We start from the raw sequence: 72,089 nt of genomic DNA, 5'->3' as shown, positions 1-72,089 counted from the left end.
TTGCTGGAAACAGGAGAATGCAGCCTGCAGTGAGGGGGCGTGGCCTCGGAGTTGTCCTCTTCTGCTGGAGGATGAAATGTCAGCCGGCTGGAGAACCTTCTTCCTGCTGTCATCCAGCTGAACCTTCTCATGGAATATGTAGAGGCCTTTAGTCACTGAGAAAGGATTATCAGCCTCTAAATGTAGGATGTCTGCATTTTTATTTCATTTGTCCAGCTCCCCAAGCGCTTCAAAAAATTAATTTTATATATAAAAGAAAACATATACATTGTTGGTTTATGGTTTAGTATTGGAGTTTGTTTTGTTTTTCTGCTTCTGAGTGGGGGTGGGGGTTGTATTTAATCAATAAATATTCTACACATATACATACAATAAAGTCATTAAGTCTTTGAAGTTACAAGACAGTTTTTCATTCATTATGTGCATCTGAACCTGAATTTTGACACAAAGAAGCAGAAATAAGCTTAAGTCCCCTCAGATTTAATCAAGTGAGCAGCGAGCTTTGCTGCAGTGCATGGTGTTCATTTGAGTGGTCAAATTATGCTCAGCTGGGTTAAACCCACTTTCTCTCCCTCTTGCTACACCTGCGCCGGTGGGCGGGATGGAGGAGTGACGGTGTCACAGGGTGATTCTGTGGGGGGTGTGTCAGAGCTGGGCTGGGCTGGAGTGTATGTGGCTGTGCCCCGCCTCCCTCCTGGATTCAGTAAATTGGGCACAGGTGTGTGCGTGTGGGCGGCATGTGCATGACTCCAGTGGCAGGGAGAAGAGAGAAGACGGAGAGACCTGGGGCAGGAGCGAAGAAGACGGAGACCTGAGGGCACCAGAGGGACCCTGGGATGGAACCGGAGGGACGGTGGACCAAAGAGGAAGAGAGGAAGAGCGAGAGCTTCCCGGGCAGTGGCAGGAAGCGTCGTGGGAACACAGGAGGGGGGGAGAGTGCAAACCCCCTCCTTCGAGCTAAGTTTTCCCTTCATGGCTTTGGTTGGTGGTTGTAGGTCGGAGTACATCGATTGATGTTTTGTGTGGTGTGTTGCAGTGTGTACCGACAGTGGCTCCGGCCCAACCAACCCCGAGCCAAACGTAGTTGCTCGACGCTTGCCGCTGCCCCCCTTTATTAGTGACGGCCGCCCTACCCTGCCCCCTCATACAGGTCCCGTCTCTGCCTGCGTGTGAGAGAGAGACGCGTCGAAGGAGGAGGGTGTCCACCAGCCCCTGTCCACCCGGCTGATCCCCACAGCAGAAGAGGAGCAGAGCACCAAGGACATTGAGCTGGATCCCATGTTCACCGGATATATTTATTAGATTTTAGATTTTTAGGTTTTTATTTGGCGCCGTTTTAGGACTTCTCTTTTTTATCTATCTTTTGAAATCAATAAATCAAGTTTTAGAGACATTTACTCCTAGCGTTGCATGTTTTATTTATTCAGAGGAACTCCCCATTGTGACCTAAGTAAACTGGGGCTCTCCGCCCCGTGACAACTGCGCAACTCTGCACCAGTTCACGGTTCAAAATGAACACAAATAACAGTAGTGCAAACAGAAAAACAGAATAAAAGGAGGAAATACAAATACAAAAGGAGAAGATTTCTAAAATATAGCCTATAAACACAGCAACCAACACAAAGAAAATACAGTAAGTTGTTAATCGTTCAAACTGTTAATACCTGCGATTATTTTTTTTTTCTTTCAAGATAACGGCTCCTGGCTTCCTTATTAAGTGCAAGTTGATATATATCCGACCCTTTTCGGCATTTCAGCATTTTTTCTTGCTTTCTGCAGCTCTAATCGTACGTCTTCTCCTGCTGGTGTCTGGGTGTATGTTTGTTTACACTCGTGAGCTGCCAACATGTCCGCCACTCCCCACAATGCAAAGCGTGATCCCAAGCCCTATATAGCAAAGTGTTGTGGAAACCTACATGTATATATGTTTGAGTAAGACAGCTACAGGTCAGTGAACGGCTGCATCGGTATTGATTAGGAGCGTATACAGTGAATTATTTAACCATTCACAGCAGCCCCATACTTAGAAAAGTGGTTGTGTAATCCTGCTCACCAGAGTTGATTTGTGACCCGATTCATCCTTGATCATCAGGCTGTGTGAAACTGACAAGAAGATCAACGACACTGTCTGAAAACACACACAATGTATATTTGATCATTTTGGGAAGAATATGTAGAAGCATGTTGGGATGCTTGCTGCCAGCTCAGTTTTCCCCACTGAGCCCGAGGCGTCTTCTTGACATTTCCACCTCAAAAATTCATCAAATGCAAACTGACAGATGCACAACGACCAGGTCAAACTGAACATCTTGTTCCAAGCACCCTTGTCCTTGAAGCCCGGGCACAGCGAAAATAAAGATCGCAGTAAATGAACGGCACCTCCCAATAGAGGTCAAAAAGCCAGGATGTCTGACAGATTTTCAGTGTTACTGTGTTTTTGACGAGAAGCTGACAGACTGCAGAAGTGTGGAGAGTCATGCATCTATCTATCAAGAAGAAGTCAGAAATATTTAAATACCAAAACTGCAGTGGTAAAAGGGCTTATCAGTCTCGGTTCTTCTTTTCAAGATCAAATAATAGAAAGGCAAACAGTTGCGCAGATGCCTCAGTGTATTTTTCTCTTGGGATGCGACCAAACTTGAGCTCAGTTCAGCTCATTCATGTCGCACCAGTAGCAGCAGAAACTGTCTCAGGGAGTTTTACTGCGGCCGGAGCCCCCGGAGAGAGCGGACCACTTCAGACCTCCATTCACATGCTGCCGGATCGGCTGCTCCTCCCTCTCCTTCAATTCATTCCCAGCCTTTAAACACACAGCTCAGCTACAGGAGTGAACTGTAAACATGAGCGTCTACTGTACGCAGTTCCACCGAAGGCTCCTCTTGACCTTTGGGAAACTATGAGTCATTAAAAACAATAACGGATTCTTCTGGATGGGAGGCGTGCACGTGCACCTTTAAAGAGCGTCAGCTGGACAGCGTCAAAACGTGTGCCGCTGTTCCGGGGGGAGAGTCGAAAACCAGCCTGAAATCATGATCAGATTATTGTGTGACGCTGCGTGTGAGAAAAGGTTACAGCTCTTAGTCTCCTTCCAGCATCAGAGCAGGCAAACAGCAAACAAACATCACGTCACAGATCTACATGATTTCTCAACACTTGTATGTTTATGACGAATTCATTTATGCATCCTCAGAATTGAAAAGTCAAAAAGTAAATCTTTTTTAACATTGATGAATGTTAAAAAACCTTAGTTTGGACCATTAACTGCTCTGTTTACCATTGACAGTGACACAGACTAAGCTTTTATCAAAGTCTTTAATCAGAAACTAAACAGGCAATTTAGATAAAACACCAAATCTAATTATTTGTTGGAACCTGAAGGTTCAAACAACTGAAACCTCTCTGGATGTAGAGCAGAGAGATTTAAACAACTTTCAATATATCACTGAGTTTAATGAAAATATAATTTCTCTGGTCTGAGCTGTAAGAAATGTATTCTTTGAACTGAAAGTGCAGGTTTTTATATCCAGAAAACAAATTACGACAGACATTCCTGTCATGTCTGGGTTTTTTTATTCTTATTTTGCCTTGTTTGTCTGAGAATTGTGCTTTGAATAGATCTGCTAATTAATCTGGTTAAATTTTGCTGACAATGCAATTAGATACAAAAAGCAAGCAATATCGACCATAGAGTACTTTTTCCTCCAGTGGTTGTGAGAGTGTGAGGCAGCAGGGTATGAGGGAAAAAAATAACTATAAAAGCAATAAATGAAAGGTAAAATGTTTTTTTTTCATCAAACCACATTTTTAGATTAGAATTTTCGATACGTATTATGTAGAAAGACTTGAGATACATTTCAATTTCTAAGCTCCTAAGACAAGTGAGTTTGCTTTGGGATCCCAAAAACATGAAAAGCAATATGTTGTAAGGTGAAAAATACAAGAAAAGTTAACATTCCCACAAAATGTTTACTTGATATAAGGAACCTGTTCACTTTGAAAATCTCTCAACACCTTTAGAATTATATCTGTCTAGTTTCTGGACCTGTTCATTTGTGCTTTCAATCTTACATATTTAGTACAAACATCACAACTCAAATTAAAATAGTTGCATGAGAGGCTTCAGAATAAAACCATGATGTGGAGAAAATGTGTGGAAGAACCATAGTGGACTAAGTGCGAACTCCCCTAAAAAGATCTTCAGTCCAGGAATCAGACTCTGTGATTATAGACCGCTGTCCACTACACAAGTATCCATTTTGAGAAAGCAAATAAAAAGTCAAAATTATGCTTAAATGCACTGTTCCCCCCACATTTGTGCCACAAAACTGCCAGCTGGGACATTTTTTGCTCCTTCAGCAACTTTCCTGTCGGCGCTGCAAAGTGGTAACAAAAAGCTGCACATTTCAAAATGTGACAAAATCTCTGACGCAGACAGGCCCAGCCCGTGGCCCACTGTCCTTCCTGTTCACTTTTCTGTTCTTTAGCTGATTTATCCACTATATCAGCAACATCAGCTGTCATGATCGAGCATCAGTTACGCAATCGCTCTCCAGAGCTCTTCAAGAACACCTCCGTCAAACAAAGCTCCATAGATTAAAGGGTACCTCTTCAAAAATTTCAAAATGTACTGTGTGAGTTTCCTTCAAAGAAAAAAAAAATACACACTTTAATTGAGAATAAATCAAAATGAAGCATTCATTAGTTTAGGAAACATGTAACTTCCTCATTTTTTCACATTTCATCCAGACTAATGACTGTGACTTTATAATAACTGATATCTGATCAAATCAAAGTATTCATTCATTGATTTATTTTCCTCATATGCGGTCCTCAGTACTGAATGAACTGAAACTCTAAATTCTAAAGTGAGTCTGTTTATAGTTCATGGGTTTATTTTTTTAGCATGTCTTTTCATATTTCAGTGACTCAAATTATAATTTTGAAAAGTGAAACAAAATTTAGCGATTCTTCAATAAAGGGTAAAACAAAAGGGTAAAAACAGAAGTTTTTCAATGCTGTATTGTATGTCTATGCCTGAAAAAAAAGAAAGATAGCTGGAAAGAGAGAGAAAGAAAGTAGATTACAAAATAAGATTTATATTGTCTAAACACTTGAGTGTAATGATACACAAAAATCTCGGTTCGATACGTACCTCGGTTCTAAGGTCACGGTTCGGTTCGGTTTCGATACAGTAGGGAACAAAATGCAAAACTTAAATTTTCTTGTTGTTGTCCATGCTTCCCATGTTTGTGTGTCTGTGTCCACTTTGCGGCACATCACCGATGCCAACGCTCTTCTCTCCTGCTACATTTGGGCTCAGCTGTGTACGTTCCATGCAGGCGCACTGATCCACGAATCCTCGAGAAGCTTTTCCAGCTCTCTAGACTGTTTCTGAATCTCGGGGCGGCTCCCGAGCGATTAGATACTTTCACTCAGGGTGCGAACTATGAGGGAGCCAGGGGGCTCTCAGCCCCCCTTGATGAGACATGAGCCCCCCTGAAAACATGATTTGTGAAATTTTGGGGGGGCCCTAAATATTGGAAAAATGCTGTTTCCCCCATCTATTTCCTTTAATATATTATTATTGATTTTGTATGATCATAATCATGGATTATATGCAGAATTAGGCCAATTTTAATGGATGATTTGCGCATCACTATTTCACTTAAAAAAAGATGCCGACCTGCATGCAGTACTTGTCCTCACAATTGAAGCGTGGGGGCGCTATGCCTTAAGCGTCGCCCGTCCATGCTTCACATGTCCGCGTGGGTGCGCGTTGCGCGTTGGTCCGCGTGACGTAAAAATCGTCATGAATTCCTGTCCGCTAGTGTCCGCGCGGACCGGTCCGCGGATGTCCGCGCAGCAGCCAGAATTTGAGACCGCGTTGCGCATTGCGCGCAGGTCGCGGAAGTGTACGCATGCGCCAGAGCGCCATAGCAAACAAAACATGACGGTAAAAGTGAAAGTAGACGGAGCTCCAGCCTGATGGCTCCACTTAAAGGAATACTCCACCCAAAAAACGATTTGGCCTCATTTTCTACTCACCCTCATGCTGAGAAACACTCTGGAGCACTTTTTTGACGTTTCAAATGCAGTTGGAGATGTTTGGGGATTTTCGTTGTCAACAAACAGGGACCGACAGAGCCCGACAGAAAAAATGGTCCATAAAATCCACAAAACGTTCCCATTTTCCTTCATACTGCTCGTCCGCTGTAATCCAAGTGTCCTGAGCGCGTAACGTCCATAATTAATTCTTAACGAGGTCATTTAGTACATTTTAAGAGCCCAAACAGGGCGCTCTCACACAGCTCCATTGCATGTCTGCACGCGCACCCTGAACTACGGAAGCCGCGGCAGACCAAGCCAGACGCTTGCGCGCTTTCAGCGACTACTTTTCTAAATTGCAAGCGTAGAAGAAGAAGTTCCGCTGTATATATTCTGCTGTGAGTGACCGAGCTGTGGACAATCACAAAAGTGATTGGCTACTGTTTTAAAGCTTTGAATTCGGTGTCCTGCTGAAAGGGCACAAGCGAAAAAAACACATTAGGCTACTGCATTACACCTACAGTAGCAAGATTGTAATAACTCATGATCAGCTTGATCAGTTTGTATTTGAGGCCTACAGTGAGACAGTTATCATTCCAGTATCATCATCATGATGGACAGCAGCTCTCAGCCACTGCACCGGACGGTAGAGCAGCTCAGCAGCTCCTTCAGAGGAGACTGAGACCCTCAGAGCAGGAAGGAGCTACCACAGGCCTCTCATCCCCACCGCTGTCAGACTGTACAGTTCTACTGTGTAGAATATGAGCAATAATCCTGGACATTATAATATCCTGCACCCCCCCCCCCCCCTTAAGAAATTCAGCAACACTTTATCATCCATTCACTCTGCTAAAACATATTGTACTTATTATATATCATACTGTATAGTTATATACTGCATCGTATATTGCATATTGTATTGTATATATATTTCCTGTTATATTTTTAAGACTCAGGTTGTACATACAGTCAGATCTTCATTGTCTTTAGCTTCTATTATCAATCCTAGTATGATTTGCACTATAACTTGTTAATTATTGCACCATTCATTACTTTTGCACCCCGCTGTGGGTTCTATGAGCCTATACACCTGGAAATTTCTCCATTGTGAGATTAATAAAGTCTTCTATTCCTATTCTATTCTATATTTATTGCTAAATGTGCAAAATAACATCAAACAGCTGCTGTCTCTTCTGGATTTTAACATGTTCTTTTTTTTATTTTCAACTAAAAAAGTGCAAAATCAAAACTGAAAAACCTTCTGAACACAGAAACCAACAAGGTTCCGTTTCTAAACTGAAAACACTCCACAGTCTGCAGCAGCAGACACAAATCACTGAACTGAACATGATATACTATCTGATATGGAAACAGCACAAACTTACGTGTCTCTGGAATTTTTTGATTTACTTCCTCCCGTGCGCTCTGTGACTAAACTGACTACTGGCCAATGAGCTGCCGTAGCCTCCTAGGAACGGTCTTTTTTTGACCAATGAGATAAGAGCGATTCTGTGTTGTCGAGCCATCTCTGTCAGCTCATTGGTCACAGAACATCAGAGAGCCGCTGAACAATTTACCGCAAGTTTTCAAAAAAAAGCGCAAGTTCCATTGCTCACGTTTTGACTCTCAGAAATACAGAACAAAGTGCGTTCCTTTTCAGCTCAATACGGAACGCACACTTTTACATCCAAATACGGAACGATTCCGTTTTTCAAGGAACGGTTGGCAACTCTAGTCCTGTACCGAACCGAACGGCCCGTACCGAAACGGTTCAATACAAATACATGTATTGTTATACCGCTAATATATATATAAATTCAGATCCAGGCCATAAACACCTACGCCCTGCCAGTAATCAGATACCCTGCTGGCATAATATCCTTGCCACTGGAAGAAATGCAAGCCACTGTTATCAAGACAAGAAAGCTCCTTACAATGCATGGAGGGTTCCAGCCTAAGTCCAGCATACTGAGGCCATACACCAAGAGAAAGGAGGGAGGCCGAGGACTAGTGAGTGTCAGGCTGTGTTCACACCGAGTTGAGTCGAGCCAGGACCCCTTTTGGGAAGTGTGAATTTGTAAATCAGCCTCCTCATAAATAACTGAATCGTGTTCTCACCGTCAGACCGAAGGGGCATCAAACCAGACAGAAGCAAGTCGGGTGCCGAAAGAAAATGCGATACTTGTTCCAAAATAAGTGATTTCAAAATAAAAGCTGTGTCGTGTTTTTGCCTTAATATTCTATTTTTTACTTCTTCTGGTAGAAAACAGAACAAACAATGTGATGTAGTCATTATACGCATTAGAATAATTAACGGTTTTGTACCTCGTCACTACAGCAAAGTCAAACAACTCTAAAATTGCACAAAACAGCTCTCTGACAGGAGCGGGTCTGTGTTGCCAGATTGGGCAGGTTTCCGCCAAATCAAGCTTCTTTTTTGAACACGTCTGACGGGTTGATGAAATGATTGTGTTTATGAAGTGTTTTTTTTTAATTATACAAATACGGTTTTAACGTGCATTTTCAACAGAGATGGCGGTTTGTGCTGCTTTCTATTGAGTTAAACGGGTTTATGGTGCGAGATCGACATATCTAGCAACCTCCTCCAGCGGAGGAGGAACGCAGATGGAACGCAGCCAGAAGAACGGTTGTTCTGTTGTACATGATTTTTCTGCAGATCATACAAATCGCCGACTTTCAGAAGGAAGCACAGACTCCCCGCCATGCTTGACGTGCGCGCTCAGAATAACAGTCCGTGTCGTGCGTTACGGAAGCCTCACACGGACAAAAGTGTGGCAAACGAGGAAAGCTGGCTGGACCCGGGGAGCGACCATGTTCTCACCGCATGTAGATCGAGCCGGGGTCAACCTCGGACCTCCTCCTTGAGGCGGCCCCGGCTGGACCCACAAGTAGGTCGCTCCAACGTGAAAAACGTGTTCACACTGTCGCTACCGGCTCCACCACATCATTTATGTCCAGCCAAATGCTTTGGTGTGAACACAGCCTCAGAGCCACTATCCAGGAGGAAACCAAAAGCCTCCATGAGTATACCAAGAAGATGGCCCCCAGTGATGATCTGCTAAGTGAATGCCCCAGACATCAAAAGCCCAGTAAGGAGGAGCCAGAGGAGCTATCATGGACAGATAGCTCTGCATGGCACATACCACCGACAAATTGAAGAAGTGGCTGACATTGGGAAAACATACCAGTGGCTGGAAAAGGCTGGACTGAAGGACAGCACAGATAGAGAGAGGGAAGAGATAGAAAGAGTGTGGGGCATGAAGGCAACAGTGATACCAGTAGTGATCGGGACACTTGGAGCAGTAACCCCGAAGCTGGGAGGATGGCTCCAGCAGATACCAGGAACAACATCTGAGATCTCTGTTCAAAAGAGCGCAATCCTAGGAACAGCTAAGATCCTGTGCAGAACCCTCAAGCTCCCAGGCCTCTGGTAGAGGACCCGAGCTTGAAGGAGACAGACACAATACCGCCGGGGTGGTGAGAACACAGTATATATATATATATATATATATATATATATATATATATATATATATATATATATATATATATATATATATATATATAAAATAATTACTTTTTTTGCAACTTAGAAAGAAGGTTGATAAAGAGAAGTTAAGATGTTGAGTAAACTCAAAGATTCCCAAGATAAAACAGTATTAATAATAATTTAAAAATCACATAGTAGATTTTTTTAAAGAAAAAAGAGAAAAGCAATGGAGTTGAAGAAATGTGTTTTAAATTAAAAAATAAATTAGTGTATGTGTCAATTTTGCAGTCTCCAACAAATTTGATCACACACCAATAACGTTCAGTTGTTTCTTAAGAGTGACTGAAATCATTGTCAGATATTCTTTAACAATACTCAAGTATTGAAACTCTTCATATTTCATATTAAAATACTTATTGTGGTGATTGAGACAATATTAAAATGACCGATTGTTACATAAATCCTGTAAAAGCTGTAAGATGTCAGCTGTCTGACACTCACTGTACTGCAGGGTGTATTTTATAATTAGACTTGGTGGTTCCTCCTCTTCTATTATTAGTCCATCATGTGTCGTCCAGAAACACTTACTGTCATGTTGCTGGCTCCTGATCTTACACAAGTGGTGTGTGTGGATTTCATAATCACTTCAGCTCATCTCTGAGCTGATTATCTAACGGTGGAGGAGCTTCACGACGTGGCCGGGCTGCACGCAGGGCCTTGGCGAGTTTTCTCGCAGATCTTCTTGGAGGACACCTAATCACAAGTGACAAAGGAGCAGCCCTGCAAACTTGATGTTAATCCGCGCCGAAGTCAGAAACATTTCCCAGGCTCTCGGTGCTTCTTTCCAGATAAAAGGGCACAATTGAAACTGTGCCATGAAAGCCGGGACATGATACCTATTTCAGTCACTTATGCACACCTGAGGCTACGAAGGAAGAGGAGCTGGGTGCGCTGTAGCTTGGCGGGAGCGGGGCTCAGGGGCAGATCGGCTGTGTGCAGGTTCAGTCTGTCACTCTGGAGAGTGTGGCGCTGCCTGACACCGGATGCCAGCTCTTGTTGTCCTTGCAGGTTGCGTGTTTCACGATGTGCTGAGCCAGCAAGATGTTTTCCCACCTGAATCAGTGTACAGCGTTGGAAAGAATTAGGTTTGTAACGACACGTGGAATGATGTTAAACACACACGCACACATGCACAGTGAACTTTTTTTGGCTGTCAAAGCAGAGTTGAGGTTCCAAGGTTGACGTATGACAGAGAACCCCCGCAGCTCTGTCTACTGTTGGAGAACTGGCTGATGCAAGAACACAATGCATTGTGACAATGGAGGGAGAAGACAAAGGAAAAGCTTTAGAGAACGAAAGCATTCCTGAGAGGAGCTGCGCTGTGCATGTGGTGGTCCGCTCTCTTCTGCATGTTTTTCCTGTAGATTGATCCAGTATTCCTGCTTCCTTCCACAGTGGAAAAACAAACTGAGGTGAACAGATGGCTTTAAATTTATGAATGAGTCTCATCCTGCTGATCTGTGTATCCTGTAAAAAGTATAATGTGTTTAATGAGATTGTAGAAGTACTTTGTGATTTGTATCTGTGAAAAGTGCTTCACATATAAAATTTACTTATTTATTTACTTACTGCTGTCAAGCATAGTCAGCTGGGATCAGCTCATGGTCTCACAAAGACTGAGGCCCTGTTTACACCACAATGTTTTCCAGTGAAAACACTGAACTTTGATTGCGTTTTGGGGGTCAATTCACACAACGGTGCCCAGAGCCAGTGGAAACCCGACTTTTCTCGGTTTTCATGGAAACGGAAAAACACAACTTAACGCTTGGGCTCCGTATCGGTGTCAATGGTGGAAATACTGTACTACAACTGCACATTTTGTCTTACTCGACATTGTTAGTGTTTATACTGCGTTGTATAAAGTGGTTTTATCACATAAACAGCACCAATGATGTGTTTTTTTAATGCAAAAACAAGACGTTTTCTTAATTGCTGTATATAAATCAAATCGGTTCTTCTTCTACAAGAAGACATGATGCCTTCTAACAGTCGACGATTCCACTGACCTTAAGTTTGATGTTGCAGTTCCGAAGATGGATGGAGTGATGATTGGCTTCAGGTGCAAGGTTCGACTTGATTAAATTACATATCAGGCCTCTTTCTTGTGAGCCTTTGTTGAGGAAGTATGATGTTTTTTTTGTTTTGTTTTTTTTTTTTCATGTTCCAGGCTGGAAAATGTTTCCTTTGATCGTCGCTCTGTGAAATCAGCCTGGTGAGCCTGCTCATTAGTCACCTGTTAGTTCTGACTTCACACAGACCTGCAGATAATTCAACAACAAACACACACATACACTCTCTCTCTCTCTCTCTCTCTCACACACACACACACACACACACGTTGGCCAACCAGCAATCTCACGTGGGACTAACACACATCCCCACCTCTATTTGTTCATCCCCGAGTGTGTGTTTTGGGAACACACTCTCGGCCAAGACAGTGGAAGCCCGTTAAGAAAGAGGAACAAGACGTTTCAGTATAAATAAAAGATCACTTAACACGGAGACAAGAGGACGGGTGGAAAGTGAGAAAGAGAAGCGACAGTGGAGTTTAACGAGCCGTTTGAGTGAAGAGAGAAAGAGATTTAATTTAATGACATGTAAAGCTTTCAGGAGTTATGGGTCTCTGTAGAAATACTTTTAGGATGATATAAACATGTATTATATACATAATAAAACAGGCTTCAGTTCAAAAGTAAATTTTTAACTGTTACCAAGGTTGCACGCTATATGTAGAGACTTATCACACATTTAAAATTAAAAGCATGAAACTGGCCCATTTTAGTACTGAATCTGAAACTGCAAAGCTGTTTTTTTAAACTTCATGTTAATGGGGCTTTAGTTACAGATTGTGTATGAGGATTCATCACATATTTTAAAATTTGAAGCATTTAAATAACACAAAATGAGTCGTGCTTTTTATTGCATGTCTGGTGTGAGCGTGGAAAGACCTGAGGCAGGGAACGCAGTGTGGTTGCTGCTTGTGCATACTGCTGGGGTTTTTTTTTTTTTTCTTTTTTTTAAAGCAATCACATGCCAGTGACGTAAGGTTGCCATGTATACCATGAATTTAATGTTCATAATAGTAGAGACTCCATGGCGGTCATGTCAGGAGATTACAGTTCATCCAGTTTCACAGATTTACCATCATCTCAGAGTGAAAACAGTCGCTCTCAGTCTGTTCCCGCGCACTCGGCTCTGCTTCTTCTTGCTCTCAGCTGCTGGCGCCATCTGATCAGAAGAGCATCACAACAAGTGCCAACAGCTTGTTTGACCACAAAGCCGGGCTCGTGTCTGAAGCCATGCGAGCAGAATGATTACAGGGAGGACGGGGAGCTGGGTGGGGGTGGACTGTACCGCAGTCAGCGGCGGCGGAGCCGGAGGTCACAGTTATGTAACGCTAATGTCAGACCTTCACATAAGATGAGACCCTCCCTAGACTCCCTGTTGCTCTGTGCCATTTTCTCTTTCCATCACTGAGAATAATCACACTGGAGACGAACTGAAACGTGGACAGTGGCTGTTCCTCATCAGCGTGTCCACTTGATTCAGGTGTAAAACGGAAATAAAACACGGTCTGTATGTTCTGACGTTTTATGTCTTCATAAGACTGACATGAAATAACATATTTCAGCTCTGCTGAGTTTCCCGGTGATTGATTTTGACACGTAATCATCGGAGCATGTCGGATCAGGTTGTTAAACATTCCTCCTCCCATGATTGCTTTATTACAGGGATAACTCCAGAAAATCATTTGGAAATGGGAGCCGAAGATGAGAGGCGTCGATTCAGAGCTGTTTATTCATTGTACCTGCCACGATGACGAGCAGCCCGTCATTTCATCTGCTAACAGACAGAGAAAAGCTCCAGGTGCAAGGTGGAGGGAACAGAGAACACTGCCAATCTCTGTGAGATCTTGGTTTTTAAATGTCACAGAACAGGAAGTTAATTTATCCCCACTGAGGATGCAAATTTCAACCTATTTCCCTCCTATAACAAAAACAGCAACAAACAAAATTCCTCAGTTAACAGCTTGTATTTTGATGTGTACAAGCTTTTTTTTCCATCGGAAAATGAGCTCAGTAAAACAAAACTGAAGCTGGAAAAATTAAATAAAATCTTTTCGTCTGCAACCAAAGATCCATCAGGATCACTGCAACTACCTGAAGGGTAAAATCAGATTAGAGAGTTGATCTGATACCAAGAGCTGAACATCACCAGGAGCAACACAGGCCGAATGCCAGGCTTTGATTTTACTGTTGACAAGATTAACGACAGCTGGCGGTTCGTCAGCATCTGCTCGCCATCAAACCGCTGAAGCCTGCCGTGACGTCGGTGACGTTAACTTTGGTAAACAGTTTGATGTGCCGATGTCCTGAAACCCTGACGGGAGACAATAAAGCTCAGGCTTCTGTTCTGAATTGACATATTTTGAAGTGTTTCGTCACAGTCAGTCTATAAAAACACAACGAAGTGTTTGTGTTTTCAAGACTGGACGCCACTGACTGATGAGGAAGAACCGGCCAGGAAGGTAATTGCAGTCGTAATTGTCGACATGTCACCTGTTTGATACACAACATCTCTCTGCTTCCCTCGCCTCAGATCATTTCCATCACTTCGAAAGACGTTTCCTTTTCATGAGCTGGACGGCTGGAGACTCAAGCACACCATTAATAACATCCCTTCAGCTCGTCAGGGTGTACTTTTCAGTTTCATGTGACGGATGAACCGACTTTGTGCTTCTGGTTGCGATCTGAGGCGATCTGGACATTCAAAGGATGAAAATTTGGATCGATTTATCAAATGTTTTGAGTCCACAAAGCATTTCTCCTCCTGCCAGCACCTCTCAACCTTTATGTTGACTTAGAAAAACCTAAAAGTTCCCTGGCGTTAATGTCTTGATTTGACAGTGTGCTGATTATCCAGTGTCACCAGGGGTTTCCACTTTGACAGGATGAAGCGAAGATTACCTTTTCCAGCTGATTATGCACTGATGGAAGAGGCTTTTCGAGTCTGATGTACAGCAATCATCTTCGCCATAACTACAGTCTGAGCTGACGTAAAACTTCGTACAGGAAAAACCCGCCTGTCATCTCAGTTCTCGCTGACTTTCTGAGCGTTTTCTGCATTTTCTTCATAAGATTTAAAGCAAGAGGAAGAGTTTAGACAGGAAGTACAAATTTCGAGGCGACTGAAGCTTCTGCTTCATTACTTTAACTCGGCTTTGGCTAATTGGAGTGTTTTAAGCCAGAAGCATGCCTCTCTGTGCTTCAACTATGAGATTAAAAAAATGGAGAGAAAAAAAGCACAGGGTTTTAGAATGTGTACTTTCAAATTTTGCAACCTTTTGCAAACAATTACACGACAGTGAACGCACAAAATATCACACATTAGTAGCATGACCTTCTCAGTACTATCAAACCCTCACTGTAGTATTGAAGACCTGTCAGATCGTGACAGTTGAAGTTTTCTAAGAAAAAGTGGTGGAAGCACTCATTCAGTGCACATTTTGTTGCAATTCTCGAGACATAAAATCAATCTGGTGTCTGTAGATCGTATAAGCCTCAGGATCTGAGGAACTGTTTCCGTTCTGTGAATGAAATATGGTGAATATGTGAGCTGCAAACCCCAAATGGCACAATGATTGGAAAACAATTAGTTTTTGTACCACAAAAAGCCAGTTTTCCACTAAAATAAGCAAACTTCTGTCCTGTTGAGTGGTTGGTAGAAATCCAAAGATGCCGACGACAAGTTGTCCGTTTTTATAAATGATGAAAAGAAGACGAGCAGGAACATCTAAACACTGCGAGACGAAGCCGAGCCAGTGAAAGGTCTCGCTGCACGGCAGCAGCTGAAAGCGCTGCCCGGTCCAGCTCCACAGTTCACAGCTGGTGCGGTCACACAGCTCAGTAATAATTCAGTCTCTTCAATAAACAACGGAACATGTTAACAACAGTGCATGTGTTCTGACAATGTGCAACATTATGTAATGGCCTAAATAAATACTTTACTGCGGCTAAAAATATATACATCCTTTTAGGAGTTTGGAATAGTTTGATTCAAAAAGGGAAAATCAAGTATTTGTTTGATAGAGAATGGCTTCTGTAAGTTCAGTATTCAAAGACATGATCTCTTGAAGAACTGAGGCTATCGGTCAAATACAAACTATTGAGTCATCTGCAAAACCTTCATAATAAAACATGCTAAGAAAAATATAACTAATAAACCATTCACCATCTTTCTTCATATGCACATACTACCAGGAATAATAATCACAATAAAGGGAAACAAATACTTTATTGTTGAGTTACTGCTATATCTTGGTCTATATCCAAAATCTGAATGAGCAGGATGCTGGGATTGTTTCTGTTCTGTGTCTGTTTGTATGTTGTTGTATTCTAAAGATATCCGTCCAAATCTTGTCTGCTCACTGTGTCTGTGGGAAACTGAGTGACTTGCTTCAAGCTTGAAATAGCTCCCTCGCATGTACGGCCACTGTAAAAACACATCCTGTGTATGTACTGTGTTGAACGTGATGATGTGTGGATAAGCGAAACTGAAATAAACATGGGGTTAAAGCAGTGACCATCCTCTGCTGCAGGAAAGGAATTGGTAGAGGAAACAATCCTCCTTTGCTGGGCAGTGCTGATCTGCAGTTTGTGCATGTCCCTGTCCACTGCTTGCATTGCCTGGACACAGTGTGCCATGGCTCTGCAAAGCTCTAACTCACCGTTATATCTTATCTGCCAGAGTCTGGTGAAGCTCCCTGACCAATGGTACAGTTTTATTTACCAGTCCATCCTTGTATGCTCCCCTCTTACCTTCGTGGGCATATAACCAGCAATAATTGTCTGTACTGAAATGACTTCCTTTGATTGACTGTTCCTCAGGTTCACAGCTGGGCAAACAGGCTTTTCTGTTCTGTGCCCCTGCTGCCTGGAGTAACGTGCAGACTGCAGCTACCTGACCTGGTCCTGATAAGGGATTTTAAAAACCATTTTTTATCATTTCTTCAGTTCCTCCTTGCAAATGTGAGATGTTACAACGATGGCCTTCAAATGAAGCCCAGGGGATTATTGCACAAAACCAGGATAAGGGATTAAGCCGGCAAACTGTTGTTATCCTGTGGTGATCCTGCAGTGATCCTGGACGAAGTTAGCCTCAAGTCGGTTTGCACAAAATCTGGCCAAGTTTATCCCGGACAAGTCACCATGGTGATTTATTCTCTGCAGCTAGCCTGCTCCACAGCAGGCTAACTACCCAGGATAAGATTACACTGCTGTCAACAATGTGAGAAATGAGCGTGGTTTACAGCATTTCCTGGATTTTTCCACACATTACATCATTTAATCATCCTGCAGCCAAATCTTATTACTGTAGTCATTGCATTTGCAGGGTCTGGTTGACTTTAGTATTATTTTGTTGCACAGATTATATGAAGACCAACATAACTTTCAACACAGACATTTCCGAATCCTTTCTTTATTAATACAAGTCCTACAATAAAAGGTTCACAATTATTGTAAAGACAATGGGAAGAAAACCCTTAATGAAATTGGTACTAAACCACACTGATGTAAAAAATAAAGAATAAGAAATAAAATGAAACAACCCTGAAGCTACACAATGAGTAAAATGAGAAACAAAGGAAAAATAAATGTATCACACCACTGAAATGGACGACAGTATAACAGACAGCATATCCTTTTGTCTTAACTGTCTCCTGAAAATATAGGAAAATTGTCCTATTTAAGGACTCCACCTGTAGGAATGAAAGGGTCCCACATCATTCTGACTCCACTTTTTAACGGCTAAAATCGTACACAAATTAATTCTCAGAAGACAGCAAATTTATCACTTCATTTGATAATTGATCTTTGGGCTACACTTAAGTAACTGACCAGACTGCAGAATATTTTTATATTTGGTTTTCACCTGCTGCAGGTTCTGTTCTGGCCGGACAGGTTTGTTCTTCATGACAGATGAGGGATGAAACAGAACACAGCATGAGAACAATTGATTCATTAGAGAACACAGACACAGAGTTGAAATTTTCTTAAATAAATATCCTAAATATTGGCAAAATGCTGTTTCCCCCGTGTATTTCCTGTATTTTTTTTATTATTATTATTATTATTGTATGATCATAATCATGGATCATATGCAGAATTAGGCCATTTTTAGTGTATGATTTGCACATCACTATTTCACTTTAATGAAGCTGCCGGCCTGCATGCAGTACTTGTCCTCACCATTAAAGCGTGGGGGCGCTGTGCCTTAAACGTCACTTAAAGCAGACGTACAGGCTGTAATATATGGAGTGATATTAGGCCTGGGCGATTGTATGATTGTGATTGGTGATCACGATTAATTTCCCGTCGATCACGGTGATCAGCTGTGAGCACATTTACTCGATCAGACATGGCAGAAATGTGCGTGACCACAGCCAATCACAGGCGACTTTTTCCTGCTGAACATCCGCCCGTAAGTTGTCTGAGAAGTAAACAGAGATGGAGCTGAACGTGGAGCCAAGGGCAGTGAAGCAGATGAAGTCAGTAATGCCTCGGCGTTATCCTCTGAAGATGAGGCTGCTGTTGACAGGAAAGGCTGCTCCACGCCGCACCGCTGCTAGCACGCCGCTGCTAGCACACCGATCCGCAAGGAATCTGGTCTTTTGAGTCCAGGAACTACTGGTGACACAGTTTAACTAACGATCGTTCAGTTCTTCTCTTTTACTGAAAAAACGATGCCTCGCATCATTGAACATATCACCACGTCTTGCCGCTAACACTCTTCTTCTAACAACATGCAGAGAGAAGGCCTCAGTATACTCCCCCGTCGCCGCTACGTCATTCCTACGACGTAGACGTCGTAGCCCTACGACGGGCTACGTCGGGGCTTGACGTGCACCTCCTGAAAATTTTGACTTCGCGTCGTTTCGACGCGTGGTGACGTGAACGTCGAGGGCTGTGATTGGTCCGCTTTCGCGTTGTTTATAGAATAAAGTAGAACTCACCCGGAATGCTTTTCTGATCCGAACAGTGCTCCGGGAGAATTGAGATCCAAAATTGAGCGGCGCACATCCCTATACTGTTAGCAGTGTTAGCACTGTGAGCAGACGGGGCTATGTGTATAGCCGCTCCTCAAACGGCTTTAAATCGTCCAAAAGCTCATTAGTTTCACCAATATTTCATCACGGTCCGCTCAGCCTCTCCTCCACCACAGCCCGGTGTCACCAGATATGTCATATATGCAGATATATGTTCGGTAAATGCACGCGTGTCTAGATACGTACGTCTATAAATCTATGTCTATAAATCTATGTCTAGGTAAAGCCGGAGCTACGGAAGCCGCATTGTTGTTGTGACTGCTAGCGGCTTGGCAGAGGAGGGCGTTCCCTTGACGCAGGAGCAAGATATGTTCAGTAGCGGCGTAGGGTTGCCGGCGTAGGAACGCTGTGGCGGCGACGGGGGAGTATACTGAGGCCTAGAGCCTGCAGCGCTGCAGCGCCGTTCTTCTTCTGTGGTGTCTGTGTAAAATAAGGTTGAACATGCAAACAGCACACCTAGTGGCATGAAGTGCAAGTGCAGTCATGGCGTCGCCTGTTTTCGTGGTCTGAATAGGGATCTCCCTGGGGTTATTATGTTTCAGAAACCAGAATATTTATCTTAACACTAATATTGACTGCACGTAAACGTAGCCAGTGTCGTCTTTTCAGGCCACTTCACCATACGAGCAACATTCTGAGAGGAGAAAAACGATTAATTTGGTCTATTTTTTTTTTTATTTAGTGTAGTTTTGTACTGTTACATTTTAAGTCTAATCTGTCCAATCTAGATTACGAGGGGGGACCCAAAAGTTTCCGGACTGATTCTATTAATAAAAAAATACAATGAATTTCCGACTTTGGCCGCTAGATGTCGCTACAGGATAGCCTCATGCATAACTGTGCCAGGTTTGGTCTTCCCCCGTGATGCGGTCAGCTGACAGTCACTGTTTATGTTGACACCCCGCTCTTCGATTTTTCAAGATGGCGGATATCCACGGATATGCGCTCTGTCAAAACATTTTGTTTTTTATTGGGAAAAACAGCAGCAGAAACACTCACCATGTTGCAGACATTCTTTAAGAAGGATTCTTAGGGTGTCTGAGTGGTTTGGGCCCTTTAAGAGCGATCAGATTACATCACGAAGACCAGGCACGCAGAGGACAACAATCCACTTCCAGAACAGAGGAAAACGTCACAAAAACTGAAGAAGACGTCATGGTAGATCCACGCAGGACTTTTGATGACATTGCAGAACTGATGGGAGTATTGTAGAGATCCAGACAGATCATCCTCAGGTGGTTATTAGAAGCAGGGAGACGAAGGCACCCGGAAATGGCCGCATCATAACAGACAGCAGACCACAGGACGCCCCGTTACGCACAGAAATAGCAGGAGATGTTGTGCGTAAAGCATATTTTTGGACTAAAACCGTGACCAGCCAGCCTCCCCACCGCCATATTCACCTGATCTGGCCCCAGGCGACTGCTTTTTGCTGTCAAAGATGAAACTGGAGCGGCAGCAGAAAGGTAAGGCAGGCATACAGGCGGGGGAGGGAAAATCGAAGTTCTATCTTTCCGGCACAGTTACGCACGGTCATGGTGACTCTTCTGAACAGTGAAAATCTCGGGTGCAGCGTTGTATTCAAGTCAAAGGAGAGTATTTTGAAGGTGACAGTTTCAAATAATTGCGAAGATTAAAAAATAAAAAGTTATAACTACAGTCCGGGAACTTTTGGGTCCACCCTCGTATTTAAATTTTTTACATTTGATGCAAGCATTAATAATGGCAGCAGCATATTTAGCATCAGAACTTCAAAATAATGTTTACATTCTAAATCGCCTTCATTATCCCCAGGTGGTTTCTGTAGTTTTTTAATCTTTGATAGAAACAAAAATCCTCAGGGCTGTAAACTGTCGCACTTTAACTAACGATTGTTCAGTTCTTCTCTTTTACTGAAAAAAACGGTGCATCTCAAGATTTTATTATCTTGGTGCTAGATTTTTTTTTCCATTTACTGCACTGTTAAGTGAGATTGTTCTTATATTTTTCTATGTTTATATTATTTAATTTGCATTGCTATTTACTTGGTTTGTTAATAAAATGTTAAACTATTCTATAGTTCTAGTATTCAGTACAAATGCTTTAAAACTGGTTTAAAAACAATATAAGATATCGTGATTATAATCAAGATTGAATGATATGAAAAAAAAAATCGTGATCATTTTTTTTTGCCATATGGCCCAGCCCTATGTTTAAGTCCTCATGATTGTGGATGCATGCATGCGTGCTGAGCAGAGACGCTGCAGCGCCATTTTTCATTTTTTACTTCATCAATTCATTATGATGCAACTTAAAGAACTGTTCAATTTAAGCTTTGGTTTAAAAGACTTTATTTCGTGTACGGCCTGTCGTGCAGGCCAGGTTTTTGACCTGCCCGGGAGAACTTGGGAGCGTGGTGAAGCTGCAGATGATCTGTGCTGTGTGCAAAGCAGCACCACGAGGAAGCGGCGCTCGCACGTGGATGACATCCGGAATGGCGAGCTTGACCCAGGATTCAGCACCTACGAGGATTTGAACTGTTGTCTCCGTGCAACACCATCGCTTCATCAGTCCAACTCAGCTCGGTTGAGCTGAGCTTCTGCATCACTCCTGCATCACTCCTGCGGTAGGATCTGGAACTTTCTTTCACTCACTGAGTGAAGACTCAGACTGAAACAGCACTTGGACTCAGGAAAATCTGGGAACTGTGAATTTGATATTGATCATTTTGATATTTTTTTCCATCTGTATTGTGATTTCAATTGGTGAATTATTTTGTGTTCTGTTAATAAAGCAAAAAGAAAAAGGAAATTCGAAATTAACTAGGCCTGGGCGATTGTATGATCGTGATTGGTGATCATGATTAATGAAGCTGCCGGCCTGCATGCAGTACCTGTCCTCACCATTAAAGCATGGGGGCGCTGTGCCTTAAACGTCACTTAAAGCAGACGTACAGGCTGTAATATATGGAGTGATATTAGGCTTGGGCGATTGTATGATTGTGATTGGTGATCACGATTAATTTCCCGTCGATCACGGTGATCAGCTGTGAGCACATTTACTCGATCAGACATGGCAGAAATGTGCAGAAATGTGCGTGACCACAGCCAATCACAGGCGACTTTTTCCTGCTGAACATCCGCCCGTAAGTTGTCTGAGAAGTAAACAGAGATGGAGCTGAACGTGGAGCAGAGGGCAGTGAAGCAGATGAAGTCAGTAATGCCTCGGCGTTATCCTCTGATGATGAGGCTGCTGTTGACAGGAAAGGCTGCTCCACGCCGCACCGCTGCTAGCTCGCCGCTGCTAGCTCGCCGCTGCTAGTATACCGCTGCTAGCACACCGATCCGCAAGGAATCTGGTCTTTTGAGTCCAGGAACTACTGGTGATACAGTTTAACTAACGATCGTTCAGTTCTTCTCTTTTACTGAAAAAACGATGCCTCGCATCATTGAACATATCACCACGTCTTGCCGCTAACACTCTTCTTCGAACAACATGCAGAGAGAGCCTGCAGCGCCGTTCTTCTTCTGTGGTGTCTGTGTAAAATAAGGTTGAACATGCAAACAGCACACCTAGTGGCATGAAGTGCAAATGCAGTCATGGCGTCGCCTGTGCCCGTGGTCTGAATGAGGATCTCCCTGGGGTTATTATGTTTCAGAAACCAGAATATTTATCTTAACACGAATATTGACTGCACGTAAACGCAGCCAGTGTCGTCCAGTGTCTGTTATGAAAAAAAAATCGTGATCATTTTTTTTGCCATATCGCCCAGCCCTAAAATTAACCTTAAAAAGAGATGATTTATTTAAAATTATTCACTTGCAATACAAAGATCTAAAATAAGAGTTAACTCAAAGAAAGCTGAGTTAAGTAGGTGTTACTTATTTCATTTGAGACAAAATAGAACAATTTATTTTGACCGGTCTAAAAAGAAAAAATAGGAATTAACATCATTTCTATTAGAAACCAAATTAGAATTTAAGAATCATTTCAAATAATATTGAGTTAAAACTTCGCTCATTCTTAAAAGAAAAAAAGGGGTGTTTATTTCATTATTGTGTGATTGTTCAATTGTTTTTGTGAAAAGTTTAAGTAAAGTTGCCAGCATTTTGTTATCAGTGATTCCTGGTGTGTTATTTCCTTTTCCCCACTCAATTCAAACCTAGAACTGGTCCAGTGATCGTGGTTACTCGGGAATTAGTGACACGAGTGCTACACTAGAAATCCGTTCCAGCCCGCAGGCTGTGCTCCCGCTCTGTGTGTGTTCCTAATGCGTGCTTTATTGTGAAAGGCCAAGAACATCTGTACTTCCTCCTACTGCTGCCTGATGGGTCCCTCTGATTGGAGGATGTGGTTAATTAGCTCAACTCCTCCACCAGCTGACTCCACTTAACCCAGTTGTAGCAGCTGTCTGTGAACTCTGTAACAATAGCATTGGAAGTGTTTGCCTTGCGTTGACTCTTTGTGAATTTGATTTGTTCCCACAGCTGAGAGTAACAGCAGGCCGCTGCGAATTCCCCTAATTAGGTCATTTCTTTGTGACCTTTTACCTTTACCTACTCGTGTCCGTCTGCTGATTAACAGTGTAAGCGTAGTCCCTTTGTTTGCCATTTTGAATTGTTTGGTAAACTTAATAACCTTATTAATGGTAATCTTGTTTGGAACAGCCTCCTGGATTAGAAGTAGCCTCTATTTAATTACTCTGCTTTGTTTAGGTTGACAACAGATCCAGTCCTCTTTATTATTTGGTTCCTGGCTAGTTAGAAGTGATTCCTATTGAGTTTTCTTTAGGCTCCTCCACTAGCCACAGGCAGCTTGGTACCTGTTTGATGCCCCTTCAGTTCCATGCATTGTGTTTGACGTCTGAGCTGCAGTATAATTTCAACGTAAACCAACATCTTTCTATTCTTGCTGCGAAGCGACAGCGGTCACTGATAGACAGCAGTCACCTAAACCGTCCTGACAGGTGAGGTGACTGTACAGCTGCAGGACTGCAGAGCCAAGAGTGACTCAGACCACTCTGGGTCCCAGCTGATCAATGGGACACTTTCTCCTTGGAAGTGGAGTGGAAAAGTTCACGGTCTGCAGCGACAAAGGTGTGACGGTGAGGTTTATGTAATAAATATCGCAGCAAGGGTGAACACACCCCGAGTCACCCCATCCAAACTTTGGTTATGCAACTTGTCATTGAAGCCTTGGTGAAAAGTTAGTCCTGCTGAAAGCAGCGCCGACACAGTCGGCTTCAAATTGAGGAATTTGTTCCAGCGATGTGCGGCCGGTCACGTGGCAGGCTGTTCACTCACCTCACACTGCCGGAAACTGTAAGCTTCATTTAAACAGTCTGCTCTGTAATTTACATTGTCTAGTAAACAATGACTGTTGACCCTGCTGCAGCCACGTCTGATCTTCAGAATTCCTCTTTTTTAAATCTAGCAGCAGCAGGCAGCCTTTAAAGTCTCATGTTAATAGCTGCGACGTGTTTCTTGGTTGTTGTTTTTTTTTCCCCACTGAGAGTTAAAGCACAGGAAGGGCTCGTTATGCTTTGACTGTTACAAAAAGCTACTGAAAACATGAATTATTTAACGGCACTCTCAAGAGTCTCTTTAACAAACAAAAACTATTTACTTAGGAAATCACAGATGCACATGTTTAATCCTTTGCTGATAAGATATGCTGTGAATTTCCATTTTCTACACCACTTTACCCAACTTGGGTGCTTCCTACTCACAACTCCACACAGAAATGCCGTCAAGTCCAAACTCTAACAGGATCGTCTCACCATGACTCCACCGTGCCGCTGAATGCATCGCCTTCCTCAGAGAACAGGAGCTACCTTTGAATATATCTCCAGAAATATATTACCGCCATTCACCTTCTTCTATGTTCTCATGTTTTCTTCATCATTCTGAAGCACAGCTCCTGTCATATTGAATTTTGAAAGTCCACAGAGCATATTGTGCTCATATTTCTCTGTATTTTTTCTTTTAATCTGATAGTTCCCATGCTGTGATATAATGGTTTGATGAATTAAATAGTTTATATTAACTTATCATCCATACTGAAATATATATTTTTAGTTTTCACTTAAATACATCATACCACAGATTTCTTTCTCCTTTTTTTGTCCTGGGAGGAGAGTGGACTCTGGTGAGTGCAGTTTTTTTTTTTTTTTAATAAGCATTGAGTTAAACTTCATGTGAGACTCTTCACATAGTCAATGTTTTGTTTTTGAGCATAATAGAATAATTATTGTGGGAGCACAACAGAGCACACATACACTACTTCATCAGCTAAGACCAAAAAAATCAAACCATTGTTTTAACTTAAAATTATACTTTATTATTGGTAAAGAAACAAACAAACAAAAAAAATCTAAATGTATAGATACACACTCATCAGTTAATGAGAGATGCTGGACAATGTTAACAGGCATATTGCAGTTAATAAGAACATTCCAGTAGAAAATAAAATGAAACAGAAAAATGAGACACTGAAAAACAAAATTAAAGAAAATTAAATAAGACACGTATCATGAAAGAAGAAAACATTTGAAAACACTGCATAAGGACCTCAGTCGGCTGAGTCAAGTGTGGTCGGATGGGGCAGGAGCAAAGACCCCCTCTAAGTGCATGAGGTGCAAACTCTGAGGCCATTTATTCGTGAGGTGTTCTGCTATTATTCTCAATCAGAAACTAGTATCAAGATACACACCTCCCACTGCTAACACAAGAAAGAAGTAACACCACTGTGTCATTTACATAGCAAAAAAAAAAAAAAAAACCTAAAATAGCAGACTGGTGTCCAGTGTCAGAAAAACAGCAGTCCTGATAAGGTGCAGTAGTGAAGAGAATACGAGGTCCTACTATACACAGGTGAGCTCACATGCTCTAATTCAAACTCTCGGAATATAGTCGTGCTATATGATAAGCAACATGGACATGAAACAGTTGATGCACGCAAAGAAACCATGAAGGAAACTAATTGATAGTAATAGTTTGAAAGGAGAGGCAGGGAGGCCCAGTGGTTAAAGACGCCGTCGAGAAAGCGGCGTCAGACGTGTCCTGATTGTCCACAAGCAGCGAAACCAAACCTGCTCGCTCATTCTCAGTCAGAACGTCATTCATGTGCCTGTCATGTGATTTCACTCATGGAAGCAGAAACAGTAAAAGAAACTCGGTGTTGATCCTGAACTGTAGTCGCGCACACACACACACACACACACACATACACGCACACACACACACACACACCATAGAAGATGCTGCCGAGATCTTTTTTTTTTTTTTTTTTTTTTTTTTTGGTTTTGGAAAAAATTTGACTGAAAAAATATTTTTCGTTTTGAAGTGGTGAAGTTTCCAAATATATACACATTTCTATTTTTCTCAAGTGAGTGTTCAACTTCCAGGGAAAGTGTCATTGAAAAATATGGATTTACATTTTTGTTTTTTGTTGTTTTTTTTTTGATAAAATAATTTTAGTTGGCCATTATGTACAATTATTCCACCCCGATCCTTTCCTAAAACATGTCTCACAGTGTGTTTTGTTCATTTTCATACTAGAAGATGTATTCTTTCTCGTGAACAGAGAAAATATTCAGTATTCTGAGGTGCAGAAATGTATTCCCCGTCTTCAGACAGCTCCAGAGTCTGAGTGATGGAGCTCCTGAACAACCACTAGCGACGTTAGCGCCGCGCAGAGCCTGTGGAAGTTAAATACACGTCTGTTGCACCTCCAATCCCAGTTGGCAGGCACCGCTTGCGTGACTGGAATTGGCTTTTCACCATGTCCAGAGCCAAAAAAAAAAAAAAAAAATGCCACACTTCGAGGGGCTTCCCTCATAAAACCGTGAAGTCCTCCTGGCTTTTTTTTGTTTGTTTTTTTCAGATGGAGCTCCTCCGTTTATTGAGTCTCCTGTAGGTGTTGATGCTGTGCAGGCCGGTGGACACCGAGCTGATGCCCGAGTGGTGCTGCAGGCCGCACACGCAGCCGTTGGAGTGCAGAGGGTTGGAGAACGCCTCCCCCTGCTCCATGTAGGTGTCCGAGGTGGAGAGGTCGCGAGGGATGATCATGGGTATGGAGTACTGCAGCTTCTCCCGGCTTTTGTACCACAGGCAGGAGCACATGGACTGGAAGTGGAGCACCTCCGCGTAAACGTTGCGGAGACCCCGACTCGCCGCTCCCCCCCCGCCGCTCCCGCCGACCGCGCTGCCGCCCCCGCACCCGGACGGCGTGGAGGAGGCGGAGGCCGGGTCGGCGGCGCAGTGGACGTGGCCCCCGGCCTGACCGTTGTGCGCGAGCAGCGCCCTCTGCTCGGCGTCCCGCTTCTCGTCCTCGGCGTTCATGGTCATGAAGCGCAGCACCGCCAGGTTGAGGAAGGCCCCGATCACGGCCAGGCCCGTCAGGATGTAGATGAAGCTGAAGGCCACGTATTCCGGCTTCGTCTGCAGGGCGTGCTCGCTCTGCAGTGCCACGTAGTCCCCGAAGCCGATGGTGGTGAGGGTGATGAAGCAATAGTAGTAGGCGTGGAAGAAGGTCCACCCCTCGAACTGCGAGAAGGCCAGCGCCCCCACGCACAGCGTGCTCATGCAGGAGATGAATCCGATGGTCACCATGTTGACCATGGACACCTCGGTGCGCCTCATGCCAAGGCACTTCTTCAGGCGGTGGAGCAGGTACCTGACGAAGGTGTTGATCCGCTCGCCCACGCTCTGGAACATGACCAGGGTGAGGGGGATGCCCAGGAGGGCGTAGAGCATGCAGAACACCTTCCCTCCATCTGTGCTGGGGGCTGCGTGGCCGTATCCTGAGGGAAGGAGGCAGAAAGACGCAGGGTTACTGGGGCAGAACTAATTAAATCTACAGTGCAGAGGACAGGCGTCTGAAAAGAGGAAGCTGCAGGCTGGAGAGATAGTCCAACCTGGACGACTCGGATATAAATGATTTGTATTCTCTGAGCAGCTCGTCAGATAAATTCAAAGACTCTTCATTTCGCCGCGGCCGGATGAAACTGGAGATGAGAATACACAGCCGTGTGGCTGGAATGACCAAGTATCGGTGTCGTGTACAGGAGAGAGAGAGAGAGACTGAATAATTTAACAGCGATTGGTCTCCCCGGAGTGGCTTCATATAACGACAACATTTGCGCATTATTAAGCTTTTACAAAGGTCGTGAATCCTTATTTGTTCATATGATTAAAAAATTGTACCTCGCGGCGTTTTGGATGCAGCAATTAAAACGACGACCACCGTGTGAAAGGAATATTCAGCTGATTGTTTCTGAAGATGTACAAGACCTGAAGAAAATAAAACAATATCAGTATATGAGCAGATCAATACCGCAGTGAGCTATCAAAGACTGTTTTATGCACATCTACTGAGCTGAGAGCACCTGACGAACAGAAAAGAAGTCAAGTTTTCCTTTGAATCACTCAAACAAAAGCTGCCTGGTAACAAGTAAAGCGCCAGTGTCAAAACAGCAACCAGATATATACAACATAAAATTATTTATTCATTTGTTTGTCTTGGAGAGATTAATTTCGAACATGATCAAACCACATAGAGGGATTGCACCGAGCCGTGCAGCCCACCGTATGTTGTGTGTAAAGTTTATTTTCAGTCGAATTAACTCCAGTGTCACTTATTATCACTTTGTCAGTCGTGTGTTACGTACTCGGCACTCTGATTATTTCTATTATTATAATATAGGTGTGAGATTTATACCCCTATTGTGAAAAAAAAAAAAAAAACTGCCTGACTGCTGTTTCAGTTTTGTGCTGATTCAGCAGGATTCCCTCTGCACTCTCGCTGCAGACGTCACACGTGTCAGGATGGATTTTCGGGTTGAGAATCGACCTTTTTATGTTCCTAACGTCATCTTCTTTTTCCGCTGGTGTTCACGGATCGCTGACCTGTTGCACGCGAGAGCCGAGAGATGACGTCCCTCCATAACTGCGGGCTCAGCAAACGGAGTAGATTGACCAACGGTTCGAACGTAATTACCGCAGAGCTGATTCAATTCTTCGGGCTCTGGCTGTATTGTTGCGCTGGTCCGTGCCGTCGACCCATCTGTCAGTCTTGCTGCCAAATCTGCTTAAAGCTTTTCCCAGTTGTGCCGCCAAAATGAGCGCCGTTACAACTGATATATCTCCCCGTGGAAGGAAAGAACTGACCCGGCGGCCGAGCGCGGAGGAGAGGACACACAGGACACTATCTCTAATGGCATCTGCAACGAGTGTTTTACTCTCCTCCAGTGACAGAAGCATGAGTGATGGCTGCGGCCCTTTTTATCTGAGAGATGGATCACCATAATAAGGATGTAAAGAGCAATGTTTTCCACATTAAGTCCCACAGATCTGTTATAGTAACTTCAGTATCGTTTAGGAGTTTGGTTTATAATTTCACAATATTAAACACAGAGTTAGGCTGCAGACTCATGGTGGCACATCAGATAAATGTCCTCTGGTAGAAGGCAGGGTGCACCCCAGGGCAAAAATGTCAGTATATCTGAAAAACACAATGGTATATCTTATTTAAAAAGTTTTACGGCATGTGTCGACACCTGTGAGTATAAAAAAAAGGGCCAGCAGGCTTTTTAACCATTCTCAGAGGATCAGGCAGGACAATGTGTCCAGGTGAACAGGCCGAGCCGCCCGGCTGTCGGCAGCGAACATCAAGACGACCTGAATGACAGCGGTGCTGCCGACATGGGAGCCGGAGGCGACAGGACCAGTCGTCCTCTCTCTCGCGCGCGCGAGCGAGCGAAGAGGCCTGCATGACAAGCTCATCCTCCCTGAGCAGTGACAAAGTTATTATGAGACAGTGTGTCTCCGAGACTAGAGCCAGTACGCAGGGCGCTCCGGGGGATCTGCCCTGTTAGGACCGATTACAGTCACAGGCGGAGGAAAGGTACGGACTCACACACTCTGAGAGGCGGAAAAACAACCGACCAAAGAGGTTTGACTGACGGCCGAACAGCAGCAGAGTCTAATAGCGGCTGTCTGAAGCAGCTGCTCCATTAATACTGACTATATTGAAGCTTTAGTGTGTAGTGGTTAGCACTCACGCTGAGACGGTCTTCTGTCTGAAACTGGGTTTTGGGGGGCGGGTCTCCACTACTGTATGTCCAGATTGGTCTTCGTCTTTTCTCTGGTGTAAAATGTTTAGGACATTGTTGTCGATGCTGATGTTTGGATTTAAAATGAAATTAGTGCGTCAGAATGGAGGAGCGGCTGCACGTATCTGCACATATTTTACGTACTGATTGGCGAAAACAGAGAAGAGACATCTGGGAAATTACAGGCTATCAGCACTTTTTTTTTCTCCTAAGGAAACAGTAATTCCCTCTAAAATTAGCTCAGTTTCTCAATTTTCAGGGGGATTGTTGCCAGACAGAAAACCAGTATCAAAGTCTTTTTCTCTTGAGGCTGATTATCTCATAACCTAATTTCTGTAATTATAATTTGAAAAAATTTATGAAAATTGCATAATATTGAAAGACGATACGAGCCTTATATCGACCTATTATACAAGACTAACAAGGAAGGATGCTTGAAGATATCAGCGGCGCACAGGTGCGCCGTGTTCAAAATTCACATCTCGTCTTCACCGATTCTCATTATGAAATTAGAATTTACTGGCAATCATTGAAGCTAATGCCTCTAGCAACAGGCTGCAGCTAATTTAAAGGCTTCCAATCATTTTACGGGGGGAAGAAATATTCCCCAATGATAGGTTTACCGTTCTGAAACCCTGCCAACACTGTGTAAATTAGAGATTTAATTTGAAGACTTCAGTCCTGGCCTGTAACACGTTTTACCCTCTCATTCATTTTGCAATTTTTAATCCCCCCCCCCCACATTCACTTTAGCAGATGGGCGTGCAGCTTTATTCAGCGCCTCGCCGTATTAACTTCCAATCAGATTTTGTAAATTAAATGTCTGATGTCCAACGGGACTCGATTGCAGATGTCAAACAGCTGCCGCCTGCAGGCATGTATGGAAATCTTCATGTTCCTGTCGTAACGCAGTAGATTTTTTGTTGCTTACAGTTTCATGTGTTTTTATTTCAATCATGCAATTCTGATCATGCTCCATTCAAATTTACATCATATCACTAAAACAGCACATATTCAAGGTTTGAATTAATTCTTGAAGCCATTTCCTCTCCTGGCCGGTGCTTACGTCTCCCTTCAGTGCTGTGATTTCCGTGTTTACCTCCAGAGGAGAGCACACTTGCTTGCAGTTCCTCAATAACTCTTCCCACTGCATCTAAAGTCATCATTACTCTGATTAATTAGGCAAAAAAAGAAATAAACAGGCTTTGAAAACACATCAAAGAATGGCATAATGCAACTGTTAAGGCTCCACTTTTCTGTCACTCGATTAAATTTTCATTGATCACCAGGCACAATTTGTTCTCAACAACAAGACGAGGCGCTCCGCCTATTCATCAAGCGCCCAGGCTCACCTAATGAGGAGGGATTCTCAAAGCCGCGCTGCATTTATTGTGAGGCTAATTTATCAGCAATTTGAAGAAGGGGGCCAAAAGAAAAGTCCGTGACGCAAAAGCGAAGGACTTCAAGAACAAACTAGGAAGGTGGAGGACAGCGCAGGTGATCAGTGTGTGGTTATATTATAAATCACGCTGTGTGTGCGCACTGCGTGAGTAAGAAGACGGAGAGTCTCCATGGTGGAGCTGAGGATGAAACTCTGTCACAGAAGCGCTGGTGGCAGAGCTGAACTCCGGGGTTGACTGATAATGTCCTCAGACATCTGCACCCTGGAGACCAGGCAGTGTCATGCCCCATAATACACCCGTGTGTGTGTGTGTGTGTGTGTGTGTGTACTGCAAGGTTTCACTGAGGCAAAGGTACAAACGCCAGCTCGATGGATTTCATTGCTTTTCTTGGTGAAAAAAAATGCATATCTGGGTTTTATGTACCGTGAAATAAAATCTACAATTACATTAAATCAAACATGATACACGTTTTCATCTTAACTGAGCATTTATTGTTGTAAAAAATGTTTTAATGAGCTCTGTAATCATCCTCATACATATTCAGAGAGAGGTGAGTGTACGAGGATGGGCGGAGAGCTCAATTTGTTCCCGAAAACAACAGGTTTCAGCCGCATGAGACAATAATGACAAATTAGAGCAGAAGAGAAGAACACGCCAACAGAAAATGATTTCAAAAACAATGCATTCATCATCTGTTGTGCACGACTCATTATCATTAAGAGAAGCGCTTGTAATTTACCACCTACCTCTGCAGCGTAGCAGCGTCTTTCAGTTCACTGTTTAAAAGATACTTTACTGAGTTTCATATTGAACATCGCCTTACTATTCTGCCCATAGACAGTACTGAACGTCTGCACCAAAAACTGTTCAAACGATTCAAGCACTAACACAAGAGTAAGAAGACAAGGTACCCTTTTCAGTTCAGTTCACCTGGACGTCATCTCTATGTGTGCATTTCCCACACAAAATATCAAGTTTAAGCCAATTCCAATGTTATGTGCTTTGTAAACTACTGTAAATATAGCACATACATTTATCTGTTTAAATCCATTATTGGCCACAGAGCAGGAGGTTAGGGTTAGAAGATCAAAGAGGATCTGGATAGGGGTTGATTTTGAAGGCTACTGCTTTTATATGTTTTATGAAAGTGCGGCGTATTCCCGCCAGCATCTGTCTTCACTGTAACATTTGTCATCTGAGATCAGTGGGTCAGTTCACAGGAGCTTCAAAGAAAACGAACAGGTTGGCTGAAAACATGGATGTCTGGAGACGACTCACGCCCAATACTTGAGCACAGGATTAAAACAAAGTGTGTATGAGAACCAAATAAGGTCATTACATAAAGTGTAATAAAGAAGTCATTCTCCGAACATACATGAAGCAGTTTAATTACAATCAAGACAATGGAAGCAGAGCAAGAGGAGAGCAGCTATGAGAATTTATGTCTTCACTGAGAGGACATGACTGCCTGTGTGTACAGCTTTACTGGTGTGTAAACAGATTCCTTCTCCACAGCTGAAGCGTGCTCAGAGGTGTTTCACACAATCGGGACTTTCAGCCGTATATGGTCGGCCTAGATTTTGAACGTACAGGTGGCGTGGGGAGTTTCCCGGCGCGACGTCACGCCGGTCTGCATTCACGTCACCCCGAAAAAGCAGCGCAGGTCCGGGAATGTTCTGTACAAGCCGGCAAATAAACAGCGATCATATCGTCTCCTTGCTACAGGTGGTCTGTGAGCGGCTGCCCACTCCGCCTCCCTGCTCGTCTCCTCCTCAACTCCCTTTTCATCTCCAGCTATCCGTGCCAAAGATATCATGAGAACACGAGCCGACAAACTCCAACTCCTCGCCGACACTCAGGGCTGCTACCTTACTGCGTTTCCCATGAGCTCTAAATCTTCGCTATCTATAATGTGAGTCCGCCGACCTCCATCAATCCTCATCTACAGCCGCTTGAAACTCCAGACGACCCCACCGTTGTTTATTCAGGCACTTAAACACAGCTCTGCTCCTCCCTCCATTACTCTGTCCGGCTTTTGACCCATAAAGTCGCGCCGGCAGCTGCAGGGAAACGTACACATCTGTGAAGGTAAAGAATCCTCGGAATATGATTCAACTGGAAAAGGAAAAAAAAAGAAGATATATACAGTGTCATTCTCACTGGGTCGAACACGAACAAGAAGCCTTTTCACTGAATCTGTAAAGACATGATTGAACTTTGCTGAACAAAAAGTAGGTTTTCCACGTTATAGTTGGATAAGACAACGCAGGGTTCTATCACTGAGGCTCTGGCCTCCTTCATGACTGAAAAAACAAAAAAAGTAGATTTTTTTTCTTGAAATTATGACAATTAATGCAGTATTGATTCTTTAAAAGAGATATTTAACTTTTACTGTGCTCATGAAGGGAGGAACCTGAAGAGCTACCAGCTGGAAAAAAAGCCTTGTTAACATGTTTTGGTCAAAACTCCCAAAAAAAGAAAGGAGATAAATGAGCTTGTTATCACACATAAAGCAAGAGAAGAAGAAATAAAGCTCAGGAGGTGAGAATTATTCCCATTATTCATGCACGGTTGCAGTACAAACATTATTCTCTGCTGTTAGCATCAAGCAACCGTCATAACAGAGAGCTGCTGTGTCTGATGGTGCCAAGAATGTGATTGAAGTTTGGCAAATAGTTCATAACGCATGAGTTGAATTAAGCAAGTCCCATTTAATGCTATCTTAGTCTGAATGAATTAAAATTCTAAACTATGCCTTAACTTTGTTCTGTTCTGTGCAACAGACAGACGAGCGCAGCCGTTACAGCAGGGGAATGAAAGTCATTTTAATTTAGGCCACATGCCGTGATTTGCTGCTCCGCGCTGCAAAAATATTGTGAAATCATGACGAAAGTTATGTCATCCCGTCGCAGCGTGCGTTTTCTCTCAGAATTTTGTTTTTGTCCAAAAATAGAGGGAAACACTTGACCTTGAGCTTCATGAGGTCGTCCAAGTCTGATAAAAGCTGTGAAATTCAGTCTGCTGCAGCGTTTCTCGTCTGACTGGTGGTGACAAAAGCCAGGTTACACAGCTCTTTCAGAACTCAGAACACGTTTTGCACCAATTCAAACTCTCAGAATGACTGTGGTGTTAATTCTACTTCGCCAGAAATACATAAACTGAAATCAGGTTGTTTTCTTACAATACAGAAGGTAAAAGAATGGTGGGTTTTATGGTTGACTAAAAAAAAAACCCCACAAAAGATTCTAAATATAAAGCAGAAACAGTTTGGAAACCAGGATTCAGGGTTTAATATTACTGTATATCTGACAATAGAGTTTTGTTATTAAAAAAAATTCAATAAAATGGCAGCATTATTGATGTTTATATTTTCAAAAGTGTCGATAAAAAGTGACTTTAGACGAGCATGGTCTACATTCAGTACGCTGAGAGCGCTCTGGTCCACTCTCTGTTGTCACTGGCTTCCGTCCAACTATTCTGATGCTTGTTGGCTTCGTAACAAGCTACTTTATCATTCAGAGCACAGTTAATAGGTCACATTTTCCAGTTTGTGCCATTCAGCTGTTGCAACAAGCCGGCCCGGCCAGCACGAGAAAGAGGGAGAAACCTGGTGAGACGCAGGATGTATCCATCACCAGCGTCCTGATGTACCGCCGGGGGTGGGGGGGGTTAGGGATGGCACGTCGGCAGAGCGTCTGTCTGGGTTCATCTTAACTCGGTTACCCGTGTGTGGGCTCCAAATAAGTGCTGGGAGCATGTGCTCTTATCCCGCGCACAGCTGAGACCCAAACACTGAAAGCGAGCGGGCGTTAGATCTCAGCTGCCCTGAATCTACCTGCCTAGTTGAGAAACCTTTTCATCACCGTGCGATACGACCAACAACATTCATCCGCTGAAGCCCTTTATCTGCAATCAAAAGCACCACTGTAAGCCTGTGTGTGTGTGTGTGTCTGACCGTCTCGTGTTTTGCTTTCACTGTGAAAAAAAAAAAAAAAAGAATCCCTATCAGCGACTATTTCCAAACGTACTCCTTATGTTCCTTTTTAGGGGATATGAGAGGAAACCTTGGCAGGCCGCTGTTTTCCATGAGGTCAGTCAGCGAGGCATTCCAGCCAGAGTGTGAGATCTCTGGAAGGGCTGGCTAATTAAATAATTCACGTGATTTATGTACCTGATACACAGCTGATACCGACTTCTTTCAAAGCTCACAACACAGCTGCACTCAAAACGGGCTCCACATACCCCAATAATGCTCAGGGAGGAGAGGGATGTAGATCCAGAGGGACATACACAAGAGAGGAAGAGGTTAACCGAGGGATAGCGCACATTTTTTAGGACATAATTCATACACAGTGGTGTATTTACAAAGAGATCCACTGGGGAAAAAAAGGACATTTAAAGCCAAAAAAACTGAATTTATGTCACTGGTAGTCATTCATTTGTAGTCATTGCTAATGTACGAGCCGTGAGTTAGGATTTCTTTCCAGGCTTTTAGGAAGTCAACTCAAGTAACGCGTATCTTTTTCAAGGGCTCCATTTGGGCTCTCTGCTCTGAAAGCGAGCCTCTGGGAGAGTGTGTGTGTTGTGTAACATGATACAGGAATGTAAAGTAGTTTTTTTTTTTCAGCGGAGAGATGCGCATTGCTTCACCGGCGAGTGCGTGGCGAGAGAGTTGAACGTGTCGGCTCATCAGTGCTGAGAACCATCGCACAATCAACAGACGGAGGCCGAGTAATGACCTGACGGCGTCCGCTGGATCAGATCCATAATGGTGAAGTGGGGAAAACGCAGAAATCTTGTGACCGGGGAAGCGACGGGCAGACAGAGAGGGATTTTACAGTGAATCCTCAGCGATTTCTCTCGGGGAAATTAGTTCTTCTGGATTTAGCCCATCTTATTTCCAGAAGCAGTGGGCTGAAATGAGGTGCGGCCCCGGGGAACCGGTGGGGGTCAAGGGTCACGCTCGAGGACCCATGGCAGTGATGTGTCAGCTGTGCAGATCACAAATCCACTTTTCCCACTTCAAAACCACCAGAACATTGTCTTGACGGCTTTTCTCATCTTTATTTTCTCCCCACAATTTTTTCTTTTTAAAAAAGTGAAGAAATAAGTAGAAGAAAACAGCATAACTATATATTTTACACCAATAAACTCATGAAATAAGTTCTAAAATCATAAAAAAAAAAAACTACAACAGTTATGACAGTTGCAGACTATATACAAAGACTAACCAGATGTTTCAAATTAAAAGCTTCACAGTTTTTACTGTTCATTGATCCTGTCAACAACAACAAGAACAACAAAAAACTCTTGGAGCAGGTTGCATTATGGTTACTAACCTTTGAAAATTCCTGCTCAATCAGGTTTCTGTCCTTTGATGCTCTGGCAGGTCTTTGTTTGATCCCTCCACTAATGTACTCTAAGTTTAACCATCTACAAGTTAGAGTCCGGTTCAGTTATGACAATTTTAAATCATTTATTCCATACTCGGACACACTTGATAGTAAAATCCTTGGTTGTGACCAGGCCCAGAGGCTGATCTGTGGGACCCACTGCTCCCTCCTTTAACCCGGGGGTTTTCCATATTGTTTTCCTTTCAGCTGTGTAAACTGATCTTTGCATACTATGTGCCGGACTGTGGTGCCCTCCTCTCCCTCCTCCTCTCTTTGCCAGCGCACGTTTCATTTCGGATGGCATCTGCTCCCCGAGAGCAACTGAACCGGGCTGAACCGGGCTGAACCGGGCTGAACCGGGCTGAACCGGGCAGACACACACAACTCTTTGAATTAACGGCTGAGGGCTCGGAAAAAGAGAGGCGGGTGAGAAGAGTCGGAGCAGGAAAACAATTAACGCTGGAGAAGAAAGTCAGAGGAGCAACAAAATAAGACAAATAGGTGGTATTTATCAAGCAAGGCGTTATGTATCGGCTGACAGGGGAGAGACTGAACGCCTCAGAGAGGTTACCTGTTCGTGACAAGCTCACATTTTTCCGCTGTGATCAAAAGCACCGCTTCATCCTGCTGCTGCCTAAATCACCGCCGAGTTCTCTTTCAAATGACCCCTTTGGCTGACACCACATGCGATTTCTCACCTTGTATGGAAACACAACAACACAGTTTTATTTATATCCCACATTCCAGCTGCCTCTTTATCATCACGTGCATCAAACACGAAAACACCATTTGGACTGCAAGTGGATCAAAGGCTGTTAATAATGTGTGAGTTTTCATCTTCTCATTCACACTTGGCCCAGTTCCTCGCCTGGATGTAAGTGTGTCTCTCCTCTTTATATATATCCCAGAAAATCATCCTCGTCATCCTCACTGGCTTCATCTGCAGGGATACGACAGTTTTATTTCCTCTGATCATAACCACTCAAACATTTCTGATGTCCAAAAAACTCAAAAAAACACAAGTGAGCAGACAAAGAGACTTTTTTTTACTAGTCAGGTGGTTTTCAGGACGTTAAAAGTGAGACTTTCCAATCAGACAAGATTCTGTAACTCAAGTTTCAGCATCAACAGAAAGCACACAGTAATATTGAAGAACTGCCAGTTTAACAATTCTACTGACATAAAAAGAAAATACAGTCAGGCATTCGATGAAAGCGTAAACAGTGGATGTGTTGTGTTCTCTGCTAGGCACTACTCAGAATTTTATGTTTATTTTGGTGATTGGAGAATTTATGTCTGCAGCTAATAAGGTCTAAACTCTGCAAGAACAAAGTCAGCTCTGAAAAGAACCGTTAGTCCTTCTATAACCCAAAAGGTAATGACAATTACTGGTACTTAAATTAATATGTCACTCCTTTAAAACAGTACAGTGTTTAGTTATTGCTGAGTCCAAACAAAAGATAACATGGATGAGATCAAATACTGTCATGCAGGCAGCAGCCAGCCAGACCATGTCAGGAATTAGATTGGTGCTCTAGATAAATAAGAAAAAAACAAAACAAAAGTAAGTGCAGCCAGTAGTGTGTCGTCTGTTTACTGTCGGTTCCATCGTCTCGGGTTGGAGAAACTGTGTCAGTGTCTGCACAGCTGAGTTCATTAGGAACTCGAAAAGGGGAAAGTTCACATCTGAACGTCAAACTCATGGCTTCCAGGGAGGTTAATTTGATAAAATACATCAACATTAATTTCCTTCCTGAGACTCAAGCAAACGCTCACCATCCTCAGCACAATACTGAATTTACAAGCATAATGTCACTCTTTTGATGGCTGCAGTGGGGGATGTGATTCCTGCTTGTAACGATATGAATTCCCAGAACTGGGAAATATGACTTTCCCAAGTAGTAACTTTCCAAGAGCCCAGCTGGACGGCCGCGTTATGATTCTCTCTGTTCTCTTTTCTCTGTTTCAGGCACACAAACTAAAGCCGCACGTGGCGCCGCACGTGTCCCTCGCCTGCACCGCACGCTGACGTCAGACTTCCCATCCTATTAAGTTGAGGATATTATGACTTCCCGAATTAAAAATGTTGATTTATCCGAGGCTCCCATGTGTACCTCTGCTGTTTATTATGGCCTTAACCGGCAGAGCAGAAGAGCGATTCAGACTGCCAAAGACCACGACTGTGCCCACACAGGCTCGCTGGCACTCTGCCACTCTGCATACTTCTTCCAGCCCAGCGCTACACTTTACATTTTTTCAAGTGAGGCATGTCTAATGCTTACAAAAACAAAAAAAATCTGTTTTACAAATGAGCTTGAAAAACTGGTGAATACCACTGAAATGAACTACTGGGCTATTTTCACCAACATAACCGTTTGGAAGGTTTCCTTGATGCTTCAAAGTTAAATCTGGGTGTGAAAACCATCAAAAGTGGAACATCGTTTCAGTTGCTGCCTCTTCGAATTGTGATGGCTAAGCGGCTGAATGTGGGACTTCCCTAATTTTCAAGTTAAAAGATACAATTTATTCACAGCTTCTGAACAGGTAGTTGCAGACATGATGCCCTTGGAAGCTTGACATCATTTTTTTTTTTTTTTTTTAATTTGGTCTCCTATATCTGTCAAAATGTAACAAACAAGGAGACTGCAGTAACTTAGAGCATGTGGAAATGTATTCAAATTGAATTCAAAGTGAAAATATTACATTCATGAAGTTATAGGATTGAAAAACTTCAACCTTCTACGTAAAGTTTGCAATTGCAGTAATTTTGTCTGACTCTAAATTGCACCTAAATCCTCTGATAATGACCTGTATTCCATTACAAGCCCGTCCAAACCGGTGCGTCTCTGAAGAAATCTCATAAAAGCCGCCTCCAAACACTTTTCTTTTTCTCTGTGAAGCGCTACAGCGCTGTAGTGACAGTAGTTTGTGCTACAGCGCCAGTCCTCCTGGTGGCGACTGTGTGTATTACATGCATCCGGTAAAAATGGTGGAGGGACAGAAAACATTAAACTCGATGTTGAGATTTAATTTTTTCACATCGATTGAAAAAATAAATGAGCTCAGTACATTTTACTGGGTTCAAACTGACACAAAAGATCTTCCTGCTCTTTTTGAAAATTTTTAAAATGCAAGCCTCTCTCTTATGCATGCCTCCTTCCATTAAAAGCCTGGTGCCAGCTACAGTTGAGAGAAATAAAAGCCCCGGCTACTATAAGAGGATTTACGGTATATTATCCCTGACTTTTGATTGATTTCTCTGCATCACTTTCTCCAACTTGTGGATGAATAAAAAATACCTCAACAAAATTCCTGCAGGTGGCCAGCTGTGAGAGGAAATGTGTCAGGAACAGCCAGAGAGCATAAAGTACTTTACGGGGAGCTGCGTGAGCCTTAAACGGGCGCCGACGCCTTTGTTTGAAGAAGCGGGACACAGCGGCGGACAAACGAGACGTGATGAGCCGTCTGTAGCGTGAACAAACTTAAAGGTCAAACTCTCAGTCACGCAGCTCTACTCCTCCTTTGTTTGAGCTCGGATGAGTGCCCTTCTAGCGTTACATCACTCAGCATCCTCTTTCGCAATGATTTGATGGCACTCAGTCGGAGAATTAATGCGACCAACCTTTTATGATTATCCAACGCGTTGTACATTTGCATAATGTCGGCGGACGGAAACGTACATCGATTCGCTGTTTCTCGCAAATTTCCAGCTCTATCTGAGTGAAGGCTTCACGTCCGACTTCATGGCAGTCAGCGATTCTGTTCTAATGTAGCGCTGCGCCGGTACAAAATGTAACCATCAAATATTTAAAAAGAAAATGACGTGCTTCACCCTTCGCTCCAGTACCTTATTCCAATTAACTGAGTATATTTTAAAATGGAAGGCACATGATGGAAGCTGAGTTAATCATGAAATGCTACACAAAAGGTTGCCTCAGTAAAATTAAACTGTCAGACATTTGTGAGTGTCATTATGAGGTTTCTGATGAGTTCGGCAGCGGTTTTTAACATCTGGGATCGGTGGAAGAGGATTTCAGAGGCTTAAACTTTGATATGAAAACACAAAAAGAGACAGATATTAAAATATAAAACATTATTTCTTCATTGTGAATAAGCAAATATTATAATATGTCGTCATGAGGACACTTTTTTTCAGGAATGTGTGATCTGGGGTTTGGGTTCGGTCACTCATCCTCTCATGGTTTTAAAAAATGAAGCAGTGAATGAGTAACCACAGAAGTGGCCAGCAGCTACCCGGCTGAGCTGTCTGCCGGCGCTCGCCGCGGCGGCGTGAAGCTATCGTATGTCACGTCACGTGACGCAGGAGACGGACGCTGGCACCTGGCTTGACGGCCGCAGGCTATTAAATCAAGTAATGGATCCTATTAGGGCGATACAGGAACCCCAAACTGCATTACCGACAGCCGCAGACCTTCGTCTGCTCACAGAGGATGTTCTCATGTCTGTCTGATGGTTTTTTTTCTTCACTGACAAACGAAAATTAACATGACAGCAAAAAAAAAAACAAAAAAAAAAAAAACCTGAGCCAGTTGGTCTCTCGGCAAGCGTTCGACGCTTTGATCGAGATGGCAGGAAAGGCTGTGCAGCTGAACCATAACAATAATGAAGAGACAAAAAGAAACAAATGTCTTTTTAAAAGGCTTTTTTTCCTGTGCAGCTGCTGCATTTCATAAAAATTTTACTTTCCGAGCCAGAAAAGTTCCAGTTCCGCAGGTGTTGGTGTCCCTTCCTAAGGTCACGTTTTCTCCTGCAGTGTTCATCCTTGCTGAAATGACCTTAAAAATCCAGACAGCTGTTTATTCTGCCTTTTGAGCCCAAATCAGTGTATGCACAGTGGCGATACAGGGAAGCGCGGTGGTGCAGCGGTTCGTACGGTCACCCCTCTGCAAAGAGGTCCTGAGTGTGTTTTCATAGAGAGGAACAAAAACAACTAAATAACCCATCATTTCATAGAAAAATCCACCTTCGGTACAGCTCCGCCCAGCTTCCCGTCGAGGGTCGCTGCGGCTGATCTCAGCTGACTATGAGTGAAGGCGCGGTGCGTCTCGGACAGGTCGTCAGTCCGTCAGGACGCAAACGCAGAGAGACAGACGATCGCACACAATCACGATCACCGCTACGGGCAGTTTAGAGTCGCAACTTGTCCTCAAATGCACTTTTAGGGGCTCTGTGAGTTACTCGCAGGGAATACGTCCCAAATCTGCACTGCGACCCAATCCCGGACTCGAACCGCTCCTTCATCAGATGACAACAACTTTGTGAAAACTGTGACAGGGTGACCATCGAGCTTTCCGGTTTGCAGCCTCCGTGTCACCTTGGCGAGGTAACCGCCGCCTCGGGCGGCCCATATGGCTGCGGCAGACAGACGGCGAGCTTCACCTCACCAGATCGCACAGAATCTGCAAATCCAGCCATGCACTTCGTTTTGACCCACATGGAGGACTGCACGATAAAGATTCCGTATTAACATAATCAGGGTTTTCTTTATAAATATTGATGCTGCCTGTTATCACAATTTAAACTTTCTGCAGAAGTTATTACTTTTCTTAGAGAGATAAATTCACTAGACTTAATAACATTTATTCCAATAATCTCTCTGAAACCAAAGGCAATGTCATGGAACATTTGATCCCGACCGGGGGGTGCAGGGCCCTTCTGGGTGGCCGTTAAAGAACCCAGGGGGCCTGGAAGCTTTGCCTTGACTGAAAATGTCAAAATTAGATTTGGACTGTCAAATAAAACCATAATAAAACAACTTCTCTAGTTTAAAGCGGCCTTGAGAAAAGTGCTCCTCCAGGCTGGGAAGGCTCAAAGGACAGCGTGGCAGCGTCTAATACTTCCAGATGTGGAGATCTGTTTAATACCCTTATTTATATGTCAAATCGCAACCTATGACACCTCTGACATCAAGATTAATGGTGAAAACCGAGTTATATTAGTCGATCCATATTAAAAACAAATATCAGCTACATGAGAAAGTCAAAGTCTGCTGCAAGCTTGCAGATTTGACCCTAAATAGCCTGAATTACTTATGTAATCTGAGGTCATCTGAGGTCCTGGCTGATCGCTGCTGTCCACTTTTCAAGGATTTTAAGGTCTCTTTCCCTGAAGCCACAGACGCTTTGAGACTCACAGGCTCAGGAAGACATGACTGACCTCTTCAACAATGCAAAGAGTTGAAATCTGTTATTATTGTTTGCTTTTCTTGCTTTTTGTTGTCGTCACTTTTGCTTTTGGCTGCAGAACAAGTTGTTCCCTCGGAATTGCTGCAGCTGCAAGAACATGACAGGTTTCCACTGAAGATCTTCCCACTTCTTTCCTCAAATGAAAATACATACATATCTAGACAGTCAGTACGAATGAATGAATGAACTCAATGCACCGACAAGTAGTATTCATACTTGTCCAATGAAAAAGAGGTATCGATGCGCCAAGGCTTGACTCGGCAGTCAGAGTCCGAAACCCGTAAAACACAGCATCCAAGAAAAGGTTTGAAGCCTCTTATGAAAAAATACAACTGAAGACATCATGAACTGCTGCGGTTTTAAAAATAAAAGTAAAAATGCGGAGTTCGGTTGTGGCTGGAAACCCTGCTGTTTCCTCTGTACGACTAAATACTTCACAAATGTCTCACTGCTGATGGCTGACACAGAGCTGAGTAACTGAATGCCATAAATGTCACTCACCGTTATTTTTTAATGTTGCAGCGATCGTTCGCTGGTTTACTGCCAAGCCAGTAAAACCAAAGAAAGCATTTAAAAGCTTCTTCTGTATTCAATCTGGATTTTAAATCTGCGGTATTGCCTCATCAGTATGTGTTGTAAGTACGTCTGTTTATGGTCAAAATATTTTTTTTCTGTTAAGTTAGATCATAAGAAGTACTCCGCTGCCCAGAATTGACATCATTTAAGAGTGGTTCTCATATTTAACAGGAAACAGAAAAATAAACTTAAGAAAAAACTACTTCCTGTAACATGGAGGAGGAGTAGGAGATAACAGATGAAGGATGAGGAGGAGGAAGAGGAGGGGAAGAAAAAGGCGAAGATGAAGGGAGGGGAGGAGAAACAGAGGAAGCAGGAGTGTAGAAAGCAGAAGACTGGAGGAAGAGACGGAGGAACTGAGAAGAAAAAGAGAATATGAAGAGGAAAACAAATGGTAGAGAGGTTTTAGTAGGAGAAGAAATAAAGATTGATCAAACAGAAATGACAACTTCAATCAGAAACAGAAGCACAAAATAGAATAAAAACAAAAATTAAATACATTGCGCCGATTGAAACACAGAAAATGCATTTATATGTAATAGATTTGTTAAAGAGAAATGTTTCTGTTTCTATACAAAGCACTGGTGTTATTGTGGCATCACGAAGCTTTTCAATACACCTCTGACCAATCATATTGTTTCGTCACTCACGAGTGTGAATTGCTGTGAACATGAAAAGCCCTGGGTGCTGCTTTCTGCCACCACACATGTGTCACCGCTCAGGGCTGTGATATTCACATCGTTCTGGAAAGAAATAGGTTAGCAGCCTGTTGTTTCAGCCAAGGCTTTTCTCATGGTACTTGTTTTTCTGTTTTTTCAGTTATTTTTTGTTGTTGTTTTTTTATATTAAATGCGTACTCATAAGCGCAAGCTCTGATCACAGCCCTTTGGGGGTAAACACGGCTCACCTATCACTGCTATTGCTTTTATCATTACGCCCCCGGTGGATGACAGTCCGCTTCATCCAGGTCGGCTTGTTGAGAGACTCAACAGATGCTTGAAATAAATTGGAAAGCAAATTCCCCTCAGAGATGTAGCGTAGCCTCGGCGAGCGAGACTCAGCCGGTGCCGCTGGACTGAGTCACTACCAACGCTCGGAGACAGTCGAAAGTCAAAGTGACGCCGCGCCAAATGATTTAACTCCAGCTCTTTTTTTTTCTGAGAGCCAATGACGTGTGACAAAATGACTTCTTTTATTTTAGCAGACATAACAAAAAGACAAGGTTGTTTCTTCAGACTACAAAAGTGTATTCTCCACACTCTCAGATTGACAGAAGGTGTCCCCCAGGGCTCGATTCAGGGCCTCTTTTATTTGTCATTTTTATTCGTCACCTATTTGGGGAGGATTGGGAATAGAAACGAGCTTATGCTGATGAGACTGTCATTTATTGATGTGTTCTCTTGTTGGATCAGGCTGTGCAAAAAGCATCAGAAATAATTTAATTTCTAACAAACTGCACTGGCCAGACTTGAAACTGGTTTTAAAAACTTGGAAAAACTGTCAAAATGAGGCATTTATGAACCCTTTGAAAAAGAAATTAATTGGGGAAAACTGCTTATTGACTACCTGCCCTATGCCAGCGAAAACAATATCGTTTGTATATTCAGCTTTAACATCTATTTCCAAAATTCTCTGTATTATTGTACATTTTTTGTTTGTCCTCCTTTATTTTTTAATTGTAATTATGTGCTGGTTTCTTTTCATTGGGACCAACTCGTAGAATTTAATAAATACGATAAGAACATCAGAGTTCAAGAGTACACGCTGTACAAACTGCTGAGGCCACCCCTATGCATGATGGGTAAAGATTTATAAATACATCTTCTTCTTCTTCTTCTTCTTCTTCTTCTTCTTCTTCTTCTTTTTTTGGTACATGCATGTTTTGAGGCAGAAAAGCTGAGGCTACTGAGGCTCCACCATCTCTGGGTGCAGGGGAAGACAGCTCAGCGCTCCGGGCGCAAACTCAACACTCAGCCGGCTGGCATGAATCCCCCAGATCAGAGAGAATTCTCTGTGAAGGGTGGGATTCATGGCACTGTGCGTTCCTCAGGGGGAATCTCTCTGGTGCGACTCTGTGACGACACATCTATGGATATTTCATACCGACAGAGGCTCATTTTAATTCATGTTGGTCTGAAATAGCATTCAATAGAATGAAATTCTGTCTTAAGAGGTTCGTATTGTTCAAGATCGTCAGGTGGGACTCTGGGGGATCCTTTAAGATATGAATCATCGCTTCTTCTTTTTTTTCATAAGAAGTGATTTTATCGGCTTCGACGATACTCGACTCTTAATAGAAACATTTTTTTTAAGAAAATACTTCTCTTAAAGTTCTTGATTTAACTGACTGTGACGCAGTGAGCAGGTTATTACTGTAGCTCTAAACAAGGATTCTAATGATTTCAAACACAACATAGCAATTTCCTTCATCTTTAATCAGCATTTTACTACAAAATTACCTATTTCAAAGATATGAACTCAGTGTGAGTTATATTGCTAAATCTTTGAAGCAATTGAAGACTTCTATGGAAAGTCTCTGGAAAGACATGAATGCTGCTTTTAAAAACAAGTGATAGGTCAGATCACACTAATTAGATAGTAACACAGCCAGAGCTCTGCCTGCTCCGAGGTTCTGGACGTGCACATCAAAGAAACAATAATAACATTTTCCAGAATCGAGAAGAGAGCTGAACTGAGTGTGGAAAATGCCTGAAACTCATCCTGCAGTATTCAAAGCAGTTAAACACAAACCTGTCATCCAATTAAAAGGAAATCTGTTGTTTGTGCCAAACAGGTTGTTGCTACTTGTCGTCAGTTTGCAGTGATTTCCACTGCCAGTAACTGCCAAAAAATCTGCCACGAGGAAAACTGTGCTTTCAAATCGGAATAATAAAACCCCTTGCATTAGTTTTCTACCTTTGAAACGTGATGAAATTAATTCCACTGAGTTCCTGTTGGGGCTCAGTGCTGCATCCAGTCACTCTTTGACAAACACAAGCAACTGGGAAGGGAAATGATCGCTTTTCCAGCACATCACTCCTGTGTAAATAGTGTTTAATGCACACAAAACCCGCATTTGAACTCAATTTAAAATCTGATTAAATGTGACAAGGCAAACATTGTTTATCTGGAGCTACTGTGAATTAATGAGAGTGAACTCCATCACAGATTCAGATTAAATAAATTCATTTAGTTGTACATCTGTGGCTGAACGTCATAAAACATCTTGTGTTATGGTAATGGTTACTATGTTTTGCCAGAATATCTTCTAAAGGGTTTTTGGGAGGTCGTACCGGATGGGATGTTGTACGCACGACTGATTAATTGTCTGAGCTGCGTCAGTGCCGGGAATCCCGTCGCAGGACGAGGGCGACGTCACTTCCGAGGAAAAGAACAGGTTGCTCCACTTTACAAGTTCAGTCAGCAGCATGATCGCATCCACGAAAGCTGCTTATGAAACGCCGCCGTTCGTTCTCTAGAGTGGTGTGAACGACATGCGCCGGCTGGAGGAGCTGCCTTCATCCCTGGAAAAATCCCTTGAGGATCATGATATGAATAAAATACGACTGAATAGAATTCTAACTTCAGAACCGCTCTCCATCGTTTCACCTGTTCATCAACAGTAACACGGTCGTTCTCGTTGTTCTTTGTAGCGTCACCACGACATCGTGCCAAAGACCAAATCATTTCCAAGGCAAGCTTCGTAAAGATTGTTGTTTGGAACAGTGGTCGTAGTGTTATCTTTATTAGAAAGTTAAAAGTTAATTCTTTCCTCTCTTTTTGAATATAAACACAACTATTTAGTTTTTCAAATGACTGCTTTAGGAGCTGTATTGTTTTTGATGTCCAAGACCACATACGACGTTTTGCGTTCAAAAAGCAGATCGGAATCAGTCCAACTCCTCGAAGGAGTCCGACTTGCTCCTCGGAAACAATTCCAGTCGAATCGACGATCAAACAAAACGACAATCAAAGAAAGGAGTGATTATTGTGATGAACTTTAGCCTGCAGTGTGTCCGTCATTCTCAATCGGAAACACAAGCAGTCATAACAGACAGGGCCGCCTGATGAGAACCGTTCCTGGAATCTCATCCCGACTGCGAGCACGAGTCTCCAATACCTTTCCTTTTCAGGTCACAGCAGGAGAAACGCGATGGCACCGCTTTATTCACCAGACGGCCGCCGGTTCAGCGCGGGGGCTCACGCCGCGCCGCTCGCTCTCGCAGCGCGTCTTTGTTTTGTGTCAAGAGAAAAAGGATCGAAACGGAGCAAAGACAGAGAACGTGGCTTTTTAGGTCATGTTAAGCGACGTGTGTTGTTCCTCTGTGTCACGGCGGATCGGAGGTTGTCCAAACACTCACAGTCATCAGTGCGCTGTTGTGTTGCGCCGGGTGATATTTTTCAAGATGAAGGTGATGTTTATTTAAACTCCCGCTGCAGTCTGCACGAGACTGCCTAATGCGAATCAGCCCGAGCAGACAGAAGTACTGACAGTCTTCAGGTAGGACAAAAGTCGAGCAAAAGCATCAGTAGTGATTGAACGACCTGAGTTTAAAAGGAAAAACTTGTTATAACAGTGTGAGGTGATAAAATATGCATTTAATAAGCATTTACGTGTGTTCAGCCCCCCATAACATTATAATTAAGAATCTATACATCTATTCATGAGACGCTGTAACTGTAAAGCAGTTTGTCTCTTCAAATCAACTCAGCTGAGAAAAAAAATCTACTTTAGTAATAAAGTTTTCACACATTCACAACAAAGACATGTTGATGATGCATCCTGGGAAAAAAAAGTCTTGATTGCAAACAATCAGTTTTGCTGGCAAACAAATCAGCAAAGATTCTTAATATTTATTCAATCACCTCCTACCACAGAACTGAACCAGGGAATATTATATTTCATACTTTCTACCTACTTGTTTGATCATTTTCATATTGAATAATGTAAAACGTATTGCACTAACTTCGTATTTCCACTAAGACGTTAATGGGGTGGCCATGGCCAGCCCTCACTAAACGCTGAGAGGCACGTAATAAGTCCGTATTGAATTCCATGATATTATAGGCATTCTTCCAGTCGCAGGAGAAATCTCATTTTCTTCAATTTGAGGCTTTCTTTCATCGTTACAGCTCTGCCTTCTACATGAGGTTCAAAGTATATTTATACTCCTGATGAGAACGTGTAGCGGAGGAGTTCGAGATCTCACAACTGTGTACTATTTTATTTGGTTGAGGTCCAGCCTGCTCCTGCTGGATGATGGACTCTAATAAATACAACATCATGTTGTGTTTAGTGAGTCAGGGCAAGCGTTCAACTTTCCATTGAGGCCGCCGAGCATAAAGCAGACGCACAATAGGTAAACATTGGCCGGCCATGTGAACGCGGCAGAGGCAGCAATGAGAGTCGCTTCCATCAACTTTCTCAGACGAGCCGGGCCACCAAGCCGGCCCGCTCGGCCAATAATAGCCGTGAGTGTTTCAACATGTTCCTCTGCAGGCCCGGTCTGTTTCCGTGTGAAGGCCTGACTCCGACGCTCAAATGATACCATGAACTCTTCATTTCACCACTTCATTATCCTCCTGAACTCCTTATTGTGAAGCCAATCTTTTTTTCACGAGTATAAAGGTTTAAAATGTACAAAAAATGTTAATATGAAATATGGGAATGAACATAAATCTGATCACTATTTTAAACTTAAATATTTATAAGTTATTCAGTTTTTTGAAGTATAGAAAAGTTCTTTTATGGGGTTAATATTAGCACCTGAAGGAGTGTTGAAGAAAGAAATGAGTCTTTGATGAGTTTGTGTTTGTAAATCCTTCCAAAAGCCACTAAAACCCTTGAAATGAATGTTTGCTTTCTTTCTCTGGTTGTTCCATAGTGAATCTATAGAATGAAGCGCTCTGTTTCCCCTGTGGTTCTGCAATATCCTCCCTGATCAATAACTTCATGAAAATAAAGAAACGCATCAGAGCTGTTCCTGTGCTTTATAGTTCAGTTTACAAACAGTAAATGATCACATTGTCTGCTTGAGTAAAAGTGTAATTTCTAATTTGTATTTCTTGCAAACGTTCCTCCACTGTAACTCTGATTCATCAAAGACGAGGCAGTCTGATGAATGAACTGAGGGGAAAGTAAATCCTCCACTAAATCATGTATGCCAGAAAAACAAAGAAACAAATCCTAAATAACAGTAACTAAAGACACTTTGTCACTTTCCACCACTGTGAATTTAGTCGACTGAGTTTTGATGGTGAACGCTGATGTGACGCAGCTGCGTATGAACCGCATGTGACTGAGCATCAGCGCCCCACACACACACACACACACACACACACACACACACACACACACACACACACACACACACACACACACACACACACACTGCAGATTCTCTCACATGGCTCTCACTGTAGATTTGGACATGTTGGTCAATTGCCAACTCTGCTCATTTACACATCTTGCGTCTGTGTGAGTGTGTGTGTGTGTGTGTGTGTGTGTGTGTGTGTGTGTGTGTGTGTGTGTGTGTGTGTGTGTGTGTGTGTGTGTGTGTGAGAGAGAGAGAGAGATTCAAATTGTTGACGGAATTTGTTCGTATATTAATTCATTAAAACTATACTTAGTATTACTTATTTATTTGGAACCGAGGTAACTCTGTTGTTCAGGTTATTGATTTGTCTCAATAGTGATATTTCTGTACGATGCTTGATTGTACTTGATCACATTCGGTGTTTTGAATATTGTCTGATTTTACTCTTTCATAAGTGCAGTCATCATTTTGCCAACGAGCTGGTAGTAACAACATGTATTTCCAAAATTTTCATAATTGTAACTTTAATTGCATTTTTTCCACTACTCCCCTTTCCCCTTAAAAGGACCGGCCGTCTTTGTCAATAAGAAAGTGTCCATAATGACTTTGTAATTCTTATTTAGGTCAAAAAACCGCTCAAGTCAAATTTGAAACTATTCTTCTCATCTCAAGTTATTAGTTACTTTCTAACTGTATGGAATTGCTTCGTCAATAACAGGTATTTATTAAGATCACCAGAGAAAACATTATGCAGTCTACCAATAACCAGGGTTGGGAGGGTTACTTTTAAATTGTAATCCGGTACAATTACAAGTTACTTGTCAAAAAATGTAATCAGTAACTTACTCTAATTACTTCAATTAAAAAGTAACGTACCAGATTACTTTTAGTTACTTTTAGATTACTTCACCAGCAAACAAAAGATAAAGACAAATACGATGTGTCGTCCTCACAGTGTATTGACAACAACTCTACACAGAAAACACTAAATGCTCTGAGTGTTCTGAACTCTGCTGAACTCTGTGTTCAGCCCCAATTAATACCAACAACACGACATCGTCTAAACCTACTGAGAATCTGACTTCCTTTCTTTCTGACTCAGGATCAGAACCATCAGTTCAGACTGTTTCTCTAGTAGCTCTGCAGTCCAGCAGCAGCACCAGGAGCTGTTCTGACAGTGTTAACACACATTTATATTATATACTCAATCTGCTGTGTAGCTGTACTGCTGAAGCGAGGAGCAGTGTTTTGTGTTCAGGTAGGCCATGCAAAGTATTTTTTCCAGGAGTTCAGAGTTGATTCATTCCTCAGTGACAGAAGGTAACATGCAGTCTCTAATAAATCCTCCATACAGACTGAAGATATTATTGCCTCCATCAGATTCTTCTGAGTTCAGCCTGGTGAGGCTGTGGTTCTCAGCAGCAGGTTCCTGACAGGTTAGCAGGCTAACAACACTTTAGCTTCACTGTGAGTTCAGGTGTGTTTCATACCTGTAGATGTGTCTTCAGGTTTGATGAGTCCCTGGATGTTGAGAGCATTTTCACGGCTGGGAGGCAGAGTTTACATTGTACAGAGAAGTTCTGGGCCTCATCTGACTTAAATACAAAATGTCTCCGTTTCCAGCCAGAAGAGTTTCTCTCCCTGGAGCAGCCATGACTTCAGCAGCAGGTGGTAAAATCCACGGCATCGCGGTCTGTTTCATTCACGGTTAAACGTAGAAGAGCGCGTTAAAAGTAGTAGAGCGGGAGGCTGCTCCAAGACAGCGGTCGATGCGGTGTCTATCATTTATATATCTACGGTGTTTATTGTTTATAGATCTACAATATGGCGGTTTGTGCCGTAAAGTGCTGTAAGGTGCTGTAAAGTGTCACAATGTCTGCATACGGCGCGTCTGTTGTTGCTGGTATTTTCCATAGATATCTAACACTAGATGCCTTACGGCAGATTCCACGACATCCGCAGAGGTCAGCCATCTTTGTACGGGAAAGTTGTCAGAGTTTCTGTGGAACGCAATGTAAGGTTGGTGATCTGTGCAGACTTTTATACTCTTATTTCACTGAATTTTTTTAATGGAACATCTTAAAGCACTATAAGGCAATGGGCCATTTTCACAGCTCCACTACTTCCTGAAATTAACTGTGCACATTCATTTCCTGTCTTGCATTATTGGCCAAAATGATTAATCCAGGTGTGTCTTGTTGCAGCCGTCTAAACCAGACACACCTGGATTAATCAGTTTGGCTAATAATGCAAGACAGGAAATGAATGTGCACAGTTATTTTCAGGAAGCAGTGAAGCTGTGAAAAGACCCCATTGCTGTTGTGACTCTGAGTTATATAAAAATTGATTGATCAAGAGATTCACTCAGTTGCCTTTTATTCATTTACCTAATTATATTGTGACTGCAACTCCATTATTTGACTTGAAACTTTCTGAGCTCCTTTTCTACATTTTTACAATGCCTAATTACATTTTTTTTTTAAACAATGTGTTTTCTGGTGCACTATTTCATGTTTAAATAATCAATGGGGGGACATTATACATTCACAATAGATTTAATAATGTGGAAGGTTACTGTTTAATGTTATATATTAATGAAAAATAATATAATACATTCAATATAATGAGGTTCATGAGATTTAAGTATTTCTGAAGTTTCAGGTGGGTAAATTGTTTATCTTCAGCCTCCACTGCAGCCCTGCCACGTCTTAAAATATTTTCACACAAAACTAAAAATATGGACATGTATGGCTTGTCTAAATTATTCGTAAGTGCTATAAATATATCTCAGTGTAAGGATTTGAACATGGAGCCTAATATGAAGAATATTATGAATATTTACGATATGATATATATTTATTATTTATATTTAAGGCATGCCATACTCAAACATATGTCATGTCATTAACAGAGATTTGATGTTTATTACAAACCAAACCGTTTGAAAATCGGTAAAAATTTGAGCAAGTTATAGCTTGTTAAGCAGTTCATGTCTCATCAACACAATGTTATGAGCGAGCCAGATTCCCGTACAAAGATGGCCGACCTCTGCGGACGTCCGACTTCATTGGCCAGCAGCGGAGATGAGGTATCTAGTGTTATATAAGATATCTATGGTATTTTCCGTCTGATTTTCAAAAGTAATCCCGCTCAGTAATCCGTGTTTTTATCAGAAGTAACTGTAACGAGATTACATATTTTTGGCGCGTACTGTAACGGATTACAGTTACAATTTTTTTGTATCCTGATTACGTAACGCCGTTACATGTAATCCGTTACTCTCCAACCCTGCCAATAACAGAAATGATACAGTGGTCAAAATATGACCACAGGATGTGCGATGTGTTTCTTACCCTGTCTGTTTCAGAATCCCTCTGACTGATACATTACAAATATATCAAACTATCAAAAATTGGGACTAAAATAAGCATCGTCCACGTAAAACTAATGTCAGTTTTCTGTCATCTACCCATCAAACTAAAGCTAATCAGCATTCTCAGCAGCATGTAGCTCATGTTCTACAGAAATCCAGGGAGAGACGTACCCAGCTGAGAGGACTTTTACGATGCAAATGGTGGAATATGTGTGTTTTTGGCAGTGTAATGCTTTTCAACAGATTTTATATATGTTCATGGCGTATGAGAGCATGTGATAATATTTCCACTATAGAGTTGCCAAACATTCTCAGATTATAACTCCAAGATGTCAGTCTGTTTGATTTGTTAAAGAGGAGTTTACTTTACTTAAACTGAACAGTCTTCAGAAATGCTTTGGTTTAATTTTACGCACTTTTGCTGCACGGACACAATAAACTTTGATCGAGGAATAAAACCCATCATTCCTCATCGGCTGTGGACAAGCCGAATATATAGAAGCTCATGAAGCCATTGGAGTGAGGAGTAATGGCGGCTTTTAAAAAGCCTTCTGCGGTTTTGGATTTAAACAAAATGAACAGCCAGCGTCCGGGAATTCGGCCAGTTGGTCACTTCCACCAGAGAATAATGAGACGACAGACGTCACATCTATCTCTCTGTGGAGGGGAAAAAAAAAAAAAGAAAGTTTGCCGCTGTGCAGGCCAGCACTCAACATCCAACCCGATGTGATCAGAGACAATTAGCACCGGCCACAGTGAGAGGACGGACATCACCGGGCAGACATAAATCACTAATGCAGCATTCAGCCCGACAGGGATTCACAGAGGAGACATCTTCCTCCTGATGGAATCTTTATGTGCGTTTCACTGGAACATTAAACATGTATGGCAGCGGTTAATTCATAAACCACACCTGTCTGCAGCTCTCAGTGACGTGTTCATACCTCTAATGCAGCTTCAGAAACATAAGAATTGGAAACATTTCGCCATTTTAGATATACAATATAATACAGATACAATATCTTTATAAATAAAGCAAAAAATACAAAAAGAAGTGGAAGGAAGCACACATTTTCTACATAGCATCTTCACCATTATAGTTATGCTTTGTTTCCATCTTATGCGAAAAGAAAACACTTTTTTGTTTTTCGTTTATAAGGTATAGCTGTATCTTCCCTCTGTGTGAAACAATTTGATGCCAAGATCAAATCATCATGAACCCCATGTTATCCATGTAATTACAAAAAAAAAAACATTTTTGATAATTTAGCTTGTTCAGATTGAAGTTGACTTTGTGTCAGTTTGAAAGGTGACAAGTGAGAAACGTTGTGAAATGTCGCCCGAAGCAGCAACAGCTTCCTGACACTACGGTTAAATCACCTCTGAAGAGCTTCACACTACATAAATACTTGTGTGTGAGCACATTCCTGCTCCTGCCTGTCTGCTGACGCCTCTCCTGGTGGCCTCCTCCTCCTCCTCCTCCTCCTCCTCCTCCTCTTCGTCTCCCTGGACCACTGTGTCCCACTCGGCTCCTGTGAGACATTTTTGTCGCCTTAGAACGGCGTTAACTTTAACGTTAACTTTGATTTTGTCCAATTCGTTTCAGGAAGACTTTTGTTTTCTGGATTCTTCTCATTTAAAGTCACTTTCAGTGTTTTAATCTGTGTTGTGTTTCCAAAATAAAAAAAAAAAACCTTACAGTAACTAGTAACTATTTAACTGAAGTGTATTTCCATGATGCGTTTGGCAGCAGAGTCTTACTGCAGAGGCTGCGTTATGCAGAGCAGGATGCTGCGTTTTGGGCCCCATTTGTTTGAGGACCTGGAAGAGTTACCTTACCTTATCCTCTAAATCACTGACTCGGCCGCCGCTCTGCAGCCAGGCAGGGATCACTTCTCCCCCAATTCAATTAAACTGGTAACAGAAACCGTCCTGCTTGATTATCATCACTGTATCTCCACTGATTCAGCAAAGCGATGTGTTTTATACTACTTTTTAAAGAGGTTTTTTTTTTTTTTTTTCTATTGACCCCTTGAGTTTGACAGAAGACAGAAAACAAACAAAAAAAAGCTCTAATAAAAAATTCATTGTGATTTATGGCACGGAGATAAATCATCAAGTCCTGACTGTTTCTGTGTTTAAACTGTCATCTTGTCGTTCCTCTGCAGAGGTTTATTGGCATTCAGGAGGGAGATTACCTCCACAGGTGGCGTCAGATTCATAAAGTGAATGTGCCCAGATTCTTAACTGTGAGTCAAGCGCTGAAAAAGCTCCCAAGCGCATCGTTGTTCCGTCTTTCTTGACCAGAAAACAGATGTAATCTCTCTGATCCTCTCGCAACTGATGTCAGTAAATCCCAGGACGAGTTTGTGGATATTCTGTCATCTGTGTTTGTATTTTCATTGATGCTCTCGCCTTTTTTGTGTGTTTTAAAACAGACACCGGGGCCACTCGGTGCACGTCTCCATCCGTCTGATGATGATCAGAGCTGCTGAGAGGTTCGTTCTTTGTGCACTCAGCCACTCGCTGCACCAGCCTCTCCAGCTGACAGAATAATAACGATGAAACTAATGTAAGTAATTATCGTTAATAATTCAGGACGGGGCTCACGCGTGTAATTACGCAACGGCAGAAAACGGACTCACACCTGACTCCAGATCAAACGGCGACGCCGGCGATGGAAACAGAAAGGCCCGTCAGATATCTCACCTGTATCGGTCCGCATTTAGAAACGTCAGGCTCACTGACCCAGAGAGGATTTGCTGAGCTCGCCCGGCCTTTCTCAGCTGGAGCCTACACCCGCATTCATACACTCGTGTGCGTTTGCACGCCTGGTAGCCGCCCCGCGCTTCGACGGCCGACGGACAGCGTTCACATGTCGTGCGCTTGCATTCAGGTCCTCTCCTCCATCGAAACAGTGACCTAACGTCTGAATCAACAAGAGGCGAACGGCCAAGTTATTTTTGTACAAAAAGTGTTTAACAAGAGGTGATTCATCCGAGCGTAGCGTGATTCTCCGAAGCAATGCTCCTCTAACTATTACCATATGGTAGCTTGAAAGAGTCATCTTCCAGAAAAAGGTGCGCTTCTGAGCCAAAAGGGAAGATGAATGACTTCAGACATCAGATATTAGACAAACACACAAAATACATTATTGTTCAAAGGACTCAAAAGAACTTCATTGGAAAAGGGAAAACAACGTTCCAGCTTGGTTTAAAAGAGCTGAATAACAACAATATTACACATCCTCTCAGTCAGTGACCAGGCGTCCTCTGAGATATTTGCCGAAGATGCTCATCCTCACCAAATCCTGGTTAATTTGCATATAAATACGGAGCAGTATTCTGCATTTTCTGTCTGATTCTTCATTCAATGTGATCATCAGCCACATAAAAGCACCTCTTTGTCTCCGTGGAGAGTGAAGTCTGTTCACAGTGAGGTTTGTGGATTATCCAGATTTACTGAAACATGCTGATGAATTTTCCTTCCCTTTATAAGACTGGGCAATATTTGAATATCCTGTGGAAATGATGTATACATGCAGAGCGCTGCTGGAGTTTGAGCAGAAACCTTGTCACTGTATTATAATAAGCAAATCTTTCTCTGTATGAAAACAACCAACAGCCATTAGGACGTGAATGTCAAACTCTATAAAAAGGCGGAGGTGATGTTATATTTAAATTGCTCTTTCATCGGCCTGTGGCCTCGTTAGTTAAGACCGAGCTCAAATCAGAGGCAATGAGAGCTTTTCGAGGGAAATATTACTTTACCTTCACACTTCTGTCTGAAGTGACTGAAGCTAACGGCAGTGCACACTGTGCACGTGTCCCCGCTTCATTATCCAGTCAGAGGAACGCTCACAGTCACACACAGTCACATTCATACTTAATGGTAACGCTACACTCACCAATTAATGGATGAATTAATGCCAAATGCATGTTTGGACTCCCCTGTGAGCTCCCAGGCTGGACTCCAACTATATTCACATGCTTTGGGGTAACAGTGCTAAACACAACACTTCTGCGAAACCAGGGAAAATCCACACAAAGGGAGAACATGCAAACTCCACTGTGGAAGGCCCTTAACTCGAACTGGGGATCCTCTTCCTCTGAGGGATGTGAGCTAAACCACTACGCCACCATGCAGCCCCGAATTTGTCCTCAAACATCTGAAGGTAATGATTAATTCCTAGTGCTGCTGGAGGTGATAAATTGTGCAAACATTTGGTGTTTTCACTTTAAATAAGAAAGTCATCACGGTGTTGATACATGTGTGCTTTTTACAGAAAGTCAACACAGCTCTTCCAGCCCGTGTGTGTCTTAATTATAACCAGAGGAGCAGCAATGAAACAGGTGCTAAATGTTGTGTAACCAAACCGTGTTTTCTCTCCAAACTTTGCAGGTATCAGGAGTAAAAAAAAAAAACCCAGAGAATTCCTGACGTCCAGACCGAGAAAGGAATCTCAGCAGAGTCCTGCTCGTTTCCACTGTATTTGTATCTTTTCTACATTCTGGACAAACTCCCAACGGAAAATCACCATCCAGCCAGTCAACACAGGCGCTCCACTCCCGTGAATTTATGGCTTTATTTAAGGCTGCACGTGCTTCCACTTGCACGACTGTCGTTTAGTTTATAAAAGGCAGAAAACTTAGTAGGTGGGAGAAGGTGGGCTTCTCTGTCATGCTGGACCAGTCTGCATTTTTTTGTTCAAACTTGACTGGCATGAAACACACACACACACACTGATGCACTCAGCCGATCTGAATATGAAGAATTTGCTACGATGGAACTTTTTTCCATCCCAGTTTGGTCCTTGCCAAACTATGAAATCCTTAGTTCCGTATTTTTCTTTCGTCTAACACATCAGATTTCACTCGCTGGCAAACACATCCCGACAACTCACTGCCGTCATAATACAGAGATAAACAGTGTAATCGACTTCACCTGTCAGTGGCTATAAACTGGAGAATCTGCATCTCTGTGATCCTTTAATTTAACCTCTATAAACATACTGAAATACAATATTGCTTTTTCCACTGTTTTTTTTTACTGCACTGTATGTAAGGATGTGTTTTAAAACACACACACACGCATGTCTTTAATAACACGTCCTTATCAGACTTCAAACACACACACACACACACACACACACACAGAAGAAATGAGTCATGTCTCAGTCCCGGAGCAGAGTTTCCATGTTGTACATTTGCCTTCTATGAACTGTGGGCGACCTTGAACTGGAGCACTTTCACACACCCGCTGACAAGGCGCTCCCCCCCCCCCCAGCCTGGAGGTGGGTGAGGACAGAGGAAGGAGGAAGCTTCACTGAGCTCCTCACTTTGATCACATCGAGCTCCCAAACAAGCTTCCCAGTAGCTTTCCACTGCGAGGGTCAAGCTCAGAGCTCAGAGCTCGTTTCATCCAGTGGCGTGTCGGCTCTCACAGCACTTCAAGTCCTCTTCCTCCCACACAGCTGTGAACGGACACCGGGCGTCCCCGCTCTTCTGTGGAAAGTGATGAGTGATTCCTGATTTCTTTACTTATGCTAAATAATCAGCGGAGCACGCCAGGGGCGGATCCATTCATCTGCTGGCTGTTCTTCACCGCAGGAACTGGAACGGAAGTGTCTATTTATTCATCGCTTTCCAGGATATTATTTATTTTCATTGAATAAACAGCCCGTGTGTCATACAGAATATGAAATTCAAAGCATTCAGACTGACTCATTTCCTCTTCTTTTTTTTTTTTTTCTTTTTTTTTTTGCTCTCACGTCAGCTGAGCCGTCTGGTCCTGATATCCTCAGACCTCATTTCTAAAACCACTTTAAATATAAATTCATAGAATACGTCAGTAAAACAACACTCTCACGTCTTTCTTTTGTATTTTAGCCTCACAAATGAGCTGTTTTGTGAAGCCCACAGCGTTGATGGCACCACCACGAGTCATGGCTGCGGGGTATAGTGTGTGCAGCGTACAGTATCTGCTGTGTTCATCTTGTATGCCAGAGGTCCAGTGGAACAGCGAGGCTCTGGTGTTGCCATTAATACTTGATGACAGGCCGAAACGCCAATCACTGTGTTTGCAGCAGCCTGCAGGCTCACAATTACAGAATGCGGTTACAGACACCCAGGGTTGGGCTCAGTATGCAATTAGCGGCCTGCATCTGATAGGGTTACAAGCCACAGGTCAGCACTGACAACTGCCCCGGTCACTAAATACAGCAGGAGGACTCCGATCGGCAGGGAGATCAGCAAAGTCTCTACAAAACAAGACTAGCGCGAACGATTTTCTCATCTGATCATCAAAAAAATTCCCTTGTAAACAATCACAAAATGAAAGTGAATGGCTGAGTTTATATTTTCAGAGCGAGGGGAGAGATGAAACAGTCACACATGCCGGGGTTTAATGGGCTAAATGGGTTCAGTCTGAGAGCAAAGTTTCAATAAACGCTGCGCAAATGGAGTTCATTCCGCTCACATCCACAGACATGCAGGATGTCTGAGATGCTGTTTTGTAAAATTGTAACACATTTAACGTGTCTACATCTGTTGCTTGTGATCACAGTGGCTGATGTTGAAGTTGCACAAATTAAAAAAAAAAACTTTTCTTAAGTCAGAAGCAGTCCACACATTTTTTTCTCTTCCTAGCTTATATGTTATCTGATAATAACTCTTTCAGCTTTGTTTTTGGGTCTAAAAAACTTCAGAGGATGTCATTGTGCTGTTTAATTTTTAAGTAAATGAATTCATCTTTGACTATTTGCCCTTTGCTGAGAAGTATATCGTGTATATTAGGTTTTTAGAACTTTTTGTTCCTGAAAAATTAATGTTGTCAAAATCAGAAAACATGAGTGACGAGACAATAGAAGAACATGAACTGAAATCTACTGTAAAGCTCATTCAACACTGAATAAGGGAGTGGAGTGGTTAGCACCTTCACCTCACTGTGCGATGATCCCTAGTTTGAATCTCTGGCTTGCATGGGGACAAAACAACAAATCTAATCACTGACAATTCTTTCCGTGGCTTTACGTCAAACTTTCATGTTTGCAAATAATAGAAATAGTTTCTACTGAACTTCATTCTAACCCTCACAGAGTCCAACAGAAGAACGTGGATGAAGAGTTTCAGTTAATGCTGAGTCAGATGACTGATGAGCGAAGCTGCAGCTGCTGAAGAAGAGCCTGCAGCCTGTCGGCGTTGGAGGGGGATTCACAGCATTAATGATGAGCACGAGCGGAGAGGAGGCTAATGGACGTGTCATAACTTAACTCTCCCGCAGCATCGAGTTTAATAACAAACCTTCAGCGAGCAGCGACTGCGTTGGGACTCTGGTGTCCTGAGGAGCTTCACGTTTGACTGCTGCTAATCTGACTTTGAACTGACACGATCCAGAGCTCCAGTTTGACAAAAGGCTTCAGCAGGAAATATTTCCACTCTTCAGGCTGTCTGAACTGTGCTCAGGCCAGAGCGGAAAATCTGTACAACTACTGGCACTTCACTTGAGTACTTTTCAATTATGTATGACTACTTTTGTTAGAAATATGTGCATGATATACAGATGTAGGTCTGGAGTATCAAACTTTAAGCAGTGATTAGGCTTAGCAATCTATTCCTTTTACTTAAAACTAGACTTTATTTTCTATATATTCTTAACTGCATTGTCATTGTTAGAGGTTCAATTCAATTCATCTGTAAAACATCTACTTTCAAAAAATTTAGAAAAAAAACTGAATAAAATACATAACAAGTGTGAATATAAAGGACATATTTTGCTTCTTAACAGAATTGACTACAAAAATACAGTTCAAAAGATGTGATTATTAACTGAAATTACTCAGAACCTACCTGAGTTTAACTGTTTATCTTGACAGAAGGTCATATTTATTAACTTGTCCGTTTCATAACTATCACAGACTGTTCAAAATGCACACATGGTGAAGTCCTCTTTGCTGCTTTATTTACATAAATCTTAATATATGTAATGCATAAAACTAGATGATTCATTAGTATAATGATTTGACAAGCTGATGGAATCTTTTACAGACATCCACTGAGAAATCTTTAACATTCAGATGCATTTTTAAGCTATAAATTATGAGAAAATGAAGGATTTTGCTCCATTTTTTATTTTTTCCAGAGGCTTGAATCATAAATATACAAGTATTCTGTCATTTATCATTTCATTGCCAGTTTTCTGGGTACTTTTCTAAAGGGATAAAATCACATTGAGGAAATTGCCAAGAGCAAAAAGCTCTAAGTGAAGGACCCAAAAATACAATTTTACAGGATTTGTGATAACTTCCTTCTACATGTGAATGCCAGAAACACATCAAACTGACATGGAGGTGGCCCAGATGCAGGGCTGTCTCCATCAGTGTGAATGTTTTTTTTATCAAATCTGAGTTATGCGCTTAAAATAGCATTTCTATGATTAAAATACAAGAATTTTCCTTGGAATTGTACTTTGTAGCAAAAATTCAGGCTATTTGCGATGCACCTGTTGCACTGCACAGGTTGTTGGAGAGATGGTTCAACGCAAACACAGCAGCAGGTCGGCTTTATGTTTCCTGCAGTGATAAATAGGATCAGAGCAGCTGTGAAGGAAACATTTCAGTACTTCACTTATTTCCAGCCTAAAGACACGTGTTACCCCTGCTGTGATTTCAATCCATCGGCTCCCAACTTTCCCACCTGCATCGGGATAAAGGCTGTCCGGCTCTTACCGATGGTGGTGATCACAGTGATGGCGAAGTAGAAGGAGCCGGCGAATTTCCACTGCACCCCGGCTTTGTGCGGCTTGAGCTGCAGGACCACGCGCTCCAGCTCGTCGAAGTCGTCCTCGGTCAGGTTGAAGGTCCGGAGCAGCTGCTCCCTGCGCAGGTCCAGCTCCCTCCGCTGGCTCGTCTCCTTCTGGGACTCGAGCGCGTCGAAGATCGCGGCTCCGACGATCAGGTAGGTGAAGGTGCAGATGATGAGGGCGAGGGTCCTCACGTTCTGCCTCTTCATGGTGGCTGCGGTGCGCCGCGCGGCGCTGCGCTGCGCGGCGGTGCGTGGCGGTGCGCGGCGGGCTAGGGGCGCGGGCGGAGAGTGAGCGCGGGTCTGGAGGACGGGGAGCTGGGCTGGCTCATGGCTGGGCCGCTCTGGCGGAGCGCAGGACTCCTCTGATCACTTTATCAGGAGAGGAGCTGTTCATTCAGCACCACCACACCCACCCGGCGCGCGGGGCCCTCCCCCTCCACGCGCAAACGCCAGTAACTTCTGCCTGGATTCGACATTCTCACTCCATCAGTCAGAGATAACTCTAACCACGCGTTTTATTTTTTTGTTTTTGTTTTTATATCATATTTCAGGAGTGGCGGATCTCCTGATCTTTTGTGTGCGGGGGGGGGGGGGGGGGGGGGGGGGGGGGGGGGGGGGGGGGGGGGGGGGGGGTCGGGGGTCTTCTCCACCTTTTACAGATACATTTTATGTGAGGTACTATGATTTCCTCCCACAGCCCAAAAACATGCATGTGAGATTGATTTGCCTGTGAAAGTGAATGTGACTGTGTGGAGTACGGAGATCCAGGATTTTCCAGGCTAAATATTTCATGTTGAAATCCATCCTAAACTTTCTCATTCAACCACGAAAATGAAGGAAGTTGAATGAAGTTCTTAAATGACATCCTGATTGTCAGCCTTTTTCTTTACCTTCAGGATTTATGCAAGTGAAATTTTGTCCTTCTTGACTGTATTTTTTCCCATAAACCCATGTTTTAGTGCTATGGCACTATAGTGAGTTATCATCACAGAAGGAAAACACTGCAGTGAGTCAACACGGGCCCATTATATTTGATGTGAATGTTGAAGTAGAAATAACTTTATACTGTATCAGTGCTAACCAGAGGGCTGTATTTGACATCTTTTTTTATTTGTTGATCAAAAACTCCTCAAAATTCTCTCCTCATTTGCGAAGCAACAATAATAGAGTCACTATTCCATTCTGGTTTCAGTAATTGGGAAAGGAAACATGTCTGCAAGGAGAAATCTGCAGGGACCTTAAAACATCAATGCACTGGGCTGGAAATGTTTGCTTTGGTAAACCATTTGTCATGCAATACTGAGCATTGCTGCTGACTTCCTGCTTTCTTTTGTTCTACATCTGCTTTAACCAGTGCGACATGTTAAGGTGTTACAAAACGCTATCGACAGTAAATCATTCGATTTATCACTTGATGTGCAAAAAAACAATCACGAAATCTCATTTGATGATCATTTATTCTCATATATCTTTGTTTTTAATTTATTTTGCACTTCCATTAGAAACTTGCTGTCTCTGAAACAATGATAAAAAGTGTAAACAAACAAAACACAAAAACATGAATGGACGCGCCTGTCTGGACGTGTTTGCTTCAGTCGTCCATTTGTCACGGAGTGCTGAGCATCGAGGAGGATTTGCTGCGTTAAACTCATCACCGAACACACGACACACGAGCGGCTTGTCGCACACGTGTCCCACAAACATGCCGGACGCCAAAGACCAAAGTCACGGGAGGAGAAGCCGCTCGGTGGCGGTTCATCCCACAAATGCATCGCTCTGAGAGTGAAACTGAAGACCGAGCGATAATATTAGTTTTAACTTGAAAGTGAACCTTCAGACTGAAGTAAACACACAGACTCAGATAACATAAGAATGTTTCCTTTTTGAGGAAGTGGTCTGAATTCCTGCGAGACAACACAGATCACAGCTTTTTGTTTCAGCGACCGCTGACCTAGATCAGCAGAGCAGCTGGGGGCGAAGAGGCGGAGAGGCACCCTGACTGCTGCGAGCCGCGAGAGGGAAACTCCTCTCTCGATGCTTCTGACGTGACTCACCCCCTGATTTATTCCCAATCCAGCTGTTATTTTGGCTCCGAGGGTTAAAAACCTGCAGTTTGACCTCGACTTCAAACCGAAGAGTTTAAATCCCTGTTAAAATACGCCGTGTTTACGCTCTGTGAGAGGTGTGTGAGAAATACATCCAGGCAAAAACCAAAATATTTCACGATGACGACGGTGACGCAGAGGGACAGAATGTCAAGTGAAAGGCCAAATATGAAGACCTCGGAGTCAGTAATTTCCACTAAATGATTCCCTCGTGTGCAGAACATTAGCAGGAAGTGGGAGACCCGTTTGTTAATCGATTACTGAGTTCAGACTTTTCACTGTATACACAACATCCGAGCTACGTTACTCGAAGCTGCCGTCGCCGTCAAGCCGTCTCTGTCTGACCCAAACTGGAGCTGCACCTCGCTGCCTCGATCAGTGACTGATAGATCGCGGCCAATCTTATGTTCCTCACTGCGAGCCACCAAGCCAAAAATAACTCCAATAAACAGGTCAGTCAAGTCAAGCGTGGCTGAGCCTGCATAAATCCTCCCTTCTCCAACCAAAGCACTGCAATCCTGAGCCCATCAATGTGTCAACTAATCCCTCCGATCAGGGATTCTCCTTCAAATGTATAAAAAAAAAACATGGCATAACAAAGACCTCAAAAGGTTACAGGTAGATGCAGGTTAATGTCATTTATTCATTTAATGTTTATGTTGTTTAAAGTTGTACGTTTACATTAGAAATGTTCACATGACAGGAAGAAAAGGAGGAGTGTCCCGCTCTGTTCACATCAGACAGAAATGGAAACAGATTTGTTTTGGGGAGATTTTTTTTTCCATAGAATGTAGTCAAATATCCAGAAATCAACAATTTACATAAAAACATATTATTATAAATACACTAAAATAACAAAAAATGAAGTGAAATTCCATGAATTTTCATGATCTCTCATGTATCTTCTTGATCCTAAAGCAGTTGCATTAATATTTACAGTCTGGTCAACAGGTGACTTTTATTGCAACAAAACTAATTAGATCATGTCAGTAATCTCACTTCTATGTATCATTTTTTTTGATAAATAATATTAGTTTTCAAATTATTATACTAGCATAGTGAAACCCAACATATTATAAATGCTCATTTTCACGTTCTTTCTTCAGGAAAACTTCTTAGTTTTTTCAGTAAGTGGCCGTGGAGCTGTGGAGTCCTGGTGGAGTTCAGATTCTGAACTCAGAGATCACTAATGCGTCCCCACCCGTCCGACCGCTTCCTGCAGCCGCTGGCCCGTCACACACAACTTCCTGCCGGTAGAGACGGACCCCAAATCCTCATTACTGCGATTTTAGAGAGGCTGCAGTGTCCCTGCTGTCAGACCAACCTCAAAGATCTTCCTCATGGACACCTTTAAAGTGCTCCACTAGTAGTTTACTTTCTGTAAAAACAAAGCGCTCAGGTTGTTTTTTGGACTTAAACAAAAGTAAAACATTTTAAAAAGATTTTTTTTTAAGGGTCATCATGCCACATTTTACCAGTTTGACCCACTTGAAAATCAAATTTAGATACAGGTATGTGGAATTTGAAGTAACGCTGTCATAATGAGCCAGTTTGTGAAATGTAAGGAGGAGAAAGGAAGGATAACTCTCCCTGTGTGAAACCTGTGAGAGTGTAAAGTGAAATATAATGAGGTGAAGAGAGAGGAAGTCGCTCCAACAGGCCTTCGGTTCGATGGCGTCCCCTCTGAAACGTGTCCTCCGTGATGTGCAGCGACACTCGGACGGTCTGGGAGCGCTCAGCGGAAGGTTCAGAGGAGGAAGCAGCAGCGCGGGGAGGTCACCCCGCTGCAGGAAGAGCTTCGACCTTGTGGCGAAGTTAGGAAACCTGAACTTGACTGAACATGTTTGTTTCCCTCTTCCTGAAGACCTTTCTTCAAATCTACAGATGTTCATAGAATATACAAAAAAAAAAAAACACACACAACATAGGCACACGTACATTTTGGAAACTACAGTTATGGTCAGATCCACTTCTTGAAAACCACTTCCAGGGTGAAGTTTAGAAAATGTTCCAACTCCGTAGAAACGGAGGAAAACTTAACTTTTTTTGAAGCACTGCTACGATGCACCTGCTCATCACCGCTGCAGTGAATAGTTCTGCAGCATGAGCCAGTAGGTGGACACTTCAGAGGGTCACGACCCCCAGTCCAGATTCTTCTGGACTTTGTAGCTTTATAGTCGAGAGTCAGCTGTAACTTCATCGTCTGTTTTAAGGTTTTAAGGTGTCACATAAGAGACAAAGTTCTACAAACATGGCTTATGAAACAAGTTAAAAAATCTAAGAAATGTTGCTTAACAATATATTTTTATCTGATCTCTTACAACTTTATTAAACTCAACTCTGAATAATCCAGTTTAATATTTGTATGGTTTAATGCAAAGTATAAGTCTTTTTTATTTCAATTATGTTTAGTTTTCAACAGAACTGTACAATGTTCCTTTTATATTTCATTTTATTTTTGTTTTACAATTTTTCTAAAATTGAAAAACTGAAAACAGACTGAAACTAAAACCTGACTGACCTTGTTTTAAATATTTCAATATTTTCTTTGCTTCTCTTCTTCTTCTTCTTCTTCTTCTTCTTCTTCTTCTTCTTCTTTTTTTTTCTCTTACAAATATTATTGAAGAAATCTGAGGATTTTGGTTCATTTTGTCTGCGTGACTTTTGTCTGACTGACCTTCGATAAATCTGTGTGTTTTCTTTATTACTTGTATGAGGAGCCGTACGAGACTTAATTCATTCTGGCCCTCTCACACATTATGTTTTCACACACACACACACACAAACACACACAGTCTCGTATTTCTATCCTTGTGGGGACCTTCCATTGACTCCCATTCATGTCTAGCCCCTAACCCTGACCCTTACCCTAACCCTAACCCACACCACAATAAAGCCTAACCCTAAAGAAATGTTTTTGCACTTTTACTTTTTTCAGTAACAACAACATGGTCAAGAAAACACTGTTTCTCCTACTTAGGACCGGAAAAAGGTCCCCACAAGGCACGTCGTTTCACGTTTTGCTATCCTTGTGGGGACATTTGGCCCCAACAAGGATAGAAATACGAGAACACACACACACACACACACACACACACACACACACACACACACACACACACACACACACACACACACACACACTCGTTAGCGGGGTGAATAAGGCTGACTAAACTTTACTGGGGAACAAATTACATAACGCCATGATATGAGGACATCATTAAGGCAGTCCCAGGGAGACAGGAGGCGGTCCCCCCCGCCCCCCACCCCGAACACCCCGTGGGGGGGGGGGGGGGGACGCCCTTCAGCCGCCCACATCTCATTACACGAGGTTCATCGTGGCCCGCAGCGTCCTGCTGACATTCAATTAGGCTCCTTCATTTTCCCGTCATCCGCCGCTGCTCCCGCTGTCACTTGCTAATTATTCCAAACGTCCCTCCCAATTAGAGGTGTAACTGTTTGTTAGCCCCCCCTCAGTGAGCCAGACACACCTGTGCTGCTCCACAGGACCAGGGTTCCTTCAGAGTTTTGGGCTCAGACGAAGAGGTTAGATTCATTTGTCCTCACAGCGTCACCGGAGTAAACCAAGGGTCAAACTGCAGCTAATTACTTATAAAATGAACTGACAACAGCATTGATTACTATAAATGAGATCTCCTGAGCTGTCAGGGCATCTTCAGCATGATAATGTTGGTTCATGGGATTCACTAAAAACGACTTCAACTGAATCAGCTCCTCGTGATTTTCTACTTTGTCACATTTGTTTCTGCTGAATCGATCTCATCTGAAAGGCCTCTCTTTCACTCCGGGAGCGTCTGGAAAGCATTCAGGAGCACTGAAGCTTGTCACTATTTCACTTCACGATGGGTTATTGATCTAAAACTTTATCACATGAAGATGGAAAGAAATGAAGCACTTTTAATAACATCAATAATATCCTCAAAACTAGGAACATCAGAAGAGGAAACGCTGCTGTAAGAAGGGCCCAATTTATGCAGCGTCCACTTTGTAAAGCAACATATAAGATCGGCGGATAAATAAAGTGTCTGGAGTCTGAACACGAAAAAGAATATGATGAATATAAGCTGTAAATCTGCATGAATTAACAAGTTGCTTCACATTTCCCTGCACTGATGAGTCATGAAATACTTGAGTCTTTGATTCCCTGTTGCACCCTCCATGGGAGCGCTTGTTTTACAACACATGGACACCCTCCTGTCATCGCGCTGTGTGCTGGAGCCTCCGTCCCTCATAACCAGTCGTCGTCACCCCCCCTGCTGCTGCCTGCTTTATCACCCCCCCCTGCTCTAATGAAAGCTGTCACATGTCTGTTGTCTCGTTACATAACACCTGTCTCTCCAGATGAGCGTTTCAGCCACGACCACCCTGCCTGTCACCGGCGAGTCTCCACAATCAGCACTGACAGCAGGGCCCTCATTAGACCTGCGGGGGGGGGGGGGGGGGGGGGGGGGAGGTCACGTACGGGCTCCCAGTTGTTGATTCAGCGCAAACCGATCGATGGTGAGCGCATGAATTCCCGGGGATGCATTTATAAATCATGCACACATGAGGACACCGAGAAACCTTCAGGAACACGCAGGTCAAATAATAGATGTCTCTCTGGGGAAAGAAAAAAAATCTCAGAGGTTACTGCATTTGTATTATTGATGGATGATAACAATTAAGAAGTGAAGTCTGGGTTTCTGTTGCTGCAGGTCCCACACACACACACACACACACACTCACACACACACACACTGGATTTGCAGCTCCTCTTCTGAACATGACACTACCTGACAGGTGGATTATGCTCCTCTAAATGTCTCTATCGTCACTTATTGTTTGGTTATAGCCATAATTCACGCAGATGTCAGGGTTGACTGTTCAGATTAGTTGAAATAATTAAGAACACCCTCCTTGATTAATGAAGGTGCATTAAAAGCTTGTCAGCTTCAGTTTGACTGATGCGTCAGTTGATTAATGAGCTTTTCAACATTTTTTCATGTTTAGAGCAACCAATACAGTTTTGTTATAGATGATTAATTTCCTGACAAAATGTTATTACAGTATTGATTACAATATTTTATTCATTTTTTGGTTGCTACACACATACATAAATTATCCTCATAGACTGACATTAACAGCCTACATAATTTGAACTTTAATGTAGATGCGTCTATTAAAAATTGGATTAAGTCTAAATAGCAGTAAATTCATCAGGAAAGAGGTCCTTTTTAACATATTATTTCCCCATTTCCCCATAACAGTGACATGTTTGGAAAAGTGGTGCTAGACACGTGTTTCAAAAGCAGCTAACACAGTGAGTTTTATGGCGTTTTTTAGAGAATGACGTAAAGAGATTTTTCACTCCCTTAGTCCCAAGTGCATATTTAAACCAGTGCAAATCACAGCCATCAAACTAAATAAGTAATCAAACACAGCCAGAATGTAAGCAAAACTGTGATTCACGTTGCAATTATCAAAAAATTAAATAAGAAATAAAGTTATAGACCGCAGACAGTTTAGACTTTTCACTGTTTTTCAGCCTTTAGAGCTGTTTTTGATCTGCTATGTTAGGCTATTTTATTTTTTCAGCTATTTTGTGTACTGTGTGTGAGTTTCTTTCCATTCTTTAAATATAAAGTTGCGTCATATCATCAGTGTCAGAGTGTTTTTACACTCTTAGTTACTTTCACTCTGATACTCACACACACTGGCTGACATGCAAAGCACTTTAATTACAAGCTTTTGGAGGTCAGTGTCTTGCTTGAGGATTTATTTTTAGACGATCATGTGGAATTGAACCTTAAAACTTGTAGACAAGATATTGATTTTATTGGTGGGAGACATTTCCGCAGCTGGCCCTCCGTGACTTTCACTTTCTAACTTCACTTAATGTAAAGCAGAGACATTTAGAGATCGGAATCCTGCAGAATATCTTTGAATGAAATCAAATGAATATCATTTTTGTGCAGTATTTGTCTTTGCTGTGAATTATATGCAGAGTTTTGCATGTTCTAACGGAGCAAAGCCTGTTAATTTTACCAGGAAAGGAACTTGAGCTTTCTCCAACCAACACTGAACCATAACTAAACTCTGGGTAAATGTGTGCATGCATTTGTTTTCCTTGTGACTGACTGGCGACAGGTTTGCATGTTCTCTCTAGGAATGCATTGCTTTTGCTGCCGCCCTCCGGCTGACCTTTCCAGGATGCACTCTGTCTGTCCAGAGTCAGCTGTGTTTGAAAAGGTGGGAAAAAAAAAAAGCCAGTCAACTGAGACACACTTATAGATGGCATAAATTACGTTTTATACTATAACACAGCCCCAATCTAACAACTTAGAGGATGTTGGATGGATTGTTTGTGCAAACATTGCACACCTTTAAAGAGATCCTTTAACAGTGTCATTACTTCTCATGTCTATTTTTAAACATCCTGCACCACCTCGGCATGTTCACGGCATCGTTCAAAACTCTGAGCAGCTCTCACTCCTCCTCCTGAACAGCCTGACGCGCTGTAGGCGTGAACGGGGATAATTTCAGGGCAAATTAGACGTCGATATAAATATCTCTGCACAGCTGAAGCGCAGATGTTTATCAATCTTTACAGATACGACAAAAAGACTGAACTTCACTCTCAGTTCTTATTAGAAAATAGACATGTGGACCCAGTCAGTGAGTGGGAGGGGCTGTTTTATCCAAAAATGTGGGTGTGTTTCTGACAGGCGCTCGTTATCTCAGGACAGGAGGAAAGTGGCAGGCAGCCGGACGGCAGCCTTCCATACCTTGCGCTGAATACTGCAGCGTGTCATGTGAATAATGCATGGTAGATTTACAAGGACCTTACAGTAAATCTCACGGGACGCGCGCGCCTCTAACTGTCAGCTGATGAATTCTTTAAGCACATCTACTGCTGCTTCTCTCCCGATGCATCATTCATGAATCAGGGCTCGGCCCGAGTTCAAGGCCCCCCCCCTCACTTCACTTCAAGCCCCGCCGGAGGCTTTGAGTGGTCCCAGCAGCGTCGGATTCAAACTGCAGAGCCTGTGATGAAAAACCCACATAATATCACTTGTTGCTCAAACCTGTTGCATGTGAACACAAAGCATCACTTTGTTATCTGGGGATTTGCAAATTATTTTAAGATTATACAGAAAATGGTTAAAAAAATGTAAATTTGTCTACTTCTAAATTAAATCAACTTGCATTATGGGAATGTGGTCACAACCAAATGTAATGCAAAGGTCAGCGAGTAGAAATGCACCCAGTGGACATGATTTAAGCTTTTAACCTTCAATTCTGAGCAACTTTTGCGGCTCTGAGACTCACTAGTCTGTCTGGTTGAAGCTCACAGTGCAGCAAAAGTTTTCTTATTTTAGATTTATTTATCCTCTGGAACTGAATCCATGACGTCTTAAATTCAATTAAGTGTTGCAGAAAGTGACTGTGGATGTGTGACACATGAATATGCAGTATGAGGGGGGGGGGGGGGGGGGGGGGGGGACCCCTCCCCTGAGGAGGGCTGTTCCAAGTTCACGGAGTCTTTTTAAGCAGCTACAGCTTTGAAATGAGACGACTTTATTCCGATATGCTGTGTGAGACAATTACAGTGTATTATTTACAGCTTCCTTCAATAGTCTTTAGATCAGCAGTGCCAAACGTACTGCCGGCGGGCCGAAAACCAACCAGACTGCGAATCATGAAATTTTAAAAGAAAACATTAGTTTTAATATTTAAATGGAGGTGACTGCTGTTTCTGATGTATTTTCAGAGAATACGCAGTTTAAATCAGATAAACAGGCAAAACACAACAAATCAGAGCTGAATGTGAACATGATGATTCAAATTTTATATTCTGTGTGGACAGTTTCTCACTTTTTAAAATGTCACATATAGAATGTGTTTTGGAGCTCAACATGTGAACAACTGGCACACTGAGTTCTGTTAGTGCTCTGTAAATGTTTTATGTGTTAGTTCAACCATTAACTAAACACACACACTCACACACACAGACACACACAGCAAGGCCATGCAACCCTGGACTGTTCATGAGTGCAAGACAACAGAGAGGTCAGAGGTCAAAGGTCAGGAGCACTGTCCC

At 42.7% G+C, this 72,089-nt stretch overlaps 1 protein-coding gene across 1 annotated transcript; it reads right to left on the bottom strand.

Annotated features, from left to right (window-relative positions):
• Positions 1-26,581: 26,581 nt before the first annotated feature.
• LOC115401850 (potassium channel subfamily K member 3-like) lies at positions 26,582-62,197 on the bottom strand. Its single transcript, XM_030110206.1, has 2 exons — positions 61,808-62,197; positions 26,582-27,504 (listed from the first exon to the last, which is right to left on the bottom strand). Exons 1-2 carry the CDS (start codon positions 62,088-62,090, stop codon positions 26,582-26,584), a joined length of 1,206 nt encoding a protein of 401 aa, XP_029966066.1. The 5' UTR covers positions 62,091-62,197.
• Between the last annotated feature and the right edge of the window lie 9,892 nt (positions 62,198-72,089).

This window comes from Salarias fasciatus, chromosome 15, assembly GCF_902148845.1.
Source record: "Salarias fasciatus chromosome 15, fSalaFa1.1, whole genome shotgun sequence".
NCBI lineage: Eukaryota > Metazoa > Chordata > Actinopteri > Blenniiformes > Blenniidae > Salarias > Salarias fasciatus.
This window is presented reverse-complemented; position numbering and strand designations above follow the sequence as displayed.

Coding starts and splice junctions, on each gene's coding strand:
- LOC115401850 (XM_030110206.1), bottom strand. CDS start 62,090: ATGAAGAGGCAGAACGTGAGGACCCTCGCCCTCATCATCTGCACCTTC. Junction 27,505..61,807: donor CACTGTGATCACCACCATCG/GTAAGAGCCGGA, acceptor TCCTTCCCTCAG/GATACGGCCACGCAGCCCCC.